The following is a 72,089-nucleotide window of genomic DNA, read 5'->3' as shown; positions in this document are numbered from 1 at the left end:
GAGGGCATGTGATACTTTCCTATGTAGTGCTCAACTTTAATTTTTGATCACGCTTAATGCTCAAGTTTTTTAAAACTTTCACACTTTTAATCCAAAATGAAGTTACATATACTAAGGTAAATTTTGCTAATATGTTACCAAAGTGAGAACATATATATTAGATTAACCCACCACCACCACGGTAAATAATAATAATAATAATAATAATAATAATAATAATAATAATAATAATAATAATAATAATATTATTATTATTATTATTATTATTATTATTATTATTATTATTATTATTATTATTATTATTATTAATTTTGGGTTAAAATATTTTCTGTAAAATAATTTAATTAAAAAAAGCATGGTACACACACAGCAGGAATACATCTTTTGCCCCTATGTAGTAAGGACAGAATGATTGAATGATTCAATATCACATGATGTTGCTGAAACTTAATCAGAAAAGGACTTTCTCCTCCTTGTTTTCACCTTAGGGACCACAATTTTAAAAATAAAAAATAAAAATTCCACATTCATATATATATAAGAATATTTCATCTTTTTTATTATTATTATTATTATTATTATTTATTTTGCTCTACTAGATCCAAAGGGAGAACATTATGAGTCTAGCTAGTCAAAAAGCTAGGCTAGGCTAAGAAAAATCCAAAGAAAATGGCCTGTGAAGGTTAAAATCAAATTCCTCATTCAACTGCGAGTTATTTGCACAGGTAGATAGCTGATAATGGATGCTCTCTGCACAAAAGGGAAAATATGCCACTGAGAGCACTGTGCCACTACTGATTCTCATGAGGAATTTAAAAAAAAAAAAAAAAAAAATTATTTTTGGATCTTTGAAGGAATTGAAAAAACTCAAAAAGGTATAGGGAGAAGAAGGTGAAGGAAGGGAAACAGTAATAGGGGAGTTACGTTGTGGTGGGAGTGTTTGTTTGTGTGTATGAGAGCGACGATTCTTTCCCTCAAATCTATCGTTGTAAGCTTTGGCACTGAAAACCATGTCATTTCGGCCCTTTCTTACGTTTTGTACGTTTATTGTAAGTGTTGCAGTGGAAAAGGACTGCTAGCTTCATTGCTTGATTCCCCCGTCCCCACCCCTCTCTCTTTTTTAGTGGAAAAAAAAACTATAACACACGAAACCACCTAGCCTACAATAAGGTAGCATTTATCCGTTTTAAAAATGTTTCCTTATTTTGTGTGGAAAAATATGATACCACCCTTAGGGTAGTATTTTTATTTTTTATTTGCAATTTATTTAGAAATGTTTTTTTTGTTGTTTCATTTCTTGCTTGTTTCCTCTATTTCCCATTTTTGTGATGTATATAAGTTGAAAATAAAAAGTGTACACGGAGAATAAAATTTCTGCTACATGTCAAATTTTATTGTAAAAGTAAAATATCCTTTTTATTTGATGATGATGTATATATATTGGAAATATGATTCAAGAATGGAAATCTGGGAACTGAGAACCCATATCCCGGGGCCCAAGAAGATGGCCCGAGCGACCCGAAAAGACAACCCGAACCAAGATAGACCAACTGATATAAAAATCTAGTTCTACGTTCAAATAAATTAGAGTATTGTCCCAAGAATGTAGTGATGGACATTGTGAAGCGCCCACTATCGACGCTTATTGGATCCCATATGTGCATGTGCCGGTTCCTATTACCAGTCTAAGATAAATAGAAGACCCAGTGGGCAAAATAAGGGACCCGGATGAGGCCACCCGAGTCGGGCGGCTATACCAGGGAGTGGGGACTCGGGGCTCGGCCTCCGTGGCTGGGCCCAAGCGATCGTTGTTCTGCCTCGGAGCCCATCTCCAAGGCCGAGCCAGCCAGATTTGACTTAATAACTCTGCGGCCTACCACGCGGGCTTTGACCCGGTCTTGTGGCTCACCATGAAAAGCTAAATTGGTTGGATTCCTCTTGTATCAATTGTCATTGTCTAAGTATTACAAATCATGTTTTATTCCATCATGTTATACTCTTACAACCTTCTTGTAATATTCTTGCATTAATCCATTCAATATTAGTATAATTATTTGCTTGTACCATTTTACCCTTTATATTTTATGCGAGCTTATTAATCCATACATACCCCGGGTCAATTAGTTCCGTCATTGGTGCTTTCATTGAGAGTTAACGTCCAAGCTCGAGCGTGCTTTCCACTTTTGGTCCACGACCATCCCCATCAACAATAGAGAGGTCCACCTCTCACCCTGGGTAGAAATAACTCGAGCTGAGTTGCTAATTGGAGGGGAGATATAATGGATCGCTTGAACAACAATTAGGGCAAGGAGCTAGCATCGAACCCCATGCTCTGCCACTCGCCAAAGCCTCGTGGGCTCTAGGCCCCAACGCTTAGCTGTTCGCCAAAGCCCCGTGAACCCTTGTCATCACTCCGCCATTCGCCGAAGCCTCACCGAGCCCGAGCTACATGCTCTGCCACTCGACGTAGTTGTCCACTCGACGTAATCAAGTCGAGCTCGTCATCGGCGTGTCCGCCTATCCATAGCCCAAGGTAACCTCGCTTCTTGTGGGACAGAGCGTGGCGCCCACGAACTAACCCCATTGAGTAGGATCATGAAAACGTTCACTATCTCCTAAGTGCAAGTACGGAGGTCTGACCCACTAACCACCCAACGGAAGAGCTTTTCCTTGGCCAAGCCCACAATTTGGACACGAAAATGCTAAAATATCACCTAAGGGCCGATACAAGATCATATCTAACCACGCTAACTACACAACGGAAGAACTAAACTTTAGCTGAGCCCGCAGCTTGGTTGAAGTAAGCTAACTACAAAAAAAAAATTAAAAAAAAATAGAAGTGCAAGCAAGAAATTGGCCTGGACACCCCTAGGGGGTCTAGGTCACGAACCATGTCTCTGGGACGAGATAGGTGATACCCTAGATGCTTAAAATTGGTCTGGTCACCCCAAGGAGCCCGAGTCACGAACTATGTCCTAGGTGAAGAAGGCGATGACCCGGATGCTCAAGAAATTAGCCCGGACGCCCAAATGGGCCCAGGTCCTAAACTATGTCCTAGGTGAGGTAGGTGACACCTCGAATGCTCAAGAAATTAGCCTGGACGCCCTAAGGGGCCCATGTCCTAAACCATGTCCAGGGTGAGGTAGGCGACACCCCGGATGCTCAAGAAATTGGCCCGGACATCCCAAGGGGCTCGGGCCATGAACCATGTCCCGGGGCACCGAAATACCCAATAACCAAAGAAGTAGGTCGAACCCCCCGAGGAGCCCAGGTCACAAACCATACTCTACAGCGACGCAGGCGATACACCGAAGGCCTAAAGTGCGGGTTTGGGCTCCCCGAGGGCCCCAGTCGACAAATCGCACTCTGAGGTGGTGTAGGCGGTCCAAGTAGAATAAGAGTCAAGCAAGAGGACTAACAGGGCTAGACATGCTTCGGGACCAATGAGATAAATCTGAATTCCTCAAGGGGGAGCAGCTTGGAGTCAATCTTAAGGGAATATTCGACTAATGATAAACCTGGCACCGTGGAGCCCTAGGAGACGTGTGCAATGATGGTTCGGAGTCAATCCAAAAACATTGACATGAAGATACCCTATTAAAGAGAAGCCCGGGGATGCGATTTGTTACAATAATCCATTCTTGCCTGGAAAAGTACATCCAAGAAGAATTACCCAATATTTTTAACTCAAAGGCTTACGAGAAAAGAAAGTGAGTTGTTAAGCAATCATGTAGACCTTTTGATCGTCTCGGAATGCCTTGGATCCCTTGTAGTGTGTAATGGCCCCGACTAATTTCGCCTCGAGCTAGTCGACGACCCGATATGTCCGGGCACGTGTACTCTCTCTCGTTTACGACTTCTTGGAACTCGAAGGGGCTAATGATGGATATATTGAAAATGACACAAGAATGGGAACCCAAGGTCCATGAGCTCAGAGCCCGAAGCCCAAGAAGATGGCTTGGGCAGCCTGAGAAGATGACCCTGACTAAGATAGACCAGCCCAAGATAAATAGAAGACCCGGGCCCCGCGAAAGAGACCCGGGGGCTTAAGGCAAGGGACTTGGATGAGGCTACCTGAGTCAGGTAGCTAAATTGGGGAGCGGGGATCTGGGGCCAAGTCCAAAGTCCATGGCCCGGCCCAAGCGATTTCCGTTTAGCCTTAGAGCCCGTCTTTGCGGCTGTGGCGGCCAGATTTGACCTAACCTCGCGGCCCACCATGCGGGCTTTGACATGGTTTTGTGGTCTACCATGAAATTAGCTCAATTAGTTGGATTCCTCTGGTATAAATTATCATTGTCTAAATATTACAAATCATGTTATATTCTTACAACCTTCTTGTAAAATTCTTGCATAATACATTCTATATTACAACAATTATTTGTCTTTACCATTTAACCCTTTATATTTTATGCAAGCTTATTGATCCATGCATACCCCGGGTCAATTAGTTCCGTCATCTATCTTAAGAGCAAAAGGTAAAATATATTATTTGTTAAAATCATGAATTATAACACTTTCTATTTACATGGTGTAATTTACAATTATACATGGTAGCTAACTAATTATTTATAAATTCCTTAAGCTCAATATATAATATAATTACTAGGGATGATAATGGGTTAGGACGGAGAGTATACTTTTTGTCCTTGTCTCTAAAACACTATCCATTCATCATCCCCATACTCTTCTTCACGAGGACAAGGAGATCTTTTCTTATCTTGACTTTCAATTTCCAGTGAGAAATTTTTTAGAATGAGGATCCCTATCTTGATCAAGCTCTAATCAAATTAGTTAACTTCTCAATATTCAACTAAAAAAATAAATATTAATTAAGTTCTTAATTTTAAAATACTTAAATCTTTATCAAATTCTCAATGACATTGAAATATCAAATATATATATATATATATATATATATATATATATATATATATAATGTAAATATTCTTCATACAAATAAGGATACAAATACACCATTCAATATTATAAAAATAATATTCATTATTATTATTATTATTATTATTATTATTATTATTATTATTATTATTATTATTATTATTGAGGAAGGAGAAGGGTACCCTACTCTTCGATGAAGAATTAGTGTTCGGCATATAATATATATAAAAATAAATGTATAACTCATATATAAATTTAAATTTTTAGCTAAGACGGAACACATCCTACAATTTAATATCAGAGTCAAACTATTGCATAAAGTCATAGATATGAACCTTTGTGTCACCTAATAAAAACATAAGCACACTCTAATGCGTTTTATTCATATTATCACATTCCAAATTTTACTTTTTCCAAGAATTTCACATTACCTATGAATTTGGGAAGAAAAAAAAAATTCAAAAAAAAAAAAAGAAAAAAAAAAACCAAAATGAATTACAAAATCATTTTCGAAAATCTCATATTTCAACTGCATGCAAGTCTCACAATTCTGAAAATAAGAGCATATAATAATATTTCTTTAAGTAATATGATATTTCTGGGCGTATAGCCTAAACCAAAGTCACCTGGTTATTTTTTTTTTTTGAATGCTACTAGCTCTATTACATTGTAGTATCTGTTCATATACTTTCTCAACCTACTGAAACACAAAGAGCTAATAACGCCTCCACGGAGGCTCGAACTCACAACCTTCCAAGTGGAAGTCCAACCCGGGTACCATTGGACCACATAGTCCTGGTAGTCACCTGGTTATTTAATTTGCTCTAATTCTTGTATACTCTATTGCATTTAAAATTATATGGATTTATATAGGGAAAATGACACTTTTTCCCCCTGAGTTATATACTTATAGCACTTTTTCCCCCTCAATTATTTAGGTAAGCACATTAGCCCCCTCAATTATTCTAAAAGTGGTGATTTTTCCTCCTAATATATTAAATTGACATTTCTACCCTTAAAGTAAACATTTTATTTATTTTACTTCTCCAACAAATTATTGCGTATACGTAGGGATCACCACAGTCCGGTTCGAATTGAACCAGACACTATAGCAATCGAATTAAAAGTTTCCGGTTATGATTCAGATCGAGAACCCAATATTTGGATTTCAATTTATTAAAATTATGAATCAAAAAAATTGGATCATAAACCGTGAATCCGCGGTTCCGGATCTGGTTCGCGATTTTGAACCGTTTTTATTTTAAAATTTTATTTTTTATTTTAAAATAATCTAACTTCAACAATAAATGTATTTTATTTTTTTTCAGTTCGGAACATGAACCGTCCGTTCCAGTTCGCGATTTTGATAAACTCTAAATATCGAGTTCCGATTCTAAATTGTAATTGAAATATTTCTGTTTGGTTGCTATAGTGTTTGTTTGGTTTGAACCAAATTATGATCATAATTTGTTGGAGATGAAAAATAAATAAAATATTTATTTTAAGGGTAAATATGTCCATTTAACATTTCAAGGGGAAAAACAGCCACTTAAATAATTAAGGGGGGAAAAGTGCTATAAGTATATAACTTGGTGGGAAAAAGCGCCATTTTCCCATTTATATATAACAACCATTTTGTTCAATAATTAAAAATAGTAAATATTACTATTCTTAACAAATGGAGAGAACATATATCTTTATCGTTTAATATTTCTTGTAAGAGAAATTTTGATATACTTAGGGAATACTCAATTTAAAATCAACATATTTCAATTTTGGAAAGTCCTACGTCGTTTACTAGAGGCAAAATGTGCGATTCCAAAGTATCTGAACACAAATTTAAAAATGGTTAGTTTATGAGTCCTTAAGAACTTGTCTTCTAACATATAGAATCATTACATATTAGGGAACCTTTTCGCATAAAGGTATACGTTGGTTTTAAATTGTTTATAAGTTTATTTGGTTTTAAATAGTTTATTTATTTATTTTTAATTATAACTCTTTATTTATGAAGGCATTGATGTAGTTCTTGATTATTTTGCATTTAGAAAATTATCTGGAATTGTTCTCATGATTATTATTGTGTATATAAATTGTTAAAAACTTGTAAATTTTATTTCAAGTTATTAACATTAGTAAGTTATTAAAATATGTATTAATTTCAAGTAGGACCCATTTTTGTTGCTACGCCTAGGGCCTATAAAATTATAGGACCTGCCGAACTTGTTGCTAGTCGTGCTATTGTCTATAGATCTTGGATCTGCTACCTTGAGAAGATTTGAATACATTGACTTAGATAGTTCTTATTCTAATTGTTATTGGATAATAAAACTTCTTTTGGAAGACCTTACCTATTGAATGATAATGGTCTACCGTTGATAGCTTTGCTGATCACGTTCACTGAAATGATTTACCGAATGATTTGTTAACATCTACTTGAACCATACAAGGTAAGATATGCTAGATAATATCGACAGATGATAGGTTCTGCTGTATGACTATTCTTTGACAAAGGATCTTCAGGTTGAAATTTACCGCACAACAGTGTCTATTATTAGTCTTACTAGTAAATTACCCGTGCGATGCACAGACACAAGTTTTTTATTATACATTTATATAATAAAATTAAAGATGAAACTATAAACAATTATAATATTTTAAAGTGTTCATTTATTTGATTATAAGATTAGTGCAAAAGTATCACTTGTTGGTCCCGGTGAGAGTTAGGGTACAAGTCTAGAGGGGGAGGTGAATATAATTGTAGTATTTTGAAAACCATTGCGAAAGGTTAAAGTACCGTAGAGGTAACTTTAACTTCTCGTCAGAATGCATAGCGGAAATTGTATTAACCCTGTGTGTGTGTGTGTGTGTGTGTGTGAGAGAGAGAGAGAGAGAGAGAGAGAGACTCCACTCTTCCCCACCAACACGAGGAGGATTGCACTATCACAAGTACAACACCGGACGTTCACGCTTTGAACACAAAGCTAGCCATGAACTCCACCACCAGGTTTTTCAACTCAACACGAGTTTACTACGTCTCTTTCTACTTCAACGAGTAGTGTGACACCCCGTAAATCCAAACTCTAATCAAGGATTAATTAGAGAATTAATCCTAGTCTCTTTGTTAATTTATTCCTAAAAATCCTGAAATTCAATAGTCGAGGGACTAGATTTTAACTAGTCACATAAGTCAAAGGGTTGTACCTTGTGCTTCTTGGGTTGTGCCTTTGTTCCCTTGTCATTCCAACCTTAGTAAGGGTAGAAATGTCTTTTTACCTAAAGTTTGTGATTCAAGCTAACCTAGCCATACACTCGCATTTCATTCACCCTACAATCTAAACACAAAAATCTCTAGCCTCTCTCTAAAAAAGAGTTAGCTTCTTCTCCAAGCTAGAATTTGAGCATCCCAAATCTTGCAAGTTGTCTTCCAAGATTCCTACTTTCTTCATCTTGAGCATAGGGGAGGGTAAGATCCTTGGTCTTTTGGTGTTTTTAACCTCCTTTTAGGTGTCTTTTTCTAAAGATAGAATCTTTGTTGTCTTTTGGTTTGTGTATGAAGTTGGTGTGCAAGAGGAGCTTTAGGAAAGGCTTTCTAAGGGTGAAAAGTAGGCTACAAAGGTAACCCATACTTTACAAAACCTATTTTCTTACTTATATGATGATTTCTTGGCTTCTACTTGTGATTCTTTTGTTGATTTGTGAGATTTGATGCATTGTCTTGTGGTGATGCATGTTTAGAGCTTGTTCTTAGGGTTCTTGAATGCCATTGCTTGGCTATTTCTTGGGTTCAAGTCATATTGTTGTTGTGTGTGAGATTTTAGGTGTTTTGGACTTGAATTTGGACTTGTTGTTGAAGATTTCCGAAGGGATTATTTTGGTGTACAGGGTGGTACCCGCGGGCGGAACGGCGGGCAGAGGCCTACCCGCCGCCCCACCTGCGGGGAACGTATGGCTCGTGGGTTATGTACCCGCGGGTGGAGGTCCACCCGTGGCCCCACCCGCGGGAAACGTTGTTGGCAATGTGCGGGGATTTGTTCCCCGTGATTCTTTTGACTCGGTATTGATGTTTTGACCTCCTGATGTTGTTTTATTGGGCTATTTGTGAGTCTTCTTGATGTTTCGTATGTCTAGAACGGTATGTTAGGAATCCATGTAGGATTTGGTGTCTTGAATCGTGCTAAGGGTCCGACTTTGTGATTCGTTGGACTATTGTGAGTCTTGAATGTTCTATGGAACTACTTTTGGTTTACCCGTTTGATAAGCATGCTAGTTTGATGTTGAAATGCTAGTATGTGCGGTTTGTTCCTTCTTATTGGGATTGGCAACATGTGTTGACCATCGCTTGATGTCGGATTGTGATCCTTCGTTGTTGAGTATGGTTTCATGTCTTTGTTGTGATCCATTGATTAATTCCTATGATATTAACGTATGTAATCGTTGTACCCTTTGATTGATACTTGATTAAGGTTATTGTGGAACCTTAGTCTTCTTGGTAATGATGATGACTTGTGTGACTATGATTGAAATTGGTGGTGTGTTATCTAAGCTTGGCCCATATGTTGGAGGCTATGTGAATAAAATTAATGGTACCCTCGTGTACTGAGAGTTCGGCGGTATGTTGGAGGCTATGTTGGAGGGGGGACGACGGTCCCTAGCGGTACAAGGTTGGACTCAGAAGTACAGGGTGGCACTAGGAGGTAATGGTTGGAACTGAAATAAGGCCGGGGGTAGCCATAAGGTTTGAACTATGATACTTGTGACATGTAGTTGTCACTGTGGCATGTAGTTACCATTGTGTGAATGTGTATTCCTTGCTTATGAGTATGTCTTGATGTATTCTACTTTGTGATCAGTAGAATGCATCTTGAGTTGTATTGTCTTTCATGTTCTTGTCTTGTTATTGTTGTAAGGATGGTGATTCCTTTTCCTTTTGAGAGTGTGAATGAGTCCTTGAAGTTTACTTCTTTCTATGGCTTTTGAAATGATATATACTGTATCCAGTTTTGACTTATACTTATCTATATATGCTATTTAACGCGTATTGATGGGTTAGCAGCAATGTTAGCTAAACGGGGGTCATCCCCATGTTATGTTTTCTTTGTTCTACAGGTTTTGAGTAGATGCCCGAGAGCGCTAGACTTGGAGCGATAGATAGCTTAGTCACCTTGTCTAGACGTTGTGTTTTGATGGCCTGTGAGCCTTTTGAGCGACCTATGTGCTTGACTCTTTACGACTTGTTTAAACTGTTCAGTTTTCCCGCCTGTGGTACTTTAAGATGTGGCATAATACCCCCGTTTAGACTTGCTTCCGCTTAATGTTTAATGGATGATTAGATTGCTTATCTCTTGCATTTAAGTTTTAAAAATATGGTAAAATCGGGGGTGTTACAAGTAGAGATTACAAAGGATGAAGAAAATGATTTCGATCTTCTTTATCCAACTAGAGAACTTGGCTTCTTGAACCTTGATATTCACAATTTGAGCAGCACAAGCCTCTAAAATCTGGATGTAATCTTGTTAAACTTGTCTCTCTTTCTCTTCGAACACTAATCTTTAGATAAGAACTCTTGAAAGCTTTAGCACTTGATAATTTTTAAAAAATGGCTAGCTCCTTCGTTAGTTGTAGAATAGGGTATTTATAGGTGAATGAGAAAAGGTCTGTTGGAGGGAAAACCAATTTGCAAACGGCTATGGACTAGCGTGTAGAGACCGGTGGGTAATTGAGAGGGTAGGTGCGAGTGTCAGATTTTCCAGCCGTTAAAGGCTTAAAATGCGCTAAACATAGTTTTTTGTTCTACACAAAATGTCAAGGAATTTAAGGAAATATCTTTCTTGAAATGTGTTCCAATGATTCACTTTTCCTTGGACACATTCGCTCATCATTTTAACGTTTTCGGACTGTTTGCTCAAGCAATATCTTGAGTAGTCCTTTCGAATGGTTAACTAGGTTAATGGTTCGAACCTTAGACCTCTTGGATACGAATCGTTGAGTTTACCACTCGTCCCTTTTTACTCCTCAAAAGGTAGGTCCTTCCTACTCTTTGACCTTTTTAACATTTTTGTTACGAATGGTTGACCTTACCATTCGTTCTTGCAACACTTCGAAAGGTAGACCCTTCCACCACTCGGTGTTTGCAACCTTTCGATCTTGATGTCTTCTACTCTTCGAAACTCCAGTCTTATGATTTTCATCTCGAACCAATTAAGAGTTAACCACTCAGGTTACTCTTCGAATCTATTGTTGAGACTGACCTCTCGAGTTAACATTCTAATGACTTGAATTGTTACAACTCGAGGTACCATTCAGTTAGTTCGAATGTTAAAGCAGAAATGACCTAAGCATATATATATATATATATATATATATATATATATGTATATATATATATACATATATATATATGTATATACATATATATATATACATATATATATATATACATATATATATATATGTATATACATATATATATATATATATATATATGTATATATATATATATGTATATATATATATATATATATGTATATATATATATATATATGTATATATATATATATATGTATATATATATATATATGTATATATATATATATATATGTATATATATATATATATATATATATATATATATATATATATATATATATGGGTTCCCATGCGGTTGAGGGTGTCAGGTGCGGTTGTGCGGTTAAATCTGAGCCATTGATATTGCTTAAATCAACGTTCAGGATTAACAAAATTAAAAAAAAAAATGTGGTGGCAATTTGATAATTTTTGCATCTAGGTCAAATTTAAGGTGCGTGGTTTTCCTTAGCTTCTTAAGGTGCGCGATTTGTGTGCTTAAGGAGCGTGGTTTGTGTGTTTCAGGTGAGTAGTTGTTGAAACTTAAGGTGCATCAACCTGAAGCTTAAGGTGCGTGGTTTCCCTTCTTAAGGTGCATTGTTTTCCTTCTTAAGGTGCATTATTTGTATGCTTAAGGTGTGTGAGTTTTTGAAATTTAAGGTGCGCCATTTTAAAACCATAGGTGCGTGGTTTGTGTCATTAAAGGTGTGTGATTTGTGTACTTAAGATGCGTCGGCCTAAAGCTTTAAGTGCGTGTGGTTTATGTTCTTAAGCTACTTTGTTTGTGTGCTTAAGGTGCGTGATTTTTTTGTGTACTTAAGGTGCACCATTTTAATGCTTAAGGTGCGTCAACTGCACGCCCGCAAGAGAAGCTATACCCGCACGGTCGCAAGAGAAGGGTTCAGGTGCGGGTGATGCTTCCCGTGCAGTTGTGCGATTGGACGCACTTTAAACATTAACATGGCGCACCTTAAGTATACAAATCACCACGCACCTTAACCACAATAGGTTTTGCAAGATCTTCGCATAGAACAGTCAATCTACGAGGGGGAGGAAGAATAGTAAAAGAACGGGACGCATAAGGGAATTTAGATCAATTACCTTGCCTACGGGATGTGCACATGAATCACTCTTATATAAGGAGTATGCTTTCGAGTGAAAGTAGCAATTCCTTTCTCTTCTTCTTTGGATGTCTCAGCAGATTCATTCTGCTGCAAGCCCAGCTCGACTTACGCAATGATCGGAAGAACTCTCACGCACATTAAGCATAAAACCCACGCACATGAAGTACAACCTTCCGCACATTAAGCATTAAACTGGCGTACTTTAAGTATTAACTCACACACCTTATGTTTCAACAACTACTGCCATTTATCACTAACCCCGCGCTCATTAAGCACAGACCCCACGCACATTAAGCACAAACCTCATGTACCTTAAGTTTCAACAACTACTGACATTAATCACTAACCTCACGCACCTTATGCACAACCCTCACGCACCTTAAGCACAAATCACACGCACTTAAGCACAAACCACGCGCATATTAAGTCCAAACCCAAGCACCTTAAATTTACCTAGATGCAAATATTACCAAAATGCCACTGCGTTTCTTAATTTATTTTTGGTAATCTAAACGTTGATTTAAGAAAAATCAATGGTTCTCCTTTCACCGCACAACGCACCTGGCACCCTCAACGGTACAGGAACCCCTTTCTATATATATATATATATATATATATATATATATATATATATATATATATATATATATATATATATATATATATATATATATATATATATATATATATATAGTTGAGTTCAAATGAGGACCACTATATTATAGAGGACCGTGAGGACTGATGTAGTCGTGTGCCATTAGTCTGTATGTCGTGTGCATGGCCGAATGTAGTCGTGTGCCATAATTTGTATGTCGTGTGCATAGGTTTCTTAATTAATAGAGCATGAGTTCGAAACCGGCAGGATGCTTACATGTATTTTTGTATGCCATTGTGTATTAAGTTGTGTGCCTGATACTAATTTATCGTGTGCCCGTAATCAGTCCGCACAGTCCTCTATATATTGTGGTCCTCATGTGAACTCAACCATATATATATATATATATATATATATATATATATATATATATATATATATATATATATATATATATATATATATATATATAGGGAAGGGATCAGGTGCATTTGTGGTTTACCGTGCGGTTGTGCGGTTGATTATTGTATATATATATATAGGGAAGGGATCAGGTGCATTTGTGGTTTCCCATGCGGTTGTGCGGTTGATTATTGTGTGTGTGTTTTATACTTAATGTGCGTGAGTCTTGTGCTTAAATGTGCCTGAGATTTGTACTTAATGTGCGTGAGTGTGTAATGTTAATGTGCGTGAGTTTTATACTTAATGTGCCTGAGTATTGTGCTTAATGCGCGTGAGATTTGTGCTTAATATGCGTGAGTAGTTCAGAATTACGAGCTTAGAAGGAAGTAGAAAAGAAAATTTTCACAGTCTCCTTCTTTTTCACAATCTTTGAAGCTCTCATTACCAGCTTCGCTCTCATTAGCAGCCCCTCAGTATGCAAAGCAAAACAAGACAAAATTCATTTCTCCACCACTTCGAAACAAAAACAAGAAGAAAATGCAGCAGTGGATGCACATAATTTTCACAGCAGTGGATGAAGAACACACTCACGCACATTAAGCACACAACTCACACATCGTAGGCACAAGACTCGCACACCTTAAGTGCAAAACTCACGCACATTAACATTACACATTCACGCACATTAAGTACAAATCTCAGGCACAGTAAACACAATACTCACACACATTGAGTACAAATCTCACGCACATTAATCAACCGCACGGGAAGCATTCAACCGCACATGAACCTTTCACTATATATATATATATATATATATATATATATATATATATATATATATATATATATATATATATATATATATATATATATATATATGTAGGGTAGGGTTCCAATGAGAACATGTGCTTAGGTGAGAACATGAGAACACATCATGTGCATCCATCTAATATTTTTTAATGGTATAGATTAAATTAAGTGTGTGCGAATGCGCATTAAATGTGTGCAAAACACACTTAATCATGTTTGCACACATTTAATGCGCGTTCACACACACTTAATCTAATCTAGACCATTAAAAAATATTAGATGGATGCACACGATTTGTTCTCATGTTCTCACCTAAACAGGTGTTCTCATATGATCTTTTATATATATATATATATATATATATATATATATATATATATATATATATATATATATAACATCGAAGTGCAAGTAAAATTACAAGTGCATGTAAAATGTATTATAGGTGCAAGTAAAATTTACACTAAGCATCAATACAAAGTGCACATATAGTTATAAGTAGTTGCACCTAGGTGCATGAATGTTTGCGGGTGGTTTTTACGGGCACTACTAGCCGCAAGCAAAATTACATGCACTTGTAGGTGAAAGTAGGTGCACCCGATCAATGAATGCAGACAAAAACTACATGCACTTGTAGGCGAAAGTAAGTGCACTTGTAGGTGAAAGTAGGTGCACCCGATCAATGAATGTTGACACGTTAACGTTGCACTTGGTTCGCATTTTTCTTCTAGGCACCTATTCGCACCTGAACGCGGCCATATATATATATATATATATATATATATATATATATATATATATATATATATATATATACAAATTTTGACATTCACAAGTAATCCTATTACAATGAAGATATATAACAACAAAGATTTGGGAGCTTCGAGTTTCTTATCTTACAAAATTGATCATCATCCAAATTTATACAGTACATTTCTTAACAAATTTATATGTATGAGAAAGAAAAACCAATAATAAAGATGCGCATAATTAGCGTCACATTTGTTATTATCTGGTTAGGTATTACGGTATTAGCACCATTTTCCTGACCACTCCGCCAACTGAGATTTCCAAACATGCAGTCCAAACACAAAATCTTGCGACTCCAAAAATTGAGCCATAGACCAGATAATATATTAAACTTATTTCAAAATTCCCCCTCTCATCACATATTAATTACTTTCTCATTCACTCAATTGAATGAAAAAAAAAAAAAAAAAAACCAACAGAAGAAGAAGAAGTTGCATTACATAGAAGAAGACCATAACCAAAGACTAGAAATCTCAGAGTGTAGCCTGATGCAATAATATACTCCATTAATGGCAGATTGGAAGCTTTGTTATAACCCTCATCGTGAAATCCACCATGCACGTACCAATTTAATAAACAAATAAACACCAAATAAATTAACCCTTAGCTTCTTCTTCATACACCATATATTATTTCCTACCATCACCTCACCTCACCACCTTTAGCCGTAATATTTTTCATGCAGAGAAGAGAAGAGAAGAGAAAATGAAGAACAGTTATAATATAGAAAGACGAATTGAAGGGTATCACTTTTTTCCGTCTAGGTCTCGGCTCTCCATTAAAGCCGAGGAGATATAGCTCAACGCCAAAGCGTTTTCGGGGCGGCCGGAAACTATGGCGGAGCCCTGGAACTGGTGCTTGCAGGCATGGCAGGTGATCTGCAAGAGCGTGGAGTTGATTTGCCGGACGGCGTGCTCTCTCAGCGCCTGCGCTTTGTTCAAATCCGCCTGCGCTTGCTGCCGGATCCTCTTGGCGTTCGCGAACTCTTGCTCCGCTAACTCGATCTGCTTCTTCGCCTGCAGCCTCGCCTCCTTTGCGTACGCTTTCTCCTCCATCGCCGCCCTCAGCTGCTCCCGCGCCTCCTCCCTCATCGCCCGGAAGCTCTGTTTCTCGTTCTCCGCCGCCGCCGCCGCCGCCGCTTCGTTCCTCTCGGCGTAGTCCGAGGAGCCGATGGAGAGCTGCAGCTGAGTGGAGTGGTCGGCGTCGTCTATCTTCGACGAAACCGACACGTCTAGCCTACTCGACGACGAGGTTGTCGTCAGGAGTTGAAGCTCTAGGTTGTGATGATGATGAGGATTTCCATTAATGGCGGCGCCGGCGGCGTTACACTCAGTCATCATTTTCGCCCGCACGCCGCCCGCCGGCTTCGACACTATCAGGCTGCTCGCCCACGGCGGAGCGGCGTCGCTCGACGGGCTCGGGCTCGACGCCGTCCGAGAAAGACACGCCGCCGCCGCCTGTGGCGGCAGCGGCTGATCAGATGATCGGAGCCGCCCCAGGCTGCAAGCGTCTTGGTGTTCGATAAAGCTCTCCACCCTAAAACCACCATAAATCATAATTAGCAGAAAACAAAACATTAATTAATAAGAATATTAAAAAAGAATCTGAATGAGGAGAAAATTCTTCTTGACTTGCTGGAAGAAGAATATATGTATCAGAAAAAAAAAATAAAACATTGTACCACAGCCTGTATTATACCTGACCTTTGGAAAATGTGGATTGCTTCCTATATCAGTGAAAAAAAAAAAAAGAAAAAAAAAAAAAGAGAATATATTTTGGCCCCATCACCCCAAAATCAAACCCCATTCCTAAATGTTGCTTCACTTTTCCAAATTCTTTTTTCGAAACTTTTCAAACTCTTTTATTCAACCAGTTTGGTGAAAAAGAAGAAGATCATTTTATTAAAAAAAAAAAAAAATTATCCACAAAATCATAAACAGAAGTTCTTGATTATTATTGTGGAATTATAACATGACTTTAATATAATATTAGAGTATTTAATTGGGGAAAAACTTATGAGTTTAGATTAGGCGTAGTAGTAGGTTGGGTTGAATTATGGAGCCTAGCAAGAAAATTAGGTCCTACCATGGTTGGAATGCAGACTTTTCCCGACATTATAGGAAACATTGGATTTCTTATTTGATTTCTGATTTCTTAGGTGATTCTAATTTTGCCGAACTAATTCTAAACTCACGAATTCTTATTTAATTAAAAGGTGAAGAGAATTCAAGATTTATTAGGAGAAAGAAGAGGTGAAGACCTGGAGAGGACGCGGGGATGAACTAATTCTAAACTCACAAGAACCTATACTTAGATGGTCACAGTTTTACTGAACTAATTCTGAACTTACGAGACCTTATGCTTAGATGATTTCTGTTTTACTGGACTAATTCTAAGCTCATAGGACCCTGTCTCCCGAGGGGGAAGGGAATCGGAGATTTATGAGGTGAGGAGGACCTGGAGAAGACGCGGCCGCAGTCGCAAGAATGGCCGCGGGTGCCGCAGGTTTTGAGGTGGGCTTTGTAGTCGGACTGGACGGCGTAGGCTTTGGAGCATTTGTCGCAAACCCACTGCTTGTGGTTGCTGTGTTTTCGCCGGAAATGCTTCTTGATTCCGACGAGGTCGCCCAGGGCGTGGCACGGGTCGTGGTGGAGGCACGTCGGCTCCGGGCACACGAACACCCGCTTCCGCACCACCGGCGTCTCCCTCTTCAGCAGCTTCCACGGCACCTTGTGCCGCCGCCGGTGCATCTGCAGATTCTGATCCCGCTGGAACCCCTGGTTGCATATCTCGCACACGTACCGATCCGACTCCAACAACGTCTTCGGCGACAAAGATACCACCTCCGCGTCCGGATCTACAAAAAACATAGAATCTCCAACAACGTTTTCGCCCACGAATTCTTAATTAATTTCAGTCACGAATATAATATAATACTACCTGGGGTTCCGGCCGGCCGTCGCTTCCGTTTACTGTTATTAACTCCGGTCTCCGGCGGAGCAAACGGCTGGGAAGATGAAGAAGACGGATTATTATTGCCGTTCAACATGGCAGAAATTGATGTTTCTTGGAATCAAGAAAACCTAAAGGGCTATGAAAATTTTGACATATAAACAGTGGGGGTGATCTAAGAGAGAGCAAGAAGCATGAGGGAGGAAAAAAAGAAGAAAAAAAAAAAAAAAAAAAAAAAGGGAGAAAGAGAGAAAGATAAACAAAGCTCTTTCTTGCTTTCTTTCGGTTATCACCAGCTTTCTTCCTTTCTTTCTTTTAGCTTTTTGATAACTTTCAGCTTTTCATCAGCTTTCTTTCTCTCACACTAATATATATATAGTACCACTTCAGATCATATATACCACCACCAGGTATTATGTTCAACACTACTGCCCCTAATAACCTCCTTCAAAGGATGGGTTAGGGGGATTGAGTGTGGGGTAAGGTAAAGAGGTCACTTCATGTTTATAAGCAAGTCTAGAGACAAGAATTTCATGAGAAGATTTTTAATCAAATGGATCAACACCCACTAAACTTAATCTCATATGTCAATAATTGGATATTAACAAAACACCCTAGGAAACATGTTTTCTTACTCAAATCACCTTTTAATATTATTTATCATCTTTATTTGCTCGTGTTGGGCATGTGGCCTGCTCTGATACCAATTTTCAGATCAAAGGCTAGCTTACCACTACGTCAAAAAGTTGTCAAATTATTTTGTGGTCCAAAGATACACAATTTACATACTAAATATTCACAATTTACTATTTAAAATTTCACAATTTGTGATGACCCTGTATTGTATTCACAAATTCTCAAAACTTAGAAACACAATTTATATTGTAGAAGTTCACAATTCCAATACTAAAAATACACAATTTAGGATACGGGTCCACCTTGCAAGGCGGATCCTGGTCCATGGTATAACAACTACAAAAAGAAATAGCTAGTAATGAATACTCAACTTTATTTTCTTATACCTGTATAACAGTCAGCAGCACATGAAAACAGGATGGTGGACTTGACTCTTCAAGTCGTATTCCAACACACTTAGTGCAACATTTTGATGATATAATACTAGATGGACTTGGCGTTAGCCCTCCAATTCAAGCCACCATCCAACATCATCATAGATGTAATAAAGAATATCATATTTAAAAGAGTCTAGTCAAGAAGTGAATATTATAGTAGGATTGAGGAAATAATTTAAGTAATATCAATTTACTCGATTAAAAATAAATTTTATCAAATACTTTCAATTTTCAGATAACTTTTCAGATCCAAAGGATGAAGGGAATACTCTAGATAAGAATTTTAGGGAGGAGTGGGTTTCGATAAAATCACAATTATCACCCAAACTTGTTATCAACAATTAAGCATCCCCACAAAAGCAAACAAACAAAACAGAAGAATCATCAGTCATGATTTTACGCTACACATACAGTAAAAAAGTAAAAAAATAAAAAAAAAAAAAAAATTCATGGATACATAGACAGGGTCAGGGAAGCAGCATATGTACAATTTACAAGGGTTGCAGATGGGATACATGGTCAAAGGTGAAGGGCATTTGTGTCACATGAGATATATATTAACTTTTGGTAAGCAAGAGCATCAATAAAACAGTGAGTTACCAACAGCAGAATTGTCTTTTGTAAATGACCTGTTCAGGATGGGCCACTGCATTACACCATCAATATAATTAAGCTCATAACACCCCACCACCAACTTGAGTGAATGAAAAAATATTAAAAAAAAAAAAAAATCTTCCCCTGAAATTTATGATCTCACGTTGTGAATATAATATAGTTTATAATTATGAATTTCGATTTATCTGTTGCAAATAATTTCGTGTTACTTAGAGGCTATAGCCATTAGCCTAAAGAAGTTTAAATTAAAATGTGTCATATATTAGAATATTTAATTTGTTTAACATTTTAAAACAAATTACCTTAAAAAAAAAACATTTTAAAACAAATTATTTAATTCATAATTTCAATTATCAATTAGGGTGGACATTGTGTATTGATTTTGGAGATATCCAAATATTATTTTGGATATCTAAAAACTCCTAGTGATTTTTTAAGATCTGATGTCTAAATCAAGTAATGTTATGAATAAGTGTAAACTAGACTTTGATGGTGCGAGTGTAAAATAGAATTAGATTATGAACTCCAAAAATTTTCTTATAAAGTTAGTATATAGTTAGAACTATAAGTTGTCATTGCAAAAATTGATGTAGGATCAAAATACAAGAAAACCTCAACATAGCACAATTTTGGTGGTGACGTATTGCTTATTTCATCAGGCAACAAAGGTTTGAAGTAGTAGAAGTTATTCTACAACAAGACTTTGAAGACAACGTAGTATTTGAGGTCAACAAGAAGAGTTGAGTAGTAGCACAACTTTACCAAGCAGTAAGAGTTTTTCTAGCAGCACTACTATTATGATCCATCAAGAGTTAGGGTTGGGGTTCAACCTTGAAGAATGATGCATCAAGAGATTATAAGCAATAGAAGTCTAAGCAGCATGAGTATAAGAAGTTACATAGGACTCATAGGAGATTACATGAGTAGCAACAAGACCTTCTTGAAGTTTTGAAGAAACAAGACTTTTGGGGACAACACGATATTATGAGAATAAGACTTTTCAAAGTAGCACAAGTTTTCTACAACAGAGGATTCAAGCAACAAAGGTTTGAGAAGTAGCAAAACCTATCAATAGAGACGTTGGCACATTATCCAAGATACGCAATAGAACTTTTCTACAAACATTCGCTATTATTACGAGGACTATAATCATTACTACTTTTAGAGACGTTGGCACATTATCCAAGATAGATATTTGTCTTTTCTTGAAAGCTATTTTAAAAGCTATAAGAAGCTATATTTTGGAAAAAAGTTACATGCATCAGTTGAACAAGGAGTCTAAACTTGTAGAATGCAAGATGATGATTTTAATTTGTTTTCATCAAATGGACAAATTCAAAATCCAGCTATAAATATGTGAAGAATGCTTAAAAGGAAACAATGAGATACATAAGAGATTTTATCAAGCATTCTACAACAACTTTTTACGTCAGTCATCTAATCATTCAAGAGACTTTAAGAGCTTCGAAAAGATCTAGATTCATCTAAGTTTCAATTAGTTGGAGAAATTCTTTCAATTCAACATTTGTATTGAAATCTTGTTGATCGATCTCTAATTTGTGTAGATAGAGGAAGAGTAACAAGCAATTGTGGCTTGTGAAAACCTTAGCAAATATTGTTGGCTTTTTTTTTTTTTTTTTTTTTTTTTTTTATCAAAGTACTTGTTTGTATTTCACCTGTAAATTGTTGAACTAAATTAAACCAATTTACTAGTGAAACTCCTCTAGAAAGTTAAGAGAAGAGTGGAGTAGCACTAGTACAAAAATTATCATAAAAATAAGACAATCTGTGTCTGTTGTTTAAACACCGGATGCGTAAAGTGACGTGTGGCAATTTTTCAATTAAAAGTTCACTATTTAATTATTTTTAAATAATGAACAAGCTGTGTCCAATGTTCTCTAACATCGGATGCAGTAGTCACGACTTTTTTTAAGAAAATTATACTTTATTAATATTAAAACTAATTATTTGATTATTTTGAATTTTTGTGGCATTTGAGGCAAAACCCTACTCAACAAAGGAAGTAGATGAGATTTGTGAGATTTGTGCAAAATATTTTTGTGAATAATGCTTATAATATTTATGTAGGTAAACATGTTGATTAGATAGTGTACGGTGCCATATTATTATATGTTGCTAATGACTAATATAATTATGCTGGAGTGTTGAATGTTTGAACTCTTATTTAGTTCGTTTTAATGATGTGTTGGTACTTATATGTGTTTATTCATTAATTTAGTAGTGTTATGTTGATTGTTAATTATGTCTATTGATAGATCAGTTTGGTGTAGTGTGCAAATTTAAATTCTGAACCTTATTACTTTTTCTGATGGAGATTTAAAACTTATAGAAAAGTGATTGCACGCTTGAAAATCTCATATCCTCACTTCTCTTATACCAGTCATTCCACATATCCAATTTTTTTCCCAACAGTATATCCATTGAATTGGGAAAATTATATCGAAGTTAGAAAAGACTTTTAAGTAGCATTTTTTTCATATTAAAAAGGAATATAAGTTTAGAGTATTAATAATACAATTCAACTTTAATTTTTTTTAAAAGAATTTGAATTGTATAGCATATGAACTCCGTGGCAAATCAAATATCAAAATGAACTTAAAAAAGCTCTGATATATTTGGTAATTACCAATTACCCACACCCTAATTACATGTTATGGAAAAAAAAAAACAAAAAACAAAAAAAAAAAAAAAAAAAAACTCGAGGTTAGTAGCTAGCTAGCCACTGGTAAAGGTAAAGACAACTATTCACAAGCTGGAATGTCAGAGTCCTATGGATTCTGTGGTAACTTCCTAATATAAAACTTAAAAGAAAAAAAAAAGTGAAAAAAATAAATCTCTAAAATTAATTGGATAATTAGGATTTAGGGAAAGGCAGTCAAAAGAAGATTGTTTTGGGAGAAACTAACGTGCTGCCAATTACCATGCATGTGTCTTGCCATCTATTTATTCCCACCAAAGTGTGTTTTAATGTGAGGTATACATAAAGTTCATCAGTAATGTAGTTTTAATTCTTTTCTTTTTTTTTTTTCCTTGTATTATATTTTTCAAAAAGTGATAGATAAAGATTAATTTTTACTTAACTTAATTCTTTTTTTTTTTTCAAATAATGTAATTTTAACTTTCTCATCACGCAATGCGTACCGGCCTTAGTCACATTGAATACCCCTCAAATCTAAACCCATATGGCCATATATATCGATCTTTAACACTAATTAAAAAAAAATATTTTTCAATATTGAATTATATTAAAATAATAATTTTTGTCTCTCAATTATGTCGTTGTCACTTTTTGTTTCTCATTTGTCTACAAATAATTTTTTTGCCATTCAATTATTTTTGAAGTATCTTTTTCAACACGATCCTAATAGAGTTCTAAAAAGAAAAAAAAAAAATTACTTCGCAAAACTATTAAATAAAAATGACAATGAATATAATTAAAGGACAAAAAACTATTTCCATATAATTTAAAGAGGAAAGTGTCATATTTTCCTAATTATATTATAATGCTCTAACATAATATATCAAAAAAAAAAAAAAAAAAAAAAAAAAAAAAACCTATATCCACGTGTGTGTGTAAAGATACACCATCCCTACCTAAGCTTGTCTAGCCTAGATAATCATGTTCAAAGAAATGAAAGAAAAGGGGAGTTTTAGGATTGGGATTAATTAGCTTTATTATTATTATTATTATTATTATTATTATTATTATTATTATTATTATTAATTTTTTGTGACAACTTTACTGCGAAGAGGATGAAAAGCATATGTTGGTAGCAGATCCATGCTCCTTGCGTGTACCGGTGTGAGGATAATCATTATACTTGACAAAAAGAAATTAAAATTAAAATTTAACAAAAACAAAAACAAAAAACAAAAAAACAAAAAAAAACAAAAAACAAAAAACAAAACAAAACAAAAGCTAAAGTATGAATGATTTAGAAACATTAAAGGGTCCTCTTTGATAAAATAGTTAGTCTATCAGTTAATTTTGATTTTTAATCACTTATTAGTTATTTGACTTGGTTCAATTAAACAACCAATATGCATGTTTAATTAATTAGCTTTTTGTAACAACCAATATATATATATATATATATATATATATATATATATGTGTGTGTGTGTGTGTGTGTGTGTGTGTGTGTGTGTGTGTGTGTGTGTGTGTGTGTGTGTGTGTGTGTAATACCTTAAATAAATTTTATATCAAAAAATGTACGATAAAAAAAATCAGCCCGATACATTAAATTTTACGTGTTTAAAATTAATAATTTATTAAATAAAAGCTGTAATATATATATATATATATATATATATATATATATATATATATATATATGGGTAATCGCACTTTTGATCCCTCAATTAGTGTCCATTCTGCAATGTCATCCTTAGTTCCTAATTTGAACACATTTGGTCCCTCAATTATTCGACCATTAAGAAGATTTGGTCCTTCAGTCTGTATGGCCGTTTAACACCGTTTAAAGCATGGGTAAAAGTGGAATTTCACACAGCATTGTTTATAATAAGTAGGGTAAATCGCACTTTTGGTCCCTCAATTAGTGCCCAATCTGCAATGTCATCCTTAGTTCTCAATTTGAACACAATTGGTCCCTCAATTATTTGACCATTAAGCAGATTTGGTCCTTCTGTAAGACCATCAGTTTAACTCCGTTTAAATCAGGGGTATAATTGAAATTTCACATAGCCTTGAATATAATAAGCTAATTTTTTCCCCTTTCTCTGCCCAGTTGTTATTTCCGCCGCCGCAGATGCTCCGCCACCGTCGAGAAATGTCTCGGCATCCACCATTTGCAAGTCCACTCCCTACCCATCTTACTGTCAAACTGTTCTCCCCAACAACAACTCTTCTTCCAATGTCTAAGACTATGGCCGATTCTCCATCTGCAAATCCTTATCCGTTGCGCGCAAGTTTCTGTCATTGATCCAGAAGTACCTTCGCCGCAATTCCAAGTTGTTAACCACCACCGCCGTTTGAGCTCTCAAGGATTGCGAGTTCCTCGCTGGTTTAAACTAGGATTATCTCTCCAGTTCTTTCAAGACTGTCAACGGGACTTCCCGGTATCTCCTGGTGTTGGAAGCCAATGACGTGCAAACATTGCTTAGCGACATTCTCACCAACACGCAAACGTGTGTAGACAGCCTGCAAGCGACGTCTTCGGCTTAGAGCGTTAGGAATGGGATCGTGGTGCCGCTGGCGAACGACACGCGGCTGTTTAGTGTTTCTTTGGCTCTGTTCACTAAAGGGTGGGTGCCGAGGAAGAAGAAGGCCGCCAGCGCCGGAGCTTGGCGTCCGACCAAGAAACAGCTTGGGTTCCGAAACGGGCGTTTGCCTCTAAAGATGTCGGAACGGACGAATGCGATTTTCGAGCGAGTTAGCCGGAGAAAGCTCCTGCAAACTCAGGAAGATGACCAGGTTCTGGTGACTGACATTGTGGTTGTGAGTCAAGATGGGAGTGGAAATTTTACCACCATTAATGACGACGTCGCCGCTGCTCCCAACAACACTTTGTCCTACGGCGGCTACTTCCTCGTATATGTGACTGCCGGCGTGTACGAAGAATACGTCTCCATTGCCAAGAACAAAAAATACTTGATGATGATCGGCGACGACATTAACCAGACCATCATCACCGAAAATCATAGCTATGTTGATGGCTAGACTACTTTCAATTCTTACTCATGTGAAATTTCAATTATACCCCTGATTTAAACGGAGTTAAACTGATGGTCTCACAGAATGACCAAATCTGCTTAATGGTCAAATAATTGAGGGACCAATTGTGTTCAAATTGGGAACTAAGGATGACATTGCAGATTGGGCACTAATTGAGGGACCAAAAATGCGATTTCTCCTACTTATTATAAACAATGCTATGTGAAATTCCACTTTTACCCATGCTTTAAACGGTGTTAAACGGTCATACAGATAGAAGGACCAAATCTGCTTAATGGTCGAATAATTGAGGGACCAAATGTGTTCAAATTGGGAACTAAGAATGACATTGCAGAATGAGCACTAATTGAGGGACCAAAAGTGCGACTACCCCTATATATATATATATATATATATATATATATATATATATATATATATATATACACACACACAAACAGGATCACGACTTGCAACGGGCAAGCAAATTGTTGCAAGCAAATATTGTGAATGCTCTTATGCTTAGCCTTAACATGTGTGGTGATTAAAATATGTCTAGTCAAGAGAAAGTGTAATATTTTGAAAAAAAATGTAATAATATAATTTTACACTTTTTTTTTTTTTTATTATAAGGAAAGAGAATACCCTGCATAAACATACTACTTGCCTCAAGTGAGGTTCAAACCTTTCACCTCTCACTTAGGGGAGCAACCCGATACCAGTGGACCACAATTCACTTATAATAATATAATTTTACACTTTAATGTTAAATTATTCATTTTTTATCAAAAGTATTACATTTTCTTTTAAGTAATGTTGGCAAGTGTTATTTATAAGAGAAAATGTAATATTTATAATGAAAAATACAATACTTTTAAATCAAAAATGTAAAAGTTAACATTTTTTTTTAAAAATATTACACTTTCTCATATAAGTAACAAATATTTTTTTCATTATTAGTATTACGTTTTTCACTATAAGTACTACATTTTTATCTTGATCTGACCTACTTGACACATCTCACAGACAAGGATTCGTGAGACGGTCTCACACAAATATTTGCCAAATATGTAATAACCAATGGGTAATAATAATAATAATAATAATAATAATAATAATAATAATAATAATAATAGTTATTTATCATTATTGTTGTTGTTGGTGGTGGTGTTGTTATTGTTGTTATTAATTAATTAATTAAAAAATACACGATTTCTAACATATTAAGATTTGTACTCCTTCTGTCCCATTTTACCTGTCTTATTTACTATTCATTGGTCAAACCAACTCTCTCTTCTTTGATGATTTTCTTGAGTAATTTTTAATTTTTTAAAAATTTGATTTTTTGTGTTTAATAATTCTTTAAATGTAGTTTCTAAATATATAAATTTTACATACTAATACTAAACTTAATTGATATTATGAAAAATAACTTCAATCAAGTTTCGTTAACCGAACTAAACACATAAAATGGGACGTAAGGAGTAACAAATTTGTTATAGATTTTTTATGTATTAGCAACTAATTAAAAATATTTTGATATATTAAAAACCACGTAAAAATGTCATAGGAAAAATATTTCTAACATACATCTGCATCAAATAATAATAATAATAATAATAATAATATATATATATATATATATATATATATATATATATATATAATAATAATAATAATAATAATAATAATAATAATAAAATATAAAATTTGATGGATTGGAAACTTTTTAATAAAGTTTAAATAGGTTGATCAGGCATATATACCCAATAACTATAGAAAACAAACAGACAAGAAAATCAAAATTTTAATATTTTATCAAAATAATGAAAAATATTATTCCTCATAAGTAAAGTGTATATACATGTTACAAAAAAAGGTCTAATAAAGTTTACATAATAGCAAACATCAAGACAAAAATATGACAAATTATTCTATGGACCCGGGTCCACCTTGCAAAGTGGACCCAAGTTCAAAAAATAAACAATTTATATACTGAGGTTATGTTTGGCAAATCTAGCTGAAAGCTGAAAAGATATAAGCTAGAAGCTGGAAACTGAAAAACTGTTAACTAGCTGATTATGCTTAAAAGTGTTTAGTAAAATTAGCTTTTGGATCAGGCAAATAAGCTGATAAATGTAAAAAGACTAAAATTGACATTTTCATAAAATTTAAATAATGTGATTATTATATTGTTTTTATATTATTAAATATATGAGATATATTTAATTTATAAATTTTTTTATAATATATATGAGATATATATTAAATTAAAACAAAAGAAAAAAAGTTTTTAATTGATAATGGTAAATGATGTCATTTATTTATGAACATACGATTAGAGTTAGAACTTTAAGAAGTTACTGGGTGGTAAAGAGTTGCGGGAGAGAATGAATAAACATTTAGGAGAAGAAAAAATGCCAAAAAAATTTTAATTGGGAATGGTAAAATATATCATTTATTTAAAATAATAAGGATAAAGATGGAAAAAATGTTAGAAACTCCTATCTTATTTTTTAAACGTTACCTAAGATATCTTTTCAAATAAGCTCTTATTTTAAGCTAGTAGCTTATTTTGGGAACATTACCAAACAAAGCTTATAGCTTATTACTAGCTTAAAATAAGCTAAAAGCTTTTAAATAAGCCCGGCAAAACACAGTCTAAATGTTCACAAAATACATACTGCACAATTTTATATACTAAATGTTCACAATTTACATATTGAATGTTCACAATTTTATATATACTAAATGTTCACAATTTACATATCGAATATTCACAATTCAAATTGTGAACATTCAGTATGTAAATTGTGAACATTCAGTATATAAATTATGTATTTTGACCCGGGTCCACCTTGCATGGCATAACTATGAAAGTTATGTTGTGCAACCGTGTGCGCCATGCAAGGTGCACACAGTTCCAATTCATAATTTCTATACTATAGATTTATAATTTTTATACTATAGATTCATAATTTCTATACTATAGATTCATAATTTCTAAACCGTAGATTCATAATTTAAATACTATAGATTCATAATTTCTATACAGTAGATTCATAATTTCTATACTGCAGATTCATAATATCTGTACTGTAGATTCATAATTTCTGTATTGTAAATTCATAATTTCTGAACTGTATAGTCATCAAATTATGAACATATAGTTCTGTTATTTGTGAATATAGAGTTCAACAATTGAGAATATAAACATCGAAAATTATGAACATAAAGTTCTGTAATTGTGAATATAGAGTTCAATAATTATAAATATGAAGTTCAAAAACTATAAATATATAGCTTTATAATTATAAACATATAATTGAGTAATTATGAACATAGAATAGTGTGTACCATGTATGGTGCACACGGTTGCACATCATAATTTGCTGCATAACTGTCGCAAAAATATATAAAAGAAATAGACTAATAAAAACAAGTGAATACGTAGAGATAAAGCCCAACAATATATTACCTATTTTAAGAAAAACCAACCCAATTTTCCCTTCAATTCGAACCATTTAAAAAAATAATAATAATAAAGAACAAAAAAAAAAAAAAAACAATCTCCTCATAATCATCACCGGCCGTCATTTTCATAAAATTAAAATATGTCGCTAATTAATCTATAATTTTTATATTTGTCTATAAATATGTAAAATACAAAGTTTTTAGTTTTTTTTTTTTCTATTAAATTATCACATGGCAAAATGATAATATGACAACTGAGATCTTCAACACTCTTATTGCGATTAATCTTCTAAAGAATAACTTAAAACACGTCCACGAAACCTCTATCATAGACTAGCAAGAGATCGGCAACCAACAAATACATTTTGAGTTAAAAGAAATTAACCCAACCGTCTTAACACAATTAATTAATAATTATAATAACTTTTAAAAGAAATCGACTCAAATCTGATCTTATCTTGTACAAATAAATTTTATCAATTGAACAAAGATTTGACGGACTGAATTAATTAGATTAGTATAAATGAATAAATAAATAAATAAAAAGGAGTAGATATGGAAGAACACAAATGGGAGAGATGATTGAGAAAACATTCTCTTGTTAGGGTGCATGTGTGAAAGAATCCAACTACCATCATGGCCCCATTCTCTCACCACAGTTTAATAATAGTAATAATATTCAATAAACACTGTACGTGATACTATACTCCTCTGCAGCTTTGGCTTTATTTTCTTTAGTTAAAATAACAATGAGAAATTAAAAAGTAATAAATTATAACAAAAATGATTTAATTAATATATTATTTATATAAAATTAGAAAAGATTTGGATGTATATAAGATTTGTAACATTTACATGTATTATTTAAAGATATTAACACTTTAAAATGCAAAAGATAAAAGTTTGAAATCAGGAAAAAAAAAACTTGTTATTTTTGTTTAAATACTACTGACTCTATTACAAGAAAAAAAAACTTGTTATTTTTTTTGAATACTACTGACTCTATTATAATATAACGCTCGAACTCACAACCTCTCCTATGAGGAAGCAACTTTGTGCCATTGGACATTTGGACCACAAGGTCCTTGGCAAAAAAAAAAAAAACAAAAAAAAAAAACTTGTTATTGTACACAATATATAAATTATCAGTAGAATTGATTATACCCGCATATTTTAATGCTGATTAACTCTTTTTTATTCATGGTATCAATCGCTACCCGAGGATTTACACTGCGCAAACTCACAGTGTGATGATCCTAGCTGACTGGCTCAAACAAAGAAAGTCAATAAACTACTCCCACTAAAAATTGACTTGTAACCTTGTGGTTACTAAGGGTGTGTTTTGTTCGCAATGGGAATCGGAATCGGAATCGGAATGTGTATCAAATACTTGGTAATGGTAATGAGTTTTGCTGAAAGTATTTTGCATGTTTGGTAGTAGGGTGGAATGAGAATGATTAGGCTAATGATGAATAATGAGATGAAACCCTTATAAAATAACGGAATGAATTTTTCCATTAATGCGGTATTCCAAACCCATATTAGTATTTTAAAAATCAGTCAACCAAACAATAACAATCACTTCCATACTCATACCTGAGTGCTAAATCTGCCAACTAAACACACCCTAAATTAATAGCTTAACCAACTTGACTTGTCCCAAATGAATATGTTTTGAGTCCTAAGCTTGATGTATGTAACTAGATGTTAATGATTCTAGTAGTTTGATTTGTAATATATGTCTTAATATTTGGTATTCTCTATCTTTCTTTGAAAACCACAAGCACTATTTATAAGCTAATATTTGAAAATATCATTTGAAGAGTAGATATTTCAAACTTAAATTTCGGTCCAAGGTTATTAAATGATGTATATTAATGTGCTTCAACTATTTTTGGCATCTTCTACTTCTCCTTTTTTTTTTTTTTTTTTTTTTTTGGATTACTGCGTCTGCTTGTCTAAGTATCAGCATATTTTATGGTTGTTTTTAGACTTTTTAACGTTGACATGACCGGATTTTAGGGCGGGCAACAACACAGGTCTTAATTTTTAGAGGGTCCAATATTTATTTTTGACCTAGTTACTTTATTTAAATTGAGAGTGAATTGGAGTAGAAACTGTGATTTTTGCATTCACCTGGTGTTACATCTTCATACTTATTTGAAGTAAAAATCATATATTTTACGGTATTGGTTTTAAAGATTACGCTTATACTTTTTGTATGACCTCATTTATTTATAAGAACGAGGCCACAAAAATCCAAATATTGGCCCTGAACGTTGACGTTTTTAATCTCAACAACTTAGTATAACAATGAGATGAATATGACCCGTTTGGTAAAATAGTTAGCCTATCATCCAATTTTGGCTTATTTGACTTGGTTAAACAATCAATATGAGTGTTTAATTAATTAGCTTTTTGTAACAACTTATTGCTCTAAAGTGCTAAAATTCAAAAAGTTGCTCAAATTAGTTTTTCGATAAGCTTTTTAAGAAAGTTATTTTGCATATAATCAGCTAGAGGAAATTCGCAAAATGGTCCTCCGACTATAGCCCTTTCTCAAATTGGTCTTATGACTTTTAATTGAACCCAAATTGATCCTCCAACTATTAGATTTTAAGCCAAATCGATCCTCTGTTAGTTGGGCGTGAACTTGGCGTCAAATTAGAGGGCAAAATAGAAAATTTATATTGTATAATGTTTAGACTACCCGCGCCTTTGGTTTTTCTCCCAAATTAACGAACAAATTGTTGAAGCCTGAAGAACCCTAGTCCAATAGCTTAACATTGCTTTTTTTACAACCAGCTAATGCTATCAACTAGTCAAATCCACTAACTCAATCAGCTAATAACTAACAATTAGCTTAACATTGCTTTTTTTTTTTTTTTTTTTTTTTTTTTTTTTTTTTTTTTGTAAATTGGCTATGTTGTGAAATAGTTCTGCTGTTGAAGTTTAACTTCATTGTCCGGTGCTTACTATTCTGCTCTAGTAATTTACTTCAATGTTTTTTTACTATATATTCTCTTACTATTTGATCTGTGTCTTTACTCATCAATGTCATGACACTTCTGCTCTTTTAATTTACTCTTTTATTTTATAATAATTCTACTCTTCTGTATAGTTACTGTTTTATATAGAGTAAACCATGCTGTTTCCGATTACTCTTCAGCTGCTCAAATAGTGAACTTTTCTGTTTTCTATTTTCTATTTTCAATGAGACCATACTGTGCTGGACTTCATTCTGATTTTATTGGATTTGTTCTTTGGACTTTATAGACTACTGAAATCAAATCGAAACACATTGGGATTCTAACTTTCTAATATAATTTAATATGTATCATAAAATTTATTAATACCGCTCTGAGGATTAGCGTAGTAGTTCGTTAGCTGACTTGATAATGTTATGATGATCAAGGTGACAGTATGGGATTTCGAATCTCACTGACCGAAAACATGAATGGAAAAAGAGGTATAAGATAATTGTGTGACTCACGATTTACTTTTGTAGTGACTCTAGAGACGGGATCGTGAAATAATCCAGTCAAGGTGGAATCACCAAAGTATTAAATAATTCAGTTGTTCCAAACATCAACTATAAAAGCTAACTCGTAGATTAAATATTAGACTTTAATTCTTAATTAATAGATTACAGTCATCATTATATATTCTAAGAATCAAACTTCTCTTTTAAGTAATCGCAAGCTTTAAGTATTACTCCGTACATGAGAATCTAAATATTTAAATTCTTACTATTGGCACATTATATTCCTTAAGACTTTTTTCCAAGAGCTTTCTTCATCCCTCCATGATAGGTTTGTTTGCTTTGATGGAGATGCCACTTTACGAACTAGGTTTATGGTTGAATTTGGATTTGTAACAAAATGCATATTTGCATTCCCTTTATTAATTACATAGTGAATAGCTTTAGGTTTAATTTCACATTTTCCTCCAAATGTATCCACTCTATAATAATAATAGTGATTATGAATCATATATAGGCCCTGTTTGGTAAATAGTTGTTAGCTGCTAGTTGATTAAGTTAATTAGAGGGTATAACTAGTTGATAACATTAGCTGATGATAGAAAAAGTTTTTGGTAAATTAGCTGATAGCTGATAGTTGTTTTGTATAATTATTTTTTTTTTTTTTGAAAAAACTAATTGAAAAAGTTGCTTTGAAACTAATGATACTTATTTCATGGGCTACATTACTACATGGTCCATGGTCTACAAAAAAAAATTGCCATTATTTTAATATATGTAGGATCATATTGACAAATTATATCGTGCACCAGGGCGTACAATGGATTGTGTGCTCTGGCCAAAACGACTTCGTTTCGTATATGTTTTTTTTTTTTTTTTTTGGAAATTCCGTTTTCCGTTTTTGCCGTTAACTTCTAAAAAAAAAAAAAAATTCTGTTTCTAATGTACAGAATTGTATAGTAGAATACACATAAACTCATAATATAATACAATAGGCTAACATAATACGTAATACACATAAACTCTTAACATAATATCCGTTTTAGACAGGGCGTACAATGCAGCGCACGATATAACGATTGGATCAGATCTGGGTAAGCTTTATTGTTTTCACTATATTTAGGTTGTGGATCTACAATTGGGCTATTGTACCACTGGTACTTTTTAGGAACCCATATTTTGAGTAGTGGGCTTTTTACCTGAAACTTTTTTAGATACTACTCCGTAAGAATTATTAAGTTCATTTTACCCGGCCTTGTTCTTATTAATTAAGAAAACAGTTAATACTCAATTTAATTATTGACTAGGGTTGTTTTTCTCAATTTAGTCTTAAAAGATTTTTGTACTTAATTGATTTTAAATTTTGATGATTTTACCTGATTGATTCCTATGTTAGGCCTTTCATCTGTAGTTCGTTAAAATCAAGAATAATCACTATAGTCGATGATCAAATTAGAAAAATTCACTATATTTGATGACTAATTTGGATAAAATCACTACAGTCGAGAACTAAATTGGTTACTAATAGAGGGAAATTACCAAGCTATCCTAACATAAGACTCAATTAGGTAAAATCATCGAAGTCTAAGATCTAATTAAGCACAAAAAATCATTTAAGACTAAATTGAGAAAAATTATTATGACCCAACACTTATTCATTCAATCATTATACCGTGCACCACGGGGCACATAGCACTGTGCGTCCCGTGCCTCCCAAAACGACGTCGTTTTGTTAAGTTGTGTGGGGAATTGACGCAACAGAGTGTATGTGTATTCTATTATATAATTATGTACATTATGTTATACAATTATGTACATCCGAAACAGGAAATTTATGTATATTATGTTAAGAGTTTATGTGTATTATGTATTATGTTAGATTATGTGTATTATCTTTTCAAAAAAGAGTATGTGTATTTTGTTATACAATTATGTACATTTTGTTATACAATTATGTACATTCTATTATACAATTATGTACATTTTCGAAACATGAGATTTTTTTTAAGAAGTTAACAGCCGACACACGAAAAGCGGAATTTCCAAAAAAAAAAAGAAAAAAAAAGTACAAAATTATGTCGCTTTGCACCAGGGCGCACGATATAAATTGCCTTATTGAGTATTAACTCATTTTTGAGGAAAAAATAAGGATTGCATTAATAATCAACCAAAGATGAAATACATGTCGGTGGAATAGAGAACCACGAACCTAAGGTAGACACAGAACCAATAGCCCTTGCAAGTATATGAGCAACTTGATTCGTTGACCGGCCTATTGACATGGCGAACAGACACATTCTCAATGTCCCTAGCAATAGTACGACATTTCTTAAGAAATGATAAATGTAATTTAAAAATGAAATCTAGGGTCACATATTCTAATTTTCGTATGGAAAAAAGAATAAAAATTTTGTCGCAACTGAAAATAAAATAAAAAGTAATAAGAACTATAATATTACTCTATTAATTAATCGTGCAGACTATTGGTTCCTTTTTAATTAATTCTTCGAAAATATAGATCTATGGGAATTATGTTAGGCTCTGTTTGACAGAACTCATTTAGGAGTTTACAGTTTATTTTAAGCTACTAATAAGTTATAATTTCTATTCGGTAATGTTTCCAAAATAAGTTAGTAACTTAAAATAAGAGCTTATTTTGAAAAGGTACCTTAAGTTGGGACAAAGAATATTAATGATGGCAACTTTGGGAAAATTTATTGCAAAAAGGGGTTTAATTTTCTATCCCTTATATTTTTTGACCTCGGTTTTCAATTTTAAAGTGTGGAAAAGAAGTTTTATTGCATAATTGCATTTTGGATATCTTATTTAGCATGCACAAATGTTTTTCACAGTCCCATGTTATTCTTAAAGTGTGGAAAGGGACACCCTTCAATTGCTTGACCTGTGTCGTTTTTTTTTTTCACCTGACGTTTAAAAATTGAACATCGAGGACGATGTTCGTTCTAAAGTGTCGAAAGGACGCACGAAGTGCTTAAATTTGATTTTTTTTTAAACTTTTGTACAGTGCTTGATTGAAGGTTGTGGATGACTAGAAAAAAGTGTGCAATTGTTTAGATCATTTTGGAAATGTGGTTTATGATACCATATATCTAGTTTAATTTGTGGAATATCTTGGGAAACTGCCTCTTTACACCCAGCGAGATTGCATAGAAACCAAGTAGGTTTAAATTGTTTTCATGCTTGCATGATATTCACCTTTTATTTCGTTAGGACCTTAGTCAAGAATATCTGGAAGTGGGAGTGTCTACATCTTAACCTATAAATATAAATATAGTGAGGCCTGGAATTGAACAATTCCCGGTATGGCATGGGGCAAAAGGTGAGCTTCAATGAGTGAACTGTGTGATTCTATTTTTCCCAAGCAAAAGGCATGAGGGGTTGTATAGGGATGAAGAAAAAAATAAAACAGAAAAAATATGAAAAGAGCCCAAAGAATGCCCACCCACAACGAGAGGAAAGAAACGAGGAAAGCCGTCTCTCTAAGATTTGGGGCACCCATCGCACTGCCTTCAAAAAAACATAGAGCTTTACGTGAAGTCGGGTCGCCCCAACAACGTTATCTTAGGAGACGAGAAAACAAGAGAGGAGGTGATCTAAGCCATCCCGTTAGGATTCGGGCACCTATTGCACCGTCTTCGAAAAAGCATGGAGTTCCATGTGAAGTCGGGTCGTCTGATGACGTTATCCTAGGGGGTTAAGAAGAAAAGAGCACCCACTAAGCCAATTGCGGGGAGAGGCCCATGTCCTACCTTCACTTTATTTTACATGTTCGGTCTTGGCGTTTTGGATGGGAATTGGCTGTTTGTGCACATTGTTCCCACTAGTGGGATCGGCTTGAAGGCCTCTTCAAAATAGAAGGTGAACCCCCATTTTTTGAATGCATGCTTGGCGTATGGTGTATAGAGTGTGTTCCTCTTCCTTTAGTTCGAATTCTTACCATTGATAGGGGGTTTAATTCCTCAAATATTCCATGAATTGCTAGGTGTTGCATGATTACCACATTTGCTCAATAATATGAGGGATTTCACCCTTCATTCCTTTCTCCCACAAGAATCTTGATTGACCATATGTTTGTCAAAAGTCTTGTCTAGCCATCATTTGACACTAATCCTTCCTTGGAATTAAGGATTTGCTTGAGGACAAGCAAAGTTAAAGTGTGGAAACTTTTGATAAGTGTCAAAAGATTCTAGTTTATAAGGTCATTTTGAAGATGAATTGTGCATAATTTGACCATGTTTGTGCATGATTTATGAGTAAAATGTAAAGAAATGCAATTGTGCAGGATAAAACTTTCTAATCTGTACATTGCAGTATTTTCCATGATTTTTGGATGAAAAAATGTGACATAGGAGCTCAAAATGGACAAATTCGAAAGAGCACGGGAAGAAGACCCGTTCACGCACGGCTCACGTGCGTGACACCGACGTAAATTGGTTCGGGAGCTCATTCACGCCAGCATCACGCGAGTGATGCCGGAGTAAATCAGTTAGAGAACCAATTCATGCCGGCGTCACACGCGTGACAGCGATGTGAATGGGAGTGCAAACCTGAGTTCTAGCGCGATTTCATATTTAAATAGCTAGATCTTGAGATATTTGGGGGAGTTCTAGTTTTAGATCATATTGGAAATTCACTCTACATTTTTGTAAATTCTCTCTTTACAAATTAGCTCTCAAAATCTCTCAATTGTAATGAGGAGAATGAGGATTGAAACACACTTTGTAGGATCTTGCTTCTACTTCAACTTGCTTGTAATATAGACAAGTGCAAGATTAGGTAATCTCTTGTGTTTTGCTTTCAATTGCTTGACCTAATTGTGATGCCTATCTTGAATATGTTGGGATTTCAATGCATAATGATGAGTAGATAATTGCTAGGGTTAGGATTGTGTAGTCAATTGCAATGTGGTTGATTAGCATGAATTGATTTGTATTGTTGGAGTGAATGAATGATGTTGTTATGAATGTCTTGTTGTGGAGGATGTATTGTATTGCATCATTGGAGTGGGACCCAACTCCGTGGAGAGTACGTCTTGGAGTCCTAGGCTTAGGCAAGAGATTGCTAAGCCTAGGAGAGACTCTAAATCCTTCCACATTCCCCTCCCTAGATTCGAGAAGACAAGATTTGGGAAGGAATATAGGCAAGGTGTTTGATAACTTGCCTCATAGGAAATATGGACACTCGAGTGCCATGTTTATCTACGGGAGGCGTAGAAACTAAAAATTGGCTACACACTAGCAAGCATTCCTCTTGAATTCATGAAACCTCATTCACACACTCCTAATCCCTTGTTGTTAGCTAATCCACGTTGCAATGGACTCGCAATCCTAACCTGTTCTTTTTCCTTTGTTAATATTGTTTGTTGTAACCGTTCTTTACAATTGTACAACTCTGTACCATGCTAGCCTTCGATCAAGACCTTCCAAGCTTGAAACCCTCACCATTCCGCTCACTCTAAACTTCCAAGTAATCATTCCTATAGTACGACACTCGGGGGTTTAGACTTCCGTTGTACACCCTATCATTAACCACACACACCGCATTCCAACTCAATCCTAAGAACGGAATAAATATAGAGTTAAAAGAAGAAAAAAGCAGCTTTTCATCATCTCGGGGAACAAGTTCCCAAGTGTCGTTATGAACAAGAGTAGCGAATTCATCATCCATTTCCTTACACCACCTAGAATCATTCAGAGCTTAGGAGATAGTAGTGGGTTTAAGAGTGGGTGGTATAAGATGAACGGTAGTGAGATTAACCTACTTGTCACAACAAAAAACTTTGGATTGGGATGATGAGTACGAGTCGAATGTCGATGAGGAGGTAGCAGTGATGGAACAAATCAAAGTTGATTGGAATTGGACCAACGCATCCAGGGAAGTTGGATGGTATACGTTTGATAGGAAAATTGGTTGGTGATGTTAACTGAATAATACTACTAGTAATGTTGATAGCCATTTTGTGAAAAGCAAGGATCGGCAAAAAAAATAAAATCTCATTTTGTTAAGTAATTTGGCTCTAGATAAAATTAATTAAAACTCATTGTTACATTTAAAGTATCAACTACAAGTGTACAACACATAAATACATACAAAAGAAATGAAATAGCTAACATTTACAATAATATGACAACTTATTCCAAACAAATACAGGTACCAAAAACTATATGACCATGTTTGGTAACATAGTTAGCTTATCAACCAATTTTGAATTGTTTGAGCACTATTAACTGTTTCATTTGGTTAAATATTCAATATGAGTGTTTTTTTTTTTTTTTTTGAATGTTACTGGCCCTATTACATTGTAGTATCTGTTCATATACTTTCTCAACCTACTGAAACACAAAAAACCAATAACGTCTCCACTGAGACTCAAACTCATAACCTTCCAAATGGAAGTCCAACCCGAGTACCATTAGACCACATAGTCTTGGTCAATATGAGTGTTTAATTAATTAGCTCTTTATAATAGCTTATTGCTCCAAAATGCTCAAAATAGTTTTTTCGATCAGCTTTTTAAGAATGTCATTTTGTATGTAATCAGCATCAGCTAATTTACCAAACACTTTTTTACAATTAGCTAATATTATCAACTAATCAAACCCACTAACACAATCAGTTAACAGCTAACCGCTATTTACCAAACACTCTCTATATCTTTAATAGTTATAACTAAATTAAATATCAAAAAGTTATTGATGATCACAGTTCTAATAATCTAATACAACCAAAAAAAAAAAAAAAAAAAAAAACACACAAAAAGCATATACTGCGTATATGGTACTATCCACACTAAACTACAAGATTTCTTTTTGTTTTAATGAAATTAAGAATACACAGCTATGGAGGAACGAAGGGAATTGAAAGACGGGAAATTTTAATTAAAAGATCAGAATTTGATTTAACGAAAAGCAAATGAACTGGTTATCTATATATCAAAAAGGTCTGGAAATTGTATTGACAAGGCAATCAAGAAAGCGAATGGCGGTGCGGAAAAACGCATGGAAATGGATCCGAACATGCGCGTGCCAACACGACGAGAATCCGACGAAGAAATTGGTGACCTTCCCCCAAACGCCGGCGACCCAATAATCCGGATCCCGGTGGGGCACAATGGTCGCCGACTGCACGTAAGCCGAGGCGGCGTGCTTCACCAGCTCGTTCCGTATGGAGATGGTGGAGGAGTCGAACACGCTGCCGCCTTCCGCCGCTGATCCGCCACCCTTCTGCTGTTTCATTATGTCCCGCAGGCTCGTGTAATGGTAGACATCATCATCGGATTCCTCGAATTCGACGACCGCGAGGTTTGGTCGGAATGACGACCAGGATTTCGCCTTTCTGTGCGCTGATGATGATTTCATTCCGCAAAGCTAACGGAATTGAAGAAATTTATTATTAGAATTTTAATAGAAAAGAATTGCATGCTTGGGTAGGGTTGGGTGGAGTAGTTGGGTTCGTTTGATATTACTTTGTGACTATAATGTTGCTACAGATTAAAGTAATTATTATTAGTTAAATTCTATTCACCAAAATGAATCTAAGGAAATTAAAATATTGTGTATTTAATATTCAGAGTGAATTTCATTTTTGGTCCTACTGCTATAGGGGCGTTTCCAATTTCAATCCATTTTAATTTTTTTTGCCACTTTACAATCACTGTTATTGAATGTGTTTCGCGTTTAGTCCACCGTAAATATTTCCGTCAAGAAGCTGTATAATCAAAGGGTATTTTGATCTTTTTATGTTTGTCTCTTCTCTTTTAATCCAGGCGCTTCGTCCTCCTCTGATATTCGAAGATGGCTCTTCGAACAACGAGAATGGCAAGCCAAAGCTACATCGTTTCGTTCGTTCCAACATCGGCCGACGAGGTTTCTTAGGTTTTAGGTTTAATGTTCTCATTTCTTTAGTCAAACATAGTCTTGGATGAGAACAAATGTCAAAATACCCCTAGATTACACGGCCTCTTGATGGAAATACTAACGGTGGGACTAAAAGTGGAACACATTCAATAATAGTGGTTATAAAGTGCCAAAACAAAAAAATTAAGGTGGACTAAAATTGGAAACGCCCCTATAATAGTAGGACCAAAAATGGAATTCACTCTAATATTTAATTGATAATCATTTGCCAAGCACCTTGTGTGAATATGGTATGTAGTGACCTCTCTCATGTGGGAGGTCATGAGATTGAGTCTCATTAGAGGTGTTGTTGACTCTGTTTCGACAGATACTACAATCTAATAGAAGAATGTAATAGAAGAGGGAGAAAGTATGTTTCGATAGATACTACAATGTAATAGAAGAGTAAGTAGCATTCAAAAAAATTATTTAACCCCATGAATCAATATAATTATGAAATTTTGAAGGGTTAAAGGTTAGAATTTTGTGCAAAATATGTTGGTAATATGATGTTTTACTTTCGAAAAAGTCATGCAGTAGATCTCCCATCTTATAGGACAACGAATCGGACAATATCTTAATCATATGTGTAATAGATTTAATTTCATCTTTCAGCATGTTATTTATATCCCTTAGCTTGTTTAATTTCTTTTCTTTTGTTTAATATATATAGTAAAATTACATGCAGGATACAATTAAATTAAATGCCTCTAGTGTGGATGATACCAACCCTGTGGTTCAAACTGTTATGTCACCCCAGCTTAATAGTGCTGAAGTTTTAGGTTTAATTGATCCAGATACACAGAAGTGGGACATAGTTGAGATATTTTCCATCCTCCTAATGTGGATTTAATTTTTAAGGAATTTGTTAGCTCGGGATTTGTTGACTCATGATATTGGTTGGATGATATGCATATTTATTTTGTAAAAAGTGGGTATAGGCACCAGAAGCGTAAACCTCTTGTTGATAGTTTCAATGGTTGGAATAAGTTATGGAACCTAAAGGTTCCACTAAAATGGAACACATTTCTTTGGAGAGCTGTAACAAATACTTTGTCCCCCACCACCAATTTATTACAAAAAAGAATGGATATTGAGCCTTCATGTCCTATTTGTGATGTGCATATTGAAGATGTGATGCATGCATTGGTTTTATGTGATTCTCTGCCCAAGTTTGGCATGATTCACGGCTGGACATTCCTTGCGGTTTAGGCATGAGCTTTCCAGCATGGCTTGAGCAACTTCTTTCATAACAACCTAATGTCTACTTCTGATATGAGATTCATTCTATCCTATATTGGCATAACCACTAAGGAGTCAAAAGTTTTGATGAGTGGTTTTGATTTTTGTTCGGTCTATTTATCTAAATCTTGTAGTTCCTCATTGCAGGAAGACTCACTGTTTTGGAACATTGTCCCCCCTACTCCATTACAGAGTTCTTGATGTAATCTACTCAGTTATTTTTCTTTCAAAAAAAAAAAAAAACCTCTAATTTTTTTCACCATATTTAACCCTATTTTTTTTAGCATAATAGTTCAATCTTTTTTGCATAATATAATGCTTGAAGTAGATATAGTTATGTGTGGAATTCGTGACACAATTTGATAGTATTTTCTACGAAAATGTTCAAATTAGTTCAACTACACGCAAAAGTATAATTGGGTCATCCAATTAAAAAAATGCAATTAAGTTCTTGAATTGTCTAAAATGATGCAATTTGACTAAATTTGACTTGTTCATTAGGTCATCGTTGACGTGGAAAATTATTATTTTAAAATTATCTTAATAATTTTAAATTAAAAAAATTTAAAAAAAAAAAAAAAAAAAAAAAAAAAAAAAAAAACCTTCAGCCCCTCCCGTCTTTGTCTCTTTGGCCCGGAGACGAAGAAAATGTTTTGTCTCCAATCAGAGACAAAGTCAGGGAGGAGTGGAGTTTTTCATTTATTTATTTATTTATTTATTTATTTTTGTTTAAAATTATTAAAATAATTTTTTTTTAAAAAAAAATTTTAATATGATGACCATCATGTCAACAACAACATGAGGAATAAGTCAAATTTGGTGGAATTTTTGGACAATTCAATAATTTAATTGCACTTGTTTGAGTTGGATGGACAATTGAACTTTTTCGTGTAATTCGGTGGCTAAATTAATTTTTTTCTATTTTCTATTACTACATGAAAATAAAAAGGATTTTTTTTTTTAGAAAATAAAAAGGATTTTTTTTTTTTTTTAAAAAAAAAACAATCAAAATAGACCACATATGGTCATATGTTCCTGATGGTGGATCACCAATTCTGTGGCTGCTGTAACATTAACCATTTAATCACATCCCTCCATGATAAGTCACAACGCTACGTCTCGAATCGAGCAAGGGTTGAACTCGACCAACCCAGCCGACACCCCATAGCTCTATCCATCCTTTTGATTATAGTATTAAAGCTTAAATTTTTATTTAAGGTTTTGTTTTAAAATTGAAAAATATTATTGAAAAGTGATTTTTGAAAAAGAAGTTTTATTTTTTGAAAAATATTTTTATTTTTTGGTATTGTGCTAAAAGTCATAAAATAAAATTTCTATTTAATTCATTTTCAAAAAGGTGGGCATAAATCTATTATAAATTTATTGTTTATAAAATATTAATTATTTTAAATTGCTAAATATAATAAATTTAAATTAAAAATATTTTTAAAAATTTAAATTTATGGGCTCTAAGATTTTTTTACTAATTTCTGCTCATTAAGACTATGTATTCTAGTCACACTAGAATTCTTTATCCATCCCCTGTATTTTACAAATTTCCAATACAAAAATTCATGACATTCGTGTTACATCAAAAGTATGTTTAGAAGTTTGACACAACTGTCTCGGTCACCCCCACTCTAGAGCCCAGCACAACATTCTATGTCATTGTTCAGTGTCAAATCATCAAGTAATAGTAGTACACTTTGTTATGCTTGTGAACTAGGGAATTCCTCACAATTTCCTCTAGAAAGAGTCACAAAATCTAATTCTTTTGTACGGAGTATTAGATTTAATTTACACATATATTTGGGGATGGACCATCTCCGATTTTATCTAATGATGGTCATTGTTATTTCGTTATATGTGTTGATGACGTGCATATGGCTTGAAGCAAGTATCACGTGCATGGTTTAAACATCTTCAAGATTATCTACCCTTGATTGGTTTTAAGGCTACGAAAATTGATGTATCATTGTTTATCTATTCTACTGCTAATGCTCAAATTTATTTACTTGTCTGTGTTGATGACATACTAATAATGAGCAGCAAAAAAAAAAGTCTCTTGGCTTCCATAACAAGCAAACTAGCGAAAAATTTCAAGATCCTAGATATGGGACCTCCAACTCTCCAAGCTTCTTCTTAAGAATCGAAATAGTTCACAACAAGGGGGGAGATGAACCTATCACAACGAAGGTACATGCTTGAAATATTCAAAATATCTGGAATTGAACACTATAAGTGCAACAAACTCATCTCAATCATATGATAATCCCACACAATATTGCAGCTTAGTTGGAGCACGTCAACATTTAGCCATCACAAGTCCAAATTTCTCCCTTGCCGCAAACAAAAGACAATTGCTAGATCCTCAACAGAAGTACAATACAAAGTTATAGCTGATGTCTCAGCAAATGTAACATGGTTAGTTGCTTTAATTAAAGAACTTGGTCTTACTATGCAAAAACCACCAAAACTTTGGTCTGACAACCTTGATACTACATATTTGTGTGCAAATCATGTGTTTCATGCAAGAGCCAAACACGTTGAAATATATTACCATTTTGTTTGTGACAAAGTAGCATCAAAGAAACTACAATTAAACTACATCTCTATAAAAGACCAACTGGCAAATATCTTCACCATTAACCAAGCCAATAACCAAAACAAGGTTCAATGATATAAGGGACAAGCTCAACGTTCTCTCTAGAGAAACTTAAGCTTGGTGAGGCATATTAGACCTCTGTATTCTAGTCACACTGGAATTCTTTATCCCTTCCCCTGTGTTATTGTAAATATATCTTTTATCATTCCTCATCTAATTAGGACTTTTTGTATTCTTATAAATACATTTCTTCTTGAACTTTATAAATTGGATTGTTCAATAATAAAATTCTTCTTAGAATTATTGTTCTTATCCAGCCGAGCTAACCAGGCAAATTGTTGTGGACCATGGTCCACATAGTGTTATGTGGACCATAACAAAAAGTACATTTTTAATATAATAAATGTATATTATTTTTGTACTGAATGTACATTATACAATATAATGTACACTCAGTATAAAAATAATGTACATCCCTTGAATACAACGTACATTATTTTTGTACTAAATATACATTATTTTTGTACTGAATATACATTATTTTTGTACTATGTGTACATTGTTTTACAGTATAAAAAATACGGTTTCTCACAACTTGTGTGGAACAATAATGATTGAGCTAACCAAGTCTAATCCAAATAATAATCGAAGAAATGGTAAAAATGTGTACAAATCTTAGAAGACATTTTTCACTAAACAATTTTTTTCCCTTTAACTTAATTAATATTTTTTGTTGACTTTATTTTTCTTGGATAGTCAAACATGGGAGTTTCTAGAAAATAATTTCTAGATGTCATTAATTTTGTGGATTTCTAATGCACCCTATTTTTTTGAGCTAAATTATAGATTGGAAAATGGGGGCATCCCATAAATGTGAAAAGGATGTAAAATTATGTGACTATTCATTCACATATAAAGATTTTGTTGATCGCAAGTGAAAATTAGGCTGTGGATTACGTTTGTAAAAAATTAATAGGTCGAGAACAAAAAGCAGATTTAATTCTTTTTTTAAACTAAATACTCCGTAATATTTTCTGAACATGCATCATATCTAAGAAAAAACACCGACAATCTCAGCTAAGTTGATTAGATTGTTGACTTGGTAACCATAAACTTACAAATTTAACTTCCAACAGAAATGGCATATTAACTTTTTTTTTTAGAGTTAATACCTAAAATGGTCCCTCAACTATGTCATAATTACCAATTTGGTCCTCAACTACCATTCTTACCCAATTAAGTCCTCAACTATGTAACTTTTACTCAATTAAGTCCTCAACTATACAATTCTTACCCAATTTAGTCCTCAACTATACAATTCTTACCCAATTTAGTCATCTGTATTAATTTGACTGTTTGTTGACTGTCAAAAGTCGGGATAAAATTATAATTTTACAAGATTTCTCCTTCCTCTCCATTTAGCAACGCCAAACCATGCAGCAATACACTCCGATCAAATTTCGATCGTCAAAAAATCGTTGGAAATCAAATTCATGGGCTATCCGATGCATAACCACTACTTCGATACTGACAGGTTTAGAACCCAACCGGAGCTTATTGCTACATGGTTTGGCGCTGCTAAATGAGGAGGAAGGAGAAAACTTGTAAAATTACAACTTTATTTCCACTTTTGACAGTCAACAAACAGTCAAATTGACAAAGGACTAAATTGGATAAAATTGTATAATTGAGGACTTAATTGTGTAAGAATGATAGTCGAGGACTATATTGGTAATTACAACATAGTCAAGGGACTATTTTGGGTATTAACTCTTTTTTTTATTTGATTTAGTCAGGTATGGACAACTTAGGCTGGTAACAAAGTGAATTTACACCGTGCATAACCTGTCTGACCTAATAAAGTTTCTAAAGAGATTTATTATGTAACATAGTGATAAATTATACACATCTCCCACCAAATCAACAAGAAAAGAGAACTCTCTATCAACATCTGCTAATTGTAAGTACCCAAAATGTTGAAATAAAATGGTACCATTTGTCAAGGCAAGAAATATTAATGAAACCAAAGCCTATTTTGTAAGAGTGGGAGCCAAATAAAAGCACAATAATCCACTACTCTGCATTTACTTAGATCATTCCTTTTTCATCTCTTGAAACAAAATAATGAAATTAAACAAATGCAACCTTGGGAACATATAACCAAATATGTAAGAAGCATAAGAAACCTAAATTATATCCTTTTGGTGTATGAAACCATCATCAACAACCTCACTATTTTCTGAGAAATTCTTGATTTTTTTTGAGAGCTGAGATGATAGGTGGTCTCAATATACTGTTACTGTTTAGGTTAGGCAAGAAGATCAAGGTTAACAGGGTCCAGTAGAAGAATAGCATAAACATTGCAAGATTACAGAACCTTCAGCAGTGAAATTCTATTTGGAAATATGTATTTTCAGTATCATTGACATATACACTAAGGAAGTGTGTGGAGGCTCCTAGTTTCAATGTAATCTGTAAAAGAAAAAGCCTTTTGTTATCTCCCCCCCAACAGGCAGTTCACATAAAAGTGGAACTATGGCAAACTTGTCAGTTTCAATTCAAAAAACCATTCATCTATAGCACCAAAGATATAGATGAGATGGGGCTAATCCCAGCCAAGATGGCTAAGGATACAAACTTGTAACCACAAGGTCACGAGTTCGAATCCTGGCCTTCTTGGTTTGAGCCGATCAACTATGGACAACCTAGGCTGGTTTACCTCCTTATGGTCTGTTGCTGACTAGGGTTACAAGGCGAGATTTACCCACTGCACACCCTTGGGTAGTAGTTGCAGGTTTCCCTCGTCACCCAAAAAGGTATAGATGAGATAACGATAATTTGAATGAAACAAACCCTTATAAAATCATCATAGGAAGCACGAAAAGATGGAGACAAGCAGTAAAGATTATCTATATCAAGTGAAAAAAAGAGCCCGCAATTGAAAAAACAAATAAATATCATCAATAATTTCCGAGCTCTGTCATTTCGACAAGAATGATATTTCCTCTAACAACGAAAGGTGGTGAAAAAAGAACATCTTATCGAAGTGCCAAAAGTTCAAAATTTAAGGAAAAATTGGTGCAATTCTGAAATTCCACTAGTTAGAAACTACCTGAGAAGCCTCAGTCCGCGGCCATACTCAAATATGTACACCAAAAATGCACCATAAGTAGTTGAGAGGCCAACTAAAGCATTTCCATCATAAGTTTACCGGATTGTGACAAACTTGTTGGTTCCATGCTTTGCCCAATAAGGCTTGAGATCAATTGGGTTGGAGAAATTATAACCTTCAGATGCAAGTTTCTCCAATACTTTCTTAAATGCTCCTAGACTCATCTTCCGTCCTGCTATCCTTGCACCACGTCGTTTTGTGCTCATAGGCAATGGATAGGAGGATAAATTAGTGGTACAACATGCTGATTGCCACCCACCAGAGCCCCACCTATAACACTGCTGTGGGTTCCCTGTACATGAACAAACAGGTACAGGAATTCCTGAGATGTCCATACTCATACCATTAATAACAACCTCTGCACTCCTTTTGGGAGCCCTTGCCCGAGAAATAGATGGGGTAGGAGTACACTCGTCTATGGGAATCCTAGGGCCTCTCTTTGCCTTCTTTGCTTTCGGAGACTTTTGGACTTGGGGTTTATCTCCTTCCCTCTTCTTGACAAGGGCACTAACAACCTTTTCTTCACAAACCAATTCCATCTGAGAAGATGCAGTTTCGGTTTTTGACAGATTCGTATGCTGCAGTGTATGAATAGACTGAGCAGAAGACGTCTCAGGCAAGACACCATACACTGGTTGGTGATGGTGTTGATTCCCGGAGAGCACATTCAGACACTTCTCCCTACTATGGTTAAACCAAGCATCCCTCATGTACTCCACCGGCATTGCAGATTCTGAGATCCCACCAACCCGGTGATGTTGATAAAGACCTGGACTGGTTGATGCCATGACAGCTGAGAGGTGAGGGTGGTGGGGTTGAAAGTGATGGTGGCGGTCACGACCACCACCACCACCACCACCAAAGAGTGGCTTTTCTGCAATGGTAGGCATGAGTTGCAGACCCAAATGGCTCTTCAAGGCCGTGGCTGTTGGGTCAAAAAACCCCCAATTCTTGAAATTCAAATTGCCATGCCCATCCATCTTGGCTGGAAATCAAAGGGCATAAAGAGATAAAAATTCAATTTAAAAATTGAAACTTTATGAATACCCAATTTTGAGTTCCTCTTAATCTACTGCCCAACAATTGTAGTTTCCATCACAACAAATCAAACCCTACAAAAACCCAAGCAATAACATGCATCAAAATCAAACCACAGAAAAACCACAAGGCAGTACTCCAACAATACTAAAAGCAATGACTAGAAGAAGAGAGGAAAACATGTAATCAGAATGCGAACAAGAAAACCCGATTCTAAAATCTTCCGCCTAATGTCAGATCTCTAAGCAGAAATTGAGAAAACAAAGACAGCAGACATATAACGAAAATGCTGAGATTGAATTTCAAGCAGATATACACACACAATACAGATATATACATCTGGAGAGAAAGGGCACTTACTGAATGTGAAGCAGTCGGCCGGCTAGGGTAAGAAGACGAAGAAGAGGCTTTGGGAGTGGGAATATCACGCCTGAGAAGTTAAGTGATGAATGCAATCAATGAAAACACAAGTGTCATTTTTTGTTTTGAAAACATATTGCCTTTGTTGATTTCATAATTATCTTTGTTTTAGCCTTCCAATTGCTCCCTATTTCTTACTAAATTGAAAAAATATATATAATTATCATTTTTTTCCTTATTGTTATTGATTTTCTCTACAATTTATATCGTTTCTCATTTTGGCACAATTGTGTTAAGATTAGGAAGAATGAAAATAATACAAAATAATAATTATATACAATGAACTACACATCCGAATAGAGTAATATGTTTAAAAGTGAGTATCACTCAATTTTAAGAAATAATTTATTCTTACGTTAAGACTACTAACTCTAGATGAGCACATTAACAATTTTATGTCCTCATTATATACTGAGTCGCAAGTTCTAATCTATTATTTGTTTGACATATCTCATAATACGTTTTAAAGCAACTCAATGAATCTCTGTTGGAATGTGCATGCGTGGACAAACCTTGTTTACAGCAAAGGAGATGTCTGGTCTCATTAACGGGAGATATTAGAGTTTTTCGTCAATACTTCGATATAGTGTGATGTTTGAGCAAGTGCCACTTGTAGAATTTAGATTATGTTTGGCTGAAATAGGTTTCATATATGACTTTTACACGAGAGAGTACCAGCTTTGTTAAGTATATTTTTTGTCGTCTTCTCCACTGGAGAAGGCGGCCGTTTGGTCGTCTTCTCCAATGGAGAAGGCAACCGTCCGGTCATCTTCTCCAGTGGAAGGCGACCGGACGACCGAAATCTGACGACGGTGGCCGAATTTTATCGCCAGTGGTCGGAATTCTTCACCGGAATCCGTCATCGGAATTGAAATCGTCTATAATAACAAGTCATTTACCGACTTTTGGACTTCATTGATCCAATTTAACATGTTTGAGAGTTTAATTGTATTTTTTTTTTAAGTTTAGGGGCCTAATTGACCCTTGGGATAGGACTTATTTGACTATTTTCTCTTTTTAGTTTTTTCACGTAACCAAAATATATTGTCAAATTGTATTTTATATAAATACCTAAATACACACACACATCATTTTATATATATATATATATATATATATATATATATATATATATTCACATTCATATGGGAACACCCTACTACATAGACAAATCTATACCCTCCATTTAAACGATGTGTGTGGCTGAGATTTTATGATTTTTACTTTGTTTCTTTTTAATTTGCGTTCGCACACACTTAATCTAATCTAGATCATTAACAAATATTAGATGGATGCATATGATTTGTTCTCACGTTCTCACCTAAGCAAGTGTTCTCATATGAACCTAAATCTATATATATCTAATCTAAAAACATAATAAGCCTCAATTAAGGTTATATCATTGATTTATGTCCCTCTTTTTGTATGCAAATAAATGTGTACATTCTACTTTAAATGTTGTACATTTCAATGTTATTAGACAAAACTATCATTGCACCGTTATAACACCGTTAGTTTTTCATTCTAACATTGATAACACATCATTATTACCATACACCTATATCTATCATATCTTTTTCTTATTTTTAATTATCATTTTATTAAAATCATTATATATTAATTTAATGCTTAATTATATTTTAATTAAATTTCTATGAATGACAAATTATATATGTATGTGTACAAAATACATATATTATTTTTGTATATATAATTCAAATTATAATTTCTAATTATTTGTATTTACCAATGTTTTAATATTGGGCATGAATTTTCACGCATCGCGCGTACAAAATGCTTGTGTGTGTGTGTCTATATATATATATATATATATATATATATATATATATATATATATATATATATATATATATATAATTTTATGTCTATTATACATGATTTTATGGAAATAATTTATGGTAGGTTTGTATTTACTTATTGATATACTCTCATTTTTTGTGTAGAATTTTTTCTTCATCATGCTTTAATTTAGATTTTACTTTTACTATGTTTCTTTTAATCAACCACGAACTCAAATTCATTTTTTTCATTTTAATTGATAGTTGTTTGAGTATAATATTATCCATATTTGTAATTGACCTATATGTAGTTTCAGTGGGCAATGTACTGGTGTGCATTGTGGCATTCGTTGGTGTGCATTTCCACTTTCGTTCCTCGATACTAGGTTTTCGTGTATGTATGCACTTAGTGTTCATGTGATGTGTGTCTGCATTATAAATTTGGCATGTGTGTAGTATAGTACATATGCGTGCACATTTACTTGTAGTGGTGCATGATGAGTATGTATGCATTTCATTGGGATCGTGTATACTAATGGATACCCAACATGGGTACCCAGTCGGTACCAACTAGCACGCATTCAGGCGTGACACTCGGACTCGATAGTCAGCACTCGAGACGTAGCCAGTTAGTCTTAGCTCGCTAATTACCCTTCCACAACCTCTAATCTCATTAGTTATAACCTCTCATTTATTACCCGTTAATTACTTATAAATCCTAATAATTGCCTTATTAATTACCCATGAATACCCCCTATACACCATCTACAATCCTTTTACAATAAAAGATGGGAGAAACGAGAGGACGATGAGGTTATCCAAATCTCTCTAGACTAGAAAACATGCAGAGACATATGTACAAAATCTCCTATAAAATAGTGAATTTTTGACTTGGCACCGCGCCAAAAATACATGTTATTTTTACCTTTCGATTGGAAAGGGTGTTTGCTGGAGAAGAAGAGGCCACTGCCTCATTGTAGGTTGGACTTACGGGACTAGACGCGGGCCTGGCAGACCCGCCGATTAGCCCTGTAAAAAGGACATGAAGTGGTGTGGCGGACCAGCTAGTCGCTCCACGACCATTCGCGGGACAGGTTGTCCCAACGCATAGCCCCGCAAGGTCGCGAGGCTCTGTTAGCAGAACCCTGAGGTTCCACCTTGAGCCCCTAGCCATGGGACTTCTTGCGGGTCCCATAGACTCGCAAAGCCATTCTGTCCTGACCCCAAAAGTGTTTGTTGTGATTTTTGGGTCCAAAACGTATTTTGTAAATTATTGGTTGTTTAGAAATGCCCATAACGTATTGAGAAAATTATTGTGTCTTGAGGGATTGATTGCCAAGATTTGGGAACTCCTATTGTGAGGGTTATGTATACATATAAATATATTCATACTTTCACTTATAAAAGTAGTATGGTTATACTATGATTATGAAATGTTATGTTTGCATAGCCTAAGGGAAAAGTTGAAAGAGAGATATTATATAATATATATATATATATATATATATATATAGAGAGAGAGAGAGAGAGAGAGAGTAAGGTTCAAGTGTGGCGATGTCCTTAGGTGCGGCGTCACCAATAGTTCAACAAATATACACCATCAATGTTAGGAAAATGCATCACAAAAACACACACAAATTAGGTACGCATCACCAAAAACACACCATTAGATGTGAATAAAAACACCATACAATGTTTGGAAATACACCATTGGTGTGTGGTGAGTTATATGGTGTATTCTTTTGGGTCTGTTGTGTATTTTTTTTGGTGTTTTTTTACATTTCATTGTGGTGTATTTCCCTTACACTGTTGGTGCATGTTGCTAACACTGTTGGTGTATTCTGAAATTCCGTCGCACCGCCCCACCTAAGGACATCGCCGCGTTTGAACTTTTTCGTATATAAAATATACATACATATATATATATACATATATATACACACACACACACACACACACACACACACACACACACATATATATATATATATATATATATATATATATATATATATATATATATATATATATAGCAAATTTAGAATTTTTAGTAGCCATTTTGTAGTACAAATATTTGTCGGGTTCACTTCCGATTTTAGTTGAGTCAAAGTGATTTCGTATTCTCCTAAGTGAGATGAAAAAATTGATATATTGTACGGTCAAAATGTATAATTTATTTTATCCTAAGAAATATGGGTTTGAACGCTCTTTACACTTTTGAGATATATTGAATATGGTTTTAAGAATCACGTCTCAAAAGAGTCTTCCTCTCATCCGGGTGATGAGTTTCTTCCTCTCATCCTATTGATGAGCCTTTACTCCTTCACCTACTTCATTCCTTTAATCTAATTCCTTATCTTGGTTCTCAGCTCCATTAATGTATTCACCAAACATCACTAAATATCCACCTACCTAGTTTCTTATATGAATCATGTCTCCTGCCCAGCAACATCATCTCCCCCTCACAGCAATCCACCCACCACCCTGCTCCAATCACTATCATCCCACCATGGCCTCCAGCAGCAACCACCCCATTGACCTGGCAAATGAATATGCTTCTATGTCCCTAGGAGCCGACGAGGAAACAGAGTTCCCTATTGAAGAAGGAGACTGTTCTGATTCTCTAGTGGAAACTCCCTACATTCTTGTTGGCAAACTTCTCACAGAGAAAACTATTCGCTTCAATTTCTTTAAGGATATTATGGCCTCAGTTTGGAGACCAAAGCGAGGAATGATGACGAGAGAAGTCTCCACCAACCTCTACCTATTCTACTTTGTTCACGAGAAGGATATCCAGAAAGTCCTCAACGAAGGTCCTTGGTCTTACGATCAATGCCTCCTCCTCCTTAAGCAGATTGAGCCTAACATGTCTCCCCATGGAATCCATCTCACCCACGCTGATTTCTGGGTTCAAGCGTACAATATTTCCACGAGCATGCAAACTAAGAAAACTGCGGAAATGGTTGGTGGCTTTCTTGGCTCCTTTATTGCGGTAGGCACTGAGAAACTCGAAGGTCTTTGGAAGGACTTCATGTGGGTCAGAGTGCGATTGGATACCTCAAAACCGCTAAAACGGAAGATGAAAGTTAAGCCTCCTAGATGTGACCCTTTGTACATAGATTTCAAATATGAAAGGCTTCCAACCTTCTGTTTTATATGCGGCTTGATCGGGCACAATGATAAGTCATGTGACATCCTCTTTGATTCCAAGTCGAGAAATGTCGAGCGAGCTTATACTCCGAAACTCAGGGCCATTGGCCGGAGAACTCATCCATTTGCCGGTCAACGATGGACGCTTCCTGAACTCCCTCATCGGAGAGCAAATGGAGAACCTCAAAAGCAAACTTTTACTCCTGATACATCTCCATCACAGAAAAACATTCCATACGAGGAAACAACAGCCCAAAAAGATCAGTCCATCCCCTAGTTTTCAGTCATCCAGCCTGGAGTTGCGCATGTATTTTTTCTTTGTTAAATTTTTATGCATTATATTTGGACAAAAAATTTTAATTACGTTTTTATTCCTGTTAACAACCTCAGGAGAATACTTTAGTACACAGAACGCGAGGTTTTTAATCGCCGACCGCTCATGACGGTGGTCAAAGTTAGGTATAACACTTTAATATATAAGAGTTGGTGTGGCTTAGTGTGTTTACCTTTGTTTGTTATGTTAAAGGTCTTGGGTTCATCATTGTTTTGGTTCTCAAAGAAAACACTGAAGAATGTTACGCTTGAGTACATAAGTGTTGGTGTGGCTTGGTGGGTTTAGCTTAGTTTATTATGTTAGAGGTCTTGGGTTATTCTTCCTAAGGGGATCCTTAATTTATTTTTTAAAATCGTTGTCTTGGTTTTCACAAACAACACAGAACTAACCTAGTTATATACCAGGTGTTACACTTTCATATATAAGAGTTTGTGTTGCTTAGTTGGTTAGACCTTATTTGTTATGTTTGAGGTCATAGGTTTGATTTTTGTTGTTAACATACTTGTTTTTATTTTATACAACTGTTAAATAATGATGCGAAATGACAACGGTTTTTTATAACAGTTGTCTTTGTAGTGTTGTGTATTCAAATACGCTTAAAGACAACATACCAAAGACAACGGTTAAATAAAACCGTTGTCTTAAACAAATAAAGAACGCGCAACAACAACTGTTATATAAAACCGTTGTCGTTTTAGTGTTGTGTATTCGAGTGCGCTTAAAGACAACACATCAACTACAACTGTTAAATAAAACCGTTGTCTTTAAAAAAAAAAAAAAAAAAAAAAAAAAGAGCGCACAAAGACAACGGTTTTAAACTACTGTTGTCTTTCTAGTGTTGTGTATTCCAGTGTGCTTAAAGACAACACACCAACGACAACAGTTAAAAAAACTGTTGTCTTCTTTAAAAAAAACGCACATAGACAACGATTTTAAAAAACCATTGTCGTTGTGGTGTTGTCTTTTCACAAAATGTACAAAGACAACACACTTATAACAACGGTTAAGTAAAAACCGTTGTCTTTGACAAAAGTGTTACATCAAAGACAACGGTTTTGGACCAAACGGTTGTCTTTTATACAAAAGACAACACTTTTCTTAAAAACTGTTGTTTTTCTAGTGTTGTCTATGTGCATTTTTCTTGTAGTGGCAGAACATTAATAAGCCTCTGTTGTCGCGTGATAAAAATTTAATGCAGGTTGACGAAGCGGTTCCTAACACAACTTCAATTTATCCGGGTAATGGCCTTGCTCTCTGGTCACCTGCTGACATAAATAAAGACAATATTGGGCTTAAGAGGAAGAAAATGGATTTTGGGCCAATCCATGTTACTAATTTTACAATTCAGCAAGAGGAGCTTTCGTTTTTAATTGGGTCAAAACACTTGTTGGAGGCGGGTCCTGCGTCACAGGCCCGCCCAGAACAATGAGTCTCTTAGCCTGGAACTGTCGCGGGCTTGGGATCCCTGCTACAGTTCAATTCCTTGTGGACTTGATCCACCTTAAGAAGCCCATTCTTATTTTTCTTATGGAAACTCTTCTCACTTCTAGCAAAGTCCAGGCCCTCAAATCAAAATTAGGCCTTCCGAATTCTTGTGGGCAGATAGTGTCTCTGTTACTATTCAAAGCTACTCCAACAATCACATAGATGTCAATTTGACTCTCCAGAATATTCCAAACTAGTGGCGTTTCACCGGTTTCTACGGCCATCCGAAAAGACATAAGAGGCGAGATTCATGGCAGCTCCTTCGCGACCTATCTATGTGCAGTCATCTCCCTTGGGTCATCATGGGCGATTTTAACGATATTAGAAGCCCTAGTGAGAAAATTGGGCGTCATCCTCAACCCCGCTGGCTTATGGATGGATTTAATTCCGCAATCAACAGTTGCGGCCTCTCCGATCTTGATATTCATGGCCATAAATTCACTTGGGATAGAGACAGAGGCACTCCATGGGTACAAGAATGCCTTGACCGTGTTCTGGTTTCTCAATCTTGGCTGGACCTTTTCGATAAAGCCGTCGCCGAATCAGTCATCACTCCGGTTAGCGACCATCTACCCATCTTCATGAACCCAATTCCCACTGCTAGGTCCAAAAGAAGAGCTAAATTCAGGTTTGAGAACCTCTTGGTCAAGGAATCAGATTGTTGAACCCTTGTAGCGGAGACTTGGGGCACATCGAGGGGAGCTAATTTAATCTCTAGGCTTGAGTCTTGCAGCAAAACCCTATGGGATTGGGGCAAAAAATTAACCTCTGATTTTCAGCCAAAAATCAATAAATGCCTTAAGCAGATGGACGACCTCAGATACAGATCAGGCAATGAGAGCATGCTCGCGTTCTCAGCCGCCCAAAGGGACTGTATTCATCTCCTTCATCAGCAAAATACATTCTGGAAGCAGCGTGCGAAGGCTTTCTAGCATAAAAATGGGGACCTTAACTCAAACTTCTTCCACAACTCAGTCTCTAAAAGAAGAAGACACAATGTCATTAGCAAGCTCAAGAATCCCGCAGGCATCTGGGTTAATAAAGGACCGGCTCTTGATGAGGTAAGATCTGATTATTTCTCTAATCTTTACACCTCTACTTCTGGCGACCTTACTCCGGTCCTCAACTGCATCCAACCCAAAATCACTGACTCTCAGAACAAATTCCTTCTAAGGCCAGCAAACGGGGATGAAGTAAAACGGGCAGTGTTCACTATGCATCCCGATAAATTCCCGGGGCCGGATGGTTTCAATCCCGGCTTCTACCAAGCTTTTTGAGACATTCTTGGCAATGACATCTTATATCTCTGTAATGAATTTATTTCATCTGGAAAATTGCCTCAAGGCCTTAACAGCACTCACATTGTTTTAATCCCGAAAAAGTCCAGCCCGGAAAATATGGGTGACCTTCGCCCCATTGCTCTTTGCAACGTGGCTTACAAGATTGTTTCGAAAGTTTTGGCTAACAGGTTGAAAAGTCTTCTTAACAATGTCATTACCGAGAACCAGAACGCTTTTGTGCCTGGTAAGATGATATTAGACAACATTATGGTGGCTTTCGAAACTCACCAGTACTTAAAACGCAAGAGTCAGGGCAAGGAAGGATTTACTGCTCTAAAGTTGGACATGAGCAAGGCTTTTGATCGTGTGGAATGGCCTCTCCTTCATGCTATGCTACAAAAATTTGGCTTCCATGACAAATGGATATCTCTTATTATGGAATGTGTCTCAACCGTGGATTATCATATCTCTCAAGAAGGTGATCTGATTGGGCCTATCTATCCAAACAGGGGACTCAGGCAGGGGGGCACAATCTCCCCGTACCTTTTCATTATTATCACTGAGGGACTAAGTGCTTTGATCAAAGACACCAAAGCAAGAGGTCTCCTTCATGGTATCCAGGTTGCTCGCGGAACCCCCAAAATCTCACACCTCTTCTTCGCAGACGACAGTTTCTTGTTCTGTAAAGCCACCATCCCTGAAATCCACATTGTTAAGCACATTTTGGACACTTATGCTTCAGCTTGTAGTCAACTTGTCAACTTCAACAAATCTTCGCTTTTCTTCAGCCCGAATGTCAAAGGAAATTTGAGATCCTCTATTTGTGGTATTCTAAATGTTGAAGGGGTGGGGAACTCGGGTACATATATCGGATTACCCTCTCTCATTGGTAGAAATAAAAAAGAGATCCTTGGCTTCTTAAAGAATAGAGTTCTTAACAAAATCAACAGTTGGAATCATAAATTTCTTTCGAAAGCTGGAAAGGAGGTTGCTCATCAAAAGTGTAATTCAAGCCCTTCCATCTTATGCTATGAGTGCTCCCAGACAGTTCAAACCCCAACACTACCACTGCTCCTTACCCTTTCATGCAAAATGCTAATGTTTCTTCTCTATTCAACAGTTATTCTCAGACTTGGGACATCGAGGTCATTCAGGAGATCTTTAATCAGCGGGATGCAAGCCTTATTTCTAATATTCCCTTACCCATATCTAGCAGGGAAGACAAGCTCATTTGGATGCGGGAGGAGCGCAGTCAGTTTACTGTAAAGAGCTGCTACAGAGCCCTAACGGGAGAGCAGCCAACTGATTGCAAGAAAGATTGGGCAGCTCTTTGGAAATGTAGAGTCCCACCGAAAGTGAAATCTTTTATGTGGCAAGCATGCTCCTCTTCTCTACCTACAGCCGATCTACTTCGAGCCAAGAGAGTTAATTGTAATCCAATTTGCCCTCTGTGCTTAAATTCAGACGAGAGTATTATGCACCTTCTTGCTCACTGCCCCATGGCTTCCCAATGTTGGAATATGTCCTCTATCAATATAACACCATCAGCAGCTAGTTCCTTAGGCGGTTGGCTCACTGACAACTTCAAGTAGCTTAATAACTTTCACTACAGCCTCTTGCTCATGATCAGTTGGTATCTCTGGTATGCTAGAAACGAGTGAGTCTGGAACAATATTACTCTTCAGCCAAGCACAGTTGTGGAGAAAGCCAAAGCACATCTCTTAGAATGGACAATGGTTCAAGAAAAAGACGAATTTTCCCCGCCTCAACAATCGGCCTTCATCACCAGATGGAAAAAACCAAGTCATAGAAGGCTAAAGATGAATGCGGATGCTGCAGTTAATAATTCTAGTGGTCGAATGGGCTTTGGATGGATCTTGCGGGATGATAATGGATCTTTCAAAGCAGGTGTGAGTCTTCCTTGTCGGGGTCTGTACACAGTGAAGGAAGCCGAAGCCATGGCGGTCCGGGAAGCGCTCAGCTGGTTGAAGGAGAACAACATTACTCACTGCCATATGGAAACTGATGCTTTACAAATCATTCAGGGTCTAAATTCTGCTAGTCTTGATTCTTATTTTGATCTTATTCTCTCTGATGTTAAAGATTTACTGTCATCGCTTAACGATGTTTCTATCTCTTTTGTTAAACGGTCAGCGAACCAGATTGCCCACCTGTTAGCTCGGGAATCCCTTTCCATGTCTGATCGTAGGGTCTGGACGGATGTTCCACCCTCTTTTATTGTTAGTTCTCTGTCTGCAGACATCTATTAATGCAATCGTTTTATCTTCAAAAAAAAAAAAAAATCGTGTCTCAAATTTGCTTTACATTGACCTTTATACACTAATGGTTCTTTACCAGATAATATTTATTCGATACTTTTTCAAATTTTTTTCAGTTTAAAAAATTAACTTATAACCACCAATTTAAAATGGTTTGGCAATTTTCGCTTGTACTTTAAAACATTCCTACCGTAGAAAGCTGCAACTTGTGACAGACCGCACTTGCGTGACTTCAAACATGCTTTAAATGCTCTGTTTAGGAAAAAAAGAAGTTATTTTTACATTTTATATATTTGAGTCCAACAAGCACATGGTAACTTAACACTTGTTATATTATAGACCGCGGTGCATAATCGATTATGCACCGCGGCCCATATACGGCGCCGTTTCTTTAAGTAAAGAAACGGCCCGCTGTTAGAGTTAACGGAGTTCGTTTGTTTGGTGTATTAAACACCAACTGACACTACAGTATATCTAAACCGACACTGTAGTTATATCAAAATGATACTGTAGTTATAGTGAAATGAAACTGCAGTGTATATAAACTGAAACTGAATAACATTTCACATATTTGAGTGTATATTGTACAATGAAGCTGTAATTATATCAAAATGATCATGTAGTTGTGTTTTAATAAAACTATAGTGTATATAAAATAAAATTAAATAACATTTTCACATATTTGAGTATCCTCAATATCGAATGAAACTATAGTTATATCGAAATGAAACTGTAGTTGTGTTCAACTGAAACTGCAGTGTATACAAAATGACACTGAATAACAGAGTTACTTTTTGCAAAAGGGTGCGAAACGGCGAAAATAAACACTGTTAATTTTCATTTAAAAAAAAAAAACGCGCGGTGCATAATATAATTTGCCGTAACTTAACAAATGGGCTCTCCTAATTTAGGTACTGATAACCCATTACTAAAGAAGCCCAATAATCCCCGACAGTTGATCGACATAACATGGCAAATTATATCATGCACCACGGTGCATGATCAATCATGCACCATGCGTCTTTTTTTAAAATGAAAATAAACTGTGTTTGTTTTTTGCCGTTTCGCACCCTTTTGCAAAAAGTAACCCTGTTCTTCAGTGTCATTTTATACACACTGCAGTTTCAGTTCAACACAACTACAGTTTCATTTCGATATATCTATAGTTTCATTCGATATTTATAGACTCAAATATGTAAAAATGTTATTTAATTTTATTTTATATACACTATAATTTCATTAAAACACAACTACATGATCATTTTGATATAATTACAGCTTCATTGTACAATATACACTCAAATATGTGAAATGTTATTTAGTTTCATTTTATAGACACTGCAGTTTCATTTCACTATAACTATAGTATCATTTTGATATAACTGCAGTGTCGGTTTAGATATACTGTAGTGTCAGTTGGTGTTTAATACACCAAACAAGCGGACACCGCGGTCTATGATATAACGACTCACATAACATTGTGTCAATCATTATTGTGTGGACCATGGTCCACACAACTTATGTAAACTATATTTTGTCTACTGTAAATAATGTATATTCAGTACAAAAATAATGTACATTTAATATATTAAAATAATGTATATTCAGGGAATGTACATTATTTTTGTTCTGAGTGTACATTATATTGTATAATGTACATTTAGTATAAAAATAATGTACATTTAATATATTAAAAATGTACTTTTTTGTTATGGTCCACATAACATTGTGTGGACCATGGTCCACGCAATAATTTGCCAAATGGACCGTGATTTGCCCTTTATCATCCTCTTGTTTCCAATTTTAGCAGGGACTGTTTGGTAATAGTTATATATTTTTCGAAACTAATCTAAATATTAAGTATGTATAGTTTTATATTTTGTTTGTAATTGTTAGATGTATTTGAATATATGTATTCATAGAGGATAACTCTTATTTAACACTAATTGAGTAATTGACCATAATATTATTTGACACATCAAAAAATAAATTTAATATTAAAATGTCATATTTTGTAAAGAAAAATGATATTTTGCCCTACTGAATTTTACCTTATATATTTTTCTTCCTGATGTGGATTCCATTGATTAGGTGCTTATGAATTGATTTTCAGATGCTTAATTTATTAACTAAAATCATATAACAAATTAAATATAAATATATAATTTTTAAATTAGGATTCATAATATAAGATAAATCCTTATCCTTATCCATAGTATAACAATGGCCTGTTTGGTAAATAGTTGTTAGCATTGTATTAATTAGAGGGTATAACTAATTGATAACATTAGCTGTTGTAGAAAAGTGTTTGGTAAATTAGTGTTTGAAGTAGCTTTTTGAATTTTAACATTTTGGAGTTGCAAAAAGCTAATTAATCAAACACTTATATTGATATTTTAACTAAATCAAACACTTAATAGTGATCAAAAAAGTCAAAATTGACCTATAGACCAATTTTTTACCAAACAGGGCCATTATGAAATTTGCAAAAGAGGGCTTCCCACCATTTTGCTCGATCAACTGGGCAAATTATTGTGTGGACCATGGTCCACACAATGTTATGTGGACCATAACAAAAGGTACATTTTTAATATACTAAATGTACATTATTTTTGTATTGAATGTACATTCAGAATAAAAATAATGTACATCCCCTGAATACAATGTACATTATTTTTGTACTGAATGTACATTATTTTACAGTAGACAAAATATGGTCCACATAACTTGTGTGGACCATGGCCCACACAATAATGATTGATGATAAAGGGCTTGAGAGCAATATGGAATTCTGAAAAAAAAAACACAAGAAAAAAAACAAAAAACAAAAAAAAAAGTAAAAAAGAAGACATTTGTGGCAAATTATAGGACCAGTGTCCACCTTGTATTGTAGACTCTAATTCAAAATGACATTAAAATTATGTATCTGTAGTTAAGATATTATATATATGCGGTCATTATCCACCATTAGTTAAAAATAAAGATAATTATCCAATAGGAAAATATTATGTAAGGAGTGAATATTTGGTTCATTGCATAAACTTTATGATTGCATATTAGTAACTAAGAATATTGTTTTTAATTTTATGTTCTTAGATGTTGTCATAATTTATTTTACTTTTGAATTGACAGAGCTAGTCCATCAAATTTAATGTTTTGGGCACTTTAATGGACCGATCTGGATAGATTTGGGCACTTTTGGGCACTTTAGATTTGGATAGAAATTTAAATATGGAGGGTATCTCCCTCCTTTCTCACCAAAAAAATAAAATAAAACATGGAGGGTATTCATGTTCTTGATAACCAACTTGGTTGGCATGAGTAGACGTGCACTCTCGTCTCTTAATAAAGGTCGGGAGTTTGAACTCTCTTTCGTATGACAAAAATCAATCTAGCTTGCATTTTATCCCTTAATTGGGCCAGCTCGGTGCGAACGGAGATTAGTTTGAGTATGGTACAGACTTAAAGTTGTCTCTTACAGTTACACCTCGTGGTCTGACAAAAAAAAAAATGAAAGAGAATTTTTACTCAATTTTGTCCGGCGGAGACCTTTTTTTTTAATAATTATTTTTAAAAAATATTTTAAATATAGAGTGACTTGTTAGTAACCTTGAAAAACTTGTAAATTGGACTAATTACATGAATTGGTTAGTTTAGGTACTCAATTGTTGTTTTTAAGGTTCAGTGACCTAATTGCATTATTGTGTGCAGTTTGACGACTTATTTGACCTTTATGCCAAATTTTTATATATGAAAGTTAATCAAAAAGTGTATTATTAACTACTCGTGATAAACGGTAATAATAAAGATGAATATTATTGTAGATAGTTAGGAGTGAAAAATAAAATAATGTCTTAACAATTTCATATTAAAAAGATTGAAGTTTTCTTAATACGATTTTGATTATCATTCTTCAATTGATAAAAGTTTTAACCTTTTTTTTTGGTTAAAAATGACATGTCCATAAATCTATAATGGACTTACTAATATTGTTGAAGAGTAATTAAATAGATGCCATGAAATTATAGTGTATGAAACCACTCTGGCAATTTTGGTATGGTTAGTCTTTTTTTTTTTTTTTTTTTTTTTAATCTCAATTTATTAAAAATTGCCACAATGAGTGATTTTTGTAGGGGAATTGAACATTATCTTTATATTATATCATATCATTAATATTTTACATATGCAATGCACAGAATGAATTATGTTATCAAGAATTTAAAATTAAAAAAAAAAAAGTAAAATACATAAAAATATGTTAAAATGTACAATATAATTGGGGTGTTTGGTAAATAGTTATTAGCTGATATAGTTGTAAGCTAATTGGGTTAGTAGGTTTGACTAGTTGATAGCATTAACTGATGATTGTAGAAAAATATTTGGTAAATTAGTTGTTAGCTAATAGCTGATTACATACAAAATGACTTATTCAAAAAGCTGATCGAAAAAGTTTTTTTGAGTAGCTTTTTGAATTTTAGCATTTTGGAGCAATAAATTTTTACAAAAGCTAATTAATCAAACACTCATATTGATTGTTTAACCAAATTAAACAACTAATAGTAGTCAAATAAGTCAAAATTGACTGATATGCTAGCTATTTTACCAAACAGGGCCAATAATATAGTTGGACTTCTCATATATTTGGTTAGGGATGTATTTTCATTGCATACAAAATTAAATTTAAATTTTGCATGGTTAACATAGTACCTAATCATATAAATATTTAAATAAATTTATAAATGAAATTTATATAATTAAATTAATTTTTTTCCTAATTCTATTTCGTATATATTATAATTCCAACAACATTAATAATAATTAAGGGAATTATATATATTTTATATTTAAATTCTAATATGATTATATAATACATTGTATGTGCACATAATATTTTGAAAAATACTCTTTTCCCCTCCAAAATTTCCCCTCATGATGTGGCCTGGGTAAGTGGGTTCAATTAATTAGATGTCGATGGCTGACCTACTACTAATTAAAAAATAAATTTAATTACCGATAAAATGATGAAACATCAGAAGGGAAAGTTTGTAAGGAAAGTATATGAGGGAAACTAAGCATTTCTCTAATATTTTAAGGTAAATTTTATAATATAGTTTCATTAATTAGAATATTTATTGCTAGATTTATAATTAAGATAATTACATTTAGAAATTAAAAATTTTTATATTTTAATTTTGTATGATTAATATAATGTATAAGTATATGTATGTATATAAGTAAATTATTAAATATTTATGAATATACGTTTAGTTAATTTTATAATTTCATTTTAAGAGGCCGGATACTTAGCTCAATCACAAATTGTAATCAACAATCAAATTCTTTCAATCAATCAAGAGTTCAAATCCAAGATTAAAAAAAAAAAAAAAAAAAAAAAAAAAAAAAAAAAAAACCAAGTTGTCAATTTGCTTCCAAAACCCTAGGACCTTTCTCTCTCTAGAATTGAAGTACAATCTAATGTTGTAGCTAGAAGTGAAAAGTGAAATATAAGTCTAATGATACAAAGTTAACTACTTAAATACTCCGCACTGTGCCGTCATGAGCGCTTGCACGCTTGTGACAGTGCTCATGAAATCTACCTGGAAAGCCTGGATGCTTTGCAAGCTCGTGGATGCATTCATGCAACTTTGTTCCAATCTCACGGCCTCAACTCTCGCATTCGTGTAAGTAGACGTGTAACTTTTTGCTAATTTCACTGCTGTTGTTTACACGTGGGTCACAATGGTCGTGCAAGTATCCTCTATAGGAAATCTTCCAATTGAGCTTCAAATCCTGTTTAAGTGTTTGCAATTCAGCCCAACAATCCTACAAAACACAAAATGCACTCACTATAAGCTTGTGTTACAATTATGCAATTTAGAATCAATTAATACATCAACAATGCACAAAAGACATCAAATATCCACAAAATTACCCCACTTTGACCCTATAAATGATGTATCTTTGACACTTATCAATGCCAATCAATCAAAGATATTCATCAACTCATAACAAAAAATCACCACTCAAACACTATTATATTCAATCACAATCCACACAAACAATGAGCTATGGAAGGCACTACAAATCAATTCACTTCAACCATCCTTCATAAGTTATCATCATGCAATTTGCAACTTAAAATATCAATTCCATTGGAAACACACTCCATTAACACTTGATACTCATTCAAACGCACAACACTTCATGCTAACTCTAGGGAAACATACTCAATATCCACAAACATAGGAATTTGACCAAACACAACTCGTTATCATTGAATATATCATGCTATCCAACAACTAAATTCACATTTAATAATGCAACCCAACCTAGACATCACTCATATACAAAAATATCACAACATGCACATGAGGATCTTTAATTCAATAATAAACAAGAAAAGGTGGAATCTTACCTTGATTGATGAAGAAATTGAAAGAAAGAATTTGAAAGTGCACTAAGGATGGAGAAAATTACTGAATTGGGAAACATTTTTGTAATTGACTAGGGTTGGAATGAGAGGTTTTGAGGAAAACATGCTTAAATAAGAGGAAAATTTGCGCAACAAAATAACTGAGTCGCATTATGAGCGTAACGCACCTCGTAATGGCTCAATACTACCTACGGAACTCCTGTTATTACGAGGTGCGTCACAAATGCAACACTTCTCATAATAATAAAACCTTCCTGTAGAGCGTTGCTATTACAATAGGTGTTACACTCATAATACACCTTCTAACAACATACCCTCAGCTGCCATGAGGGGTGATATAAGCGTAATAGCCCCCGTAATGGTAGAGTTCCAAGCTCCTTACCTTTTCTTCTAAATTGTATGATGTTGCCTCCTCGATGCGTAGTTTTCCAAAGTCATTGGCTGTCTTTTTTTTTTTTTTTCACCAATCAAAACCAACAAATGATCAACTTTCACACCAATCAAATAATAACAAAAACTAACACATAAAAGAGATGAAAAGAAAAAAAAAAGAAATGAAAACTTAAGAAAAGAAAAAGATGATTGGGTTGTGTTGGATCTTAGCGTTACACTATGCTTACTTCCTCGTGGGTCACCCATTATGTGACTGTTGTAAGTCAAGCACGCCCTAACCACAGAGTTATTTGGCTATCTGGTTGTCATATCCTACTTAAAACCTATTTGTTTTAAGACTTTTGGGAATCAACGGCTGGCCGACATTACTGTTAAAATAACGAGTATATCGAAAAAAATATAGGTAAAATATAAGGAGGGAACTTAGAGAGAATAAATATTTTGTATTATTGAGAATTTCTAGTGGATGGTGGAAATTGTCTCCCTTCTCCCATGTATGGGGGTCTATTTATACATATTTTGGGCCTAGAGCCCTACAAGGAATAAGAATCATAGACTGCCTCATATTGGGAGTCATTGTTACATTTTGGAAATAATAAGCCCTAATCCTACTACATTAGGATTAATGAGTTACATTATGAATACTAAGCCTAATCCTTATTAAACTTCTAAGTAGCTCCGTACTGTGTATCCTTCTTGAGCTTACTTGATCCATGTGGCCCAGGCCAAGTATATCATCCGTCATCTAGTCCCCCACTTTCTTGAGATTTTGCGAAGTCGATGTCTCAGGAAAGTATCTCAAAAATATTCTCTGTTCCATTCTCCTATTCTAAAAGTCAAGTATTCTTCCGACCAGTTACTTGCCACGAAATCTTTTGGATAAGCGTCGGCGGTCCTTTTGGACGGAGCTGTTAAACCGAGCGGTCCATGATGAGTCCCCTAAGTCAGATCTGAGTATAGTGGGTCAAGATTACACTAGTTGCCTCGTTAAAAACTTTAGACTAAGAAAAACCCAATGTGAAAAAATGTAGCTAAGGGAAAACGAGTACCACTATACGCGCAATTTTTAGCTATAAAGGGTCTTCTGGATTATTTATGCAATCACATTAACTCCTTATGGCTGAATCTCAAGTGATTCTTCATGTGTCCGATGAGCTTTTGGGAATTATTTCTTGCAAGATGAATAAATAATACATGATTAGAGGGGCATGCCTTTAGTTTTGATTAAATATGAGATCCTTGGTTAAAAGATAGGTTCAGAAATTTCTATCTTCCTTTCTTGTGACCAATTGCGTACTTATTCATTTGCTGCCCATTATTGTTATAGGTAGTGCGGAGCTTACCATGTAACTTAGGTGACAGTGCGGAGCTTGTCATGTAATATAAGTGACAGTGCGGAGCTTGCCATATAATATAAGTGATTGTGTGAAGCTTACGATGTAATATAAGTGACAGTGCAAAGCTTGCCATGTAATTTGAGTGACAGCGTGGAGCTTACCATGTAATGTAGTTGGTAGCGCAGAGCTCACCATGTGATATAGGTGGCAGCGCAGAGCTTACTATATGATATAGGTGGCACTGCGAAGCTTGCCATATTATGTGGAGTGTAGAACTTTTCACATTATTGGTTTCATTTGAATTAGTTGGCAGTTAGGCGCATTAAATAGTTAATAGAAAGTAACATAAAAGAAAATTAATAATAATAGTAACAAGAATATTTATCTTTTATTTTGTCGATTGTTCAAAAGAGAAGTTTGTTGATCGCTTGTCCGAATTGCCATCTGTCAACTAGTGTTTTTTGTACAATGAGGGCACTATTGTGATTCTAGAAATTGCTCTATTCACTGCCATGAAGAGAAACACACAGAAGTCGCTTCACGTGTCCCGAGTGATTTTAGTGTAATATGGCTTTTAAGAGTTTAAAGCCCCTTTGTATGGTTGTCCACTCTTTACTGCGTATATATGCATGTATGTGAAACTCATGAAATCCAATTACAGGTGTCTTGGCTTGGAGACATCAGAACAAAACATGCATTTGACAAACACATGGGAATGATTTGCTCGTAATTAATTTTACACTTCCCTTTCTGCGTAGCTGACGCCTCTGGTCGACCACAAGCTTCGATCGCGGGGGTGGGGGCCGATTGACTGAGGAAGGTTTTTTTGAAGTAGGAGTCACGGAACCATTTGTATCGATCCCCACATACGACGCCAATGTTGGTTTTATGACTTTTGGGTAGTCAACAGCTGGCCAACACGACCGTTAGAATAACGACAATATAGATAATCAGAAACTTCGGACAGAATATATGTGTTGTATTGCTCAGAATTCCTTGTCCCCCTCCCATGTATGGAGGGTCTTGGCAGGATAATTAGTCAGCACCCGACCTAGAATCACCCGAAGAAACCAAGGGCCACGTAACAGAAACATTTACTCCACCTACCTATTCAAGAACAACCAATTATAGTGAAGACCACAATCAATGTAGGTTTGCCTCTTCATTACTATGAAATCGTTACTTGAGCTGAGAGACATTATAGACATTAGTATAAATAGGAAACCACTCAGTAGGCAAAGACATGTTCTAATTCTTGTACTCAACATTCTAAGCAATACAACTCTGATTACTTTCCAAATAGTGTTCGGTAACTTATTTACCGTCAAGTCCTATTTATACATATTCTATGCCTAGGGCTCTATAAGACTACCTCATATTGGGAGTCATTGTTACATTAGGAATAATAAGCCCTAATTCCGGTTACATTATGAATACTAAGCCCAATCCTATTAAACCTCTAATTTTTCCATGCTAGGTGTATTCCTTGGGCTTTCTAGGTCAAATTATTCTCTTGGGATAATCCATGTGGCCCAGGCCTAGTATGTCATCCATCATCTTGTGACTGTTGTAAGTCAAGCACGCTTAACTACAAAGTTCTTTGGTTATCTGGTTGTCATATCCTACGTAAAACCAATTGGTGATAAGTAGGTGGACATTAACCATTTAACCACATCCCTCCATAGTAAGCAACAATGCCACGTCTCAAGACTCAAATCGAGCAAGGGATGAACTCAGCCCAGCCACCCGACCGACCCCTAACAGGTTGCCTCTCAAGAAGCGCTACATTAAGCGTCTTTAGCCCGATACAACTTTCTTACTCTCACATTTTCCATGATCTAGGAAGTGGAATATCTCTTTTTTTATTGCAAATTTTCCTCAAAATCATTCACATGTCTTCCCTTTATTGGCTTCATTCAATTAATGCTCCATTCTTGTTGTTTCCTCCAAAACCTTGCATGCTTTCAAGTGGTTGACAAATTTAAAAAACCAAATTCATTACTTGAAACACATCCTACATCCCTGCAAGAATGATGATTCACTGGTTATTTTAGAAGATTAAAACTACTAAAAGAAACCTCATTATTAACAACTCGAAGAATAAGTTTCCCAACTCCCACATATATGAGTAGCAAGAAAGGCCTCCCTAAGATTAAGGGTACTTCAGCATCATGCTCCATGTCAAACACAATAAATTAAAATTAATCGGGATGATGAACTTGTCCACTCGAACAAACACATTCTCCTCTATACCTAAGGGGTATTTTGTTGACCGATTAGCCAATTGGATGCACATTCGGGTTGGTTTGAGGGGTGGAAAGTTCAATTACTTATACACATATAAAAGCATCAAATTAATTGAAACTCCTAAATCAGCCAATGCCTTAACAAAATGTAAATCACAAATAAATCAAGGGATAGTAAAACTCCCTGGATCTTTGAGCTTCTTCTGCATCTCTTTGTGAATCATTGCAGAGAATTCTTCATTCAACACCAACACTGTGGATACCTCTTATAGCTTTTTCTTATTCATGATCAAGTCTTTGAGGTATTTTGCATATTTGGGCATGACTGAGAGTGCATCACCAAATGGAAGATTGATGTACAACCGAGTGAGTATCTTTATGAACTTGGCATATTACCCCTCATCACTTGGTTTCTTCAACCTACTAGGAAAAGGGATGTTAGGGAATATGTTGGAATTTTGTATGGTATACCTTTTTCCCCTTATCCTTGGTAGAGCCCTTTTGTGATGGTAGAATGGTATCTTCCTCCTCTTTTTGTTTCTCTTCTTCTTTCACCTTCTCATCTTCAACTTCTTCAACTCCTTCATGAACAACAAATTCATCATCATGGCCCTTGGGTATCTCTTCCTCAACCTCAACTTTAACAGTCCCATCATCAACCATGTGAGGCGCACCTACACCATCCAATTGCTTGCGACTCCGAAGGATAATAGCTTGTACCCTCTCCCTTGGGTTATTTTTGGTGTTGCTCGGGAGTGTACTAGGGACTCTTTCGGTTAGTGCCTTTTGAAGTTGCCCCAATTCAATCTCTATATTCTTCATCATTGCCTCCGTGACATTTTGTCTTTTCTCACTTTCCATCATCCAAGCTGGCATGAAATCAACTTTGGAGGATTCTTGGACTTGCCTTTGGGAAAGTCCTTGTGGCCTCCATTAATTGTAGGTGTTTCCCCCTCCATAAGTTTTTTGATCACCAAATCTGAGGGGGAGGGGGGGGGGGGGGGAGGACCTCTAGATTGAAATTGACCACATTGACCATTAGCTTGATTACCCCGCTTGCCTTGATTGTTGGTAGACCGCCAATTAGACCCTCCACCATAGCCTTGATAAGAGCTTTGGTTGGGGTAATATGAGCTCCTATATATTGGCCTCCTTGAGGCCTTTGCGCTTCTTGATAAGATGCCCCAAAGTGTGACAACCCTATATATATATATATATATATATATATATATATATATATATATATATATATTTAAATTTTATTTTACAATATTTCAAAATAGTCATTTTTCATTCTTCAAAAATTTTATTTTGAAAACGGTGTCTGAATTAATTATTTTGAAATACGTTTGTAAATAAATTCGACACCAAGATTTATTCTATTTCAAAAATCCTAAATTCTCGGGTACATTGTGTACCAAAGTTTTGACCCAAAAGTCAATCTGAGTGAAACCGAAAGAAATCTGAGAAACCTGAACTAAGTGTTTATCTAGAAAACATTTTTGGAAAAATGTATTTTTGATCCCAAACTATTTAAAATCTCATTCCTAGACTATGGTCCATGTTGTAAGATGGACCATAAGCTTGCCTGATATTTTGTAGAATCAACCCAAGTTACCACTTTGCCCTCCACTAATCATTGAGAATCTTTCTAGGGTTTTGAACCCATATAAAAGCAATAGAAAACCAACCTTTCCTCCTGATCCCATTCTTTGTCTTCCCACCCCAAGAGCTTTGCACGCAAGAAAGAAGAAACATAGTAAGTTTCTTAGGTTCATCCTCATCCATTCATCATTTGTTCATCTAGCTTTCTTTCTTTAGCTTCAAATCTCTGAGGTTCTCCTTTTAAGTGTTGTTGTTTGGCTTGTTTGAGGTATTTAGGTGGTGAATGGGGTAGTGGTTGAGTTGGGAAGAAGAAGTAATCCATACAAGGAAGAAAAGGCAAAAAAGGTATAACCCATGGACTCCCAACTCTATTTTTACTCTGTTAAAGTGTTAGAAATGAGAAAATGTTGCTTAGAAATGCTAGAATATTGTTGTGCTTGAGCTATTGATGAGTTATTATTGATCTGATCTATGTTGGATTTGTGAAGTTTTGGGAGTGTTGTTTTGCACAAGAAATGTTTACAGGTGAAGTGAAGGCCTCTGGTACACACTGTCTGGTGCACCAGATAGCCTCACGGTACTAGCCAACGGACCTCGAGCAGGTTCGTTGGCTAGCATCGTGGAGCAACGGCTCCAGGGGGCGGACCATAGCGTGATCCGTCGCCCAAGGCCACCGCTTGGCGGGGCTTCTCAAGCCCCGCCAGGCCAAATTTGTTTTTAGCCGGGCCCTCTGTGGCTCAGCTATGTGTCTTTCGGACCAGGACTCGTGGGCCCTTGAGGATGGGACACTCAGGTTCGTTACGACGCACTAGTAGAAGTTAGTTTCATTGAATTTGGAGTTGAAATGCTTGTTTTACAGTAGAATTTGTGGTGAGAATTATTCTTGTTGGTTGCTGCAATTGGTTTACAGTGAAGAAAAATACAAGTATTTGAGCTTAACTATTTGAGCAAAGAAGCATGATCATTATTTGATTATTTTGACTGAAAAGCATGTCTAAGTATCTATTGTTATTTATTGAGAAGTTTGGTAAAGATTGTGAGAATTTGATAAGTCCAGTACATGATATCCCTAGTTTACAG

At 35.0% G+C, this 72,089-nt stretch overlaps 2 protein-coding genes and 1 pseudogene across 4 annotated transcripts; 1 reads left to right on the top strand and 2 right to left on the bottom strand.

Annotated features, from left to right (window-relative positions):
- Window positions 1-15,260: 15,260 nt before the first annotated feature.
- On the bottom strand, window positions 15,261-18,173 carry LOC109163214 (protein SHOOT GRAVITROPISM 5-like). 2 transcript variants are annotated; one of them, XM_019311983.1, is made up of 4 exons: window positions 17,926-18,173; window positions 17,443-17,842; window positions 15,719-16,521; window positions 15,261-15,683 (listed from the first exon to the last, which is right to left on the bottom strand). In XM_019311983.1, the coding sequence occupies exons 1-3, from the start codon at window positions 18,032-18,034 to the stop codon at window positions 15,732-15,734; spliced, it is 1,299 nt and encodes a 432-aa protein (XP_019167528.1). In that variant the 5' UTR covers window positions 18,035-18,173; the 3' UTR covers window positions 15,261-15,683; window positions 15,719-15,731. The 2 variants fall into 2 exon arrangements, with proteins under 2 accessions (XP_019167528.1, XP_019167527.1); XM_019311982.1 differs by having other exon boundaries at window positions 15,261-16,521.
- A 5,958-nt stretch (window positions 18,174-24,131) lies between these two features.
- On the top strand, window positions 24,132-25,377 carry LOC109163030 (annotated as a pseudogene).
- A 21,599-nt stretch (window positions 25,378-46,976) lies between these two features.
- LOC109162992 (protein BASIC PENTACYSTEINE2-like) lies at window positions 46,977-48,736 on the bottom strand. 2 transcript variants are annotated; one of them, XM_019311700.1, is made up of 3 exons: window positions 48,609-48,736; window positions 48,258-48,322; window positions 46,977-48,195 (listed from the first exon to the last, which is right to left on the bottom strand). In XM_019311700.1, exon 3 carries the CDS (start codon window positions 48,188-48,190, stop codon window positions 47,246-47,248), a length of 945 nt encoding a protein of 314 aa, XP_019167245.1. In that variant the 5' UTR covers window positions 48,191-48,195; window positions 48,258-48,322; window positions 48,609-48,736; the 3' UTR covers window positions 46,977-47,245. The 2 variants fall into 2 exon arrangements, with proteins under 2 accessions (XP_019167245.1, XP_019167244.1); XM_019311699.1 differs by lacking the exon at window positions 48,258-48,322 and having other exon boundaries at window positions 48,609-48,735.
- Window positions 48,737-72,089: the final 23,353 nt, after the last annotated feature.

The sequence above is a fragment of the Ipomoea nil genome, unplaced genomic scaffold, assembly GCF_001879475.1.
Source record: "Ipomoea nil cultivar Tokyo-kokei standard unplaced genomic scaffold, Asagao_1.1 scaffold2975, whole genome shotgun sequence".
NCBI classification, from domain to species: Eukaryota; Viridiplantae; Streptophyta; class Magnoliopsida; order Solanales; family Convolvulaceae; genus Ipomoea; species Ipomoea nil.
Note: the sequence above shows the minus strand (reverse complement) of the source record. Positions and strands in the feature narration are given on the sequence as shown.

What these genes read in the sequence shown, in the direction of transcription:
- LOC109162992 (XM_019311700.1), bottom strand. Translation starts at nt 48,190, where the DNA reads ATGGATGGGCATGGCAATTTGAATTTCAAGAATTGGGGGTTTTTTGAC.
- LOC109163214 (XM_019311982.1), bottom strand. Translation starts at nt 18,034, where the DNA reads ATGTTGAACGGCAATAATAATCCGTCTTCTTCATCTTCCCAGCCGTTT. An exon ending in ACGGCCGGCCGGAACCCCAG is followed by an intron (nt 17,843 to 17,925) that starts GTAGTATTATAT and finishes TGTTTTTTGTAG; the next exon opens with ATCCGGACGCGGAGGTGGTA. An exon ending in TGCGGCCGCGTCTTCTCCAG is followed by an intron (nt 16,522 to 17,442) that starts GTCCTCCTCACC and finishes TGGTGGTTTTAG; the next exon opens with GGTGGAGAGCTTTATCGAAC.